The following is a 61,991-nucleotide window of genomic DNA, read 5'->3' as shown; positions in this document are numbered from 1 at the left end:
TCTCTCTTTCTCTCTCTCTTTCTCTCTCTCTTTCTCTCTCTCTTTCTCTCTCTCTTTCTCTCTCTCTTTCTCTCTCTCTTTCTCTCTCTCTTTCTCTCTCTCCATCCCGTGTCTTGCTTCTCATGTTCCCTCTATATATTACAGTGCTGACTAGGATATACTAATACCCCTAAAAAATAATAATACTTAACCCAAGAGTAACGCCAGGTTCATACTCGGTCTAAGGAGACTTCTGCCTCCTTCCCTTTTCACTGGGTTTGATCTCTATAAGCCTCAAGTGGCAGCATGTACCCATAACTGTCCAATTTGTCGCCTAACCTCTACTAACCCTGCTTCAGGCTGCCCAACAACTGTCTCTAATGCTGTACACACCTATTGTTGGAGACCAGCCCGACTCATGTGTCCATTGGTGGGAGATACCACTTTAACTGATTCTGGCTTTACCGAGCCAAAAAGCATGACCCCCACACACTGGCGTAACTATTAGAGATGCAGGGGATGCGGTTGCACCCGGGCCGAGGAACCTTGGGGGGGCGGGGCCCAGTACCGATGAACCTTGGGGGGGCGGGGCCCATAAGGCCTCTCTTCTCCATATAGGGAGCCTAGTACTATGGATAAAGCATTATAGTTGTGGGCCCTGTTACAGGTATTGTATTTGGGCCCAGGTGCTTCAAGTTATACCTCTGCGTTAAGGGGTTAGGAAAAGTTAGGGACCCGAAGATAAACTTTTGCACCCGAGCCCATGAGTGTTTAGCTACGCCCCTGCTTCCACAACCATTCTCTGGGATCCTAGTCACAGTCCAGCAAGGTATGCAACTATTGCTCTGCCTCCGGGTGGCAGGCGGAGTAGGTCTTCCTAGCCACAGCACTGTTCAACCTTGCTCCAAGTCTCCCGCTGCCCTCACAATCTCCGGGCCTCCTCTAGTCGGAGGTCATCTCGCCAGCCAGCCAGCAGTAGCTCCCTCGGGACAGGCTCAGTCACTTCAGATGTTCTGCATTGTGGTGCTGCTGTCCCTTTAACAGTCACTGCTGCATCACGACTCTTCTTTCCTGCTACTCTCTCCCAATTGTGGTGCAGCACAGTACCCTTTTTATGGGGCATCTAAAAAGTTCATGTTGATTCTCAGCATTTGCAAGTGGGCTTACCATGGTGACATAATAGAATGGTAGAGTTGGAAGGGACCTCCAGGGTTATCGAGTCCAACCCCCTGCTCAGTGCAGGATTCACTAAATCATCCCAGACGTCACTAGGGGTGGAATCTCCAACCCAGCCTTTGTCTTTCTCCTCTCACCTCCTCCCTGCCATGTCACCTGCACCATGACACTTCTCGACCCCCCCCCCCCCCTCCTCCCTTGGGACGGCATCACTAGCTAGAGGGGGCAGGGCTTAATCAGGGCCTGGAGGGGAGCACTGGAAAACTCCTTCCACCCTGCTACATTTTTAGGTCATATTTACGCATGCATTTGCACTGCATATTTGCTTGATGGACATTACATTTTTGTACACCTCTGTGCATGTGCGGTTCCTGTTTCTGCTTGGTACGTGCTGTTCCAGTTAGGGCCTTGACAGGGTTATACAGCACCCAGGTTCCAGCTCGGGGCTGTCCTTGTCGGGACAATCGCTCCACTCTGTTAGGCAGGGACTTCATAACCCCTCACCTGCTCAGGGCTAGCTCCGTTCCAGTCTCTGCCTTGTACCAAGTTTTGCGGCGAGGAGTCAGCATCTGGTCCCTGGGTCGTCTGTCAGTCCTGCTGGGTAGTTTCCCTGCTCGGAGAACCGACACAGTGGTTCCACACCCGAATACATAACAGGCCAATATTCCTGCAGAACTATTTCAGCACCAAAAGGAATCTATGTTATGACCAAATGCTGCAGTTCTGAATTCCAAAAGGGGGCTAATATGCTACTAGATGACTGTCTGTAATAAAGTAGCCATTCAGGGTACATTTTTATTAAACTACATATCTTCTTTTAGTATTTGCAGCTAGCATTTGGGTAAAGTAGACAAAAGATGAATAAGTTAACACTAAAGTAAAATTATAGATTTTATTTTTAAAAACGCACATACCAGTGGTCCTTGTGACCTCATTTATATAGTCTATGGGAAAGGTTGAATAACAGTATAAGGTCGTCGGTTATACGGTTGAGAACATGGATTGTAGTCTTATCTTCATAACACGTGTAAGGGGGGAAGGTTGCATTTTCTTTGTTAGTTGTTTTCCATTTTAACTTGTTACACGTGTTGTGAGGGGTCTATGACTTTAAGAGGAGGACGAGGGGGTTACTCAGGGTGCAGCTATGTCCTACCGTGCGATCCTGGACCGGAAACTGGAAAAGAAGCAGTGCATGCGGATGTCTGGTAGAGTGAGGTGGAGGACAGAAAGTCTCCTGGTTTCCAGGCTTGTCAGAGCCTCGTTAGCCTTAAAGGGGTTGTCTCGCGAAACCAAGTGGGGGTATACACTTCCGTATGGCCATATTAATGCACTTTGTAATATACATCGTGCATTAAATATGAGCCATACAGAAGTTATTCCACTTACCTGCTCCGTTGCTAGCGTCCTCGTCTCCATGGTTCCGTCTAAATTCGCTGGCAGCTTGCTTTTTTAGACGCGCTTGCGCAGTCCGGTCTTCTCCTTTCAGCACGAGCCGTTTCAGTGTGCCCCCCTGCACAGCTCTTCTGCGCATGCGCAGACGAGCTGTCACTGCTCGGGAGCGCGCTGGAGCGGCCATTCTGTACCATCCTCTGTTAGAGGAAGGTGCAGAAACTGGAGCTGCCCAGCGGAGAAGCCCAGCCCAGCAGCCCCGAGAAGCCGCCCAGGTAAGTGATGGGTCGGGGGGGTGATCTTCTCTAACAGGTGAAGGTCCCGGGCCACAGCGCTAGGTTCCGGAGCCCAGCGCTAGGTTCCGGAGCCCAGGTGAAGGCCCCGGAACCTAGCGCTGGGCTCCGGGGCCTTCACCTGGGCTCCGGAACCTAGCGCTGGGCTCCGGGGCCTTCGTCTGTTGTCAGGGTCTAGCGCTGGGGAGCCGGGAGCGTAGCGCTGGGGAGCCGGGAGCGTAGCGCTGGGGAGCCGGGGGCTAGCGCCGGTTACCTGCTGCCTGGCGGTGGGTGACTGGTCGGCGGCTGCGGGGCGTCTGGTTGCCATGGAGACACAGCTGGTAGCGTCTCGGGAGCGCGCACGTCGGGCTGCAGCAAGCGACGGGAAAAGAGCCGGCGGCCATCTTGGGGAAACTTTTATAAGTTGCTGAAACGCTGGAACGGTAAGTAGAAACCAGCTAGAAAAGTCATTTACAGGGGGGCTTAGTAATGTATGCTTAATTAGGGGGACTGGGCAAAAAAAAAAATTCACTGCTTCCTCGAGACATCTCCTTTAATGCTAAAGTGGGAAAGTTGTTACGGTACAGCGCCTTATGGGCAAGCAGTTCAAAGTAGACCTGCATCAGCTTTAAGGCAGCCACCTCCGCAGAAACTTCTGAATGCCTGTTTCTATATCGTTCAGCCTGAGGCCTCCCTCACACAGGTGTTTTTTACCGCGATTAACGTGGCCTTTTGAATACTGTAATAATCATGGTATAACGCTCCCATTGAAATCAATGGGGCCTTACAGGCATGCGTTCGATCGCGGCGCTGGACGGCACTTTTCAGAACCATGCGTTTTGAGCGCTGTCTGCTCTATCTTTGGCCGTTAAGCGTACCTCATCACCCATCACAATGATGGGGGGCACTAATACACGCTGTCGACTGCAGGGAGCTGCGGCCGAAAATGAAAGCAAAATCGCGCCTATGTTCGAGGGAGGCCTAAAAGGGTACCTGTACTTTCACCTTGTGTGTTCCTGCTTCGTCAGCAATTTCTGACTCCTTTCAGCATCTGAAGATAGCCCTATATTGGGCATATATAAGTGCTGCAGGGGCCTGTCTTCAGCTATCGGAAGGAGCTGAAAACAGCCGACGGAGCAGAAGCGCTCAAATGTGAAAGTGCACGTTCTCTTTAAAAGAGTACAAGAAAGGGCTGTGAGAGTAAAACCCCGAGCCCATGCAAATTACGGAGCGCTATCACCGTCCAGAGGCGATAAAAGACTTCGTCACAGCTATTGTTTAGAATTCGGTGCAAAGGGACTTTATTGAACTTGTGGTTACCTGGTTTACGGGAATTGTATTTGAAGCAAATTCCCGTTGACCCGTTTCATGGGAGGACTAGAGACCGGTTACAGTCACTCACCTATTACCCCTGTGTTCTTGGTAATAAAACGTTCTTTGAGCGTCAACAATTCCAGTTTTCACAACATTTCCAAGGCATCGCTGCTAAGCCTCGGGCCCACTTTCATAAGGAGCAGAATAAACCAGAACCTGTCCATGAGGGTCTGCTTTCGTTAATGCCAACATATAAGGACGAGGGCACCATGACTCTTGTACTGGTCCAATCCCCTGTCATGAACCGGACGTTATCGCTGGCCTAGCTCCCTCGGGAAGATAGGGACCAACCAGGGGCGTAACTATAGAGGGTGCAGGGAATGCGGTTGCACCCGGGCCCAGGAGCCTTAGGGGGCCCATAAAGCCTCTCTTCTCCATATAGGGAGCCCAATACTATGAATAAAGCATTATAGTTGGGGGCCCTGTTACAGGTTTTGCATTGGGGCCCAGAAGCTTCAAGTTATGTCTCTGTGCAGCATCGTTTAGGTATGGGTACGGGTACAGATACAGATAGAGGGGGGGCCCCAGCTCACCTTTTGCATCAGGGCCCCTGAGCCTTTAGTTACGCCCCTGGGACCAACCCCAGCCTGAGCCCTGGCCTATCCCTGAACATGCATACAATTAGTGTAACAGTTCCCATGCATTCTCTATATGTGCTTGTTACTCCTCCTAATAAATACTTCAAGTAAAGATCAAGTCTGGATCGGTCATTCGCTGCTAAATGTAGAATCCACATGTGCAGCGCTGCAAGTGAAAGCCTCCATAACTCTGGGGAATTACATACTTTACAGGCTCATCCTCCGACATCAGATTACTAGTTTACTGAGGCTTTCTGTGCTGTGAAACACTGGAGCAGTAGCCCAGCCCCAACGATGAAGCATCTCACAGCAGTACTGGGAATAGGGCTTTGGTCCTGATGGAGACTTGGCACTGACTGCACAGACCTCTGTAGACCCAGCAGAGGATTGAGGTGTTAAAGAAGCTGAAATACTAGAAAACTAACCCACAAGGTAACAATTTTATCTTGATTTTTTTGCATTGTATGTGATTTCTAAGTTTTATGGTATCAAATGGAATGTTTTTTGTATAGACTTTCAATGTATAACTTGAGATATTGCATGCACAGTTATGTAGAGATGTAGCTGCTTTTGGTATATTAGGTAGTAGAGCTGAGATAGTCATTCGGTATAATTAAATATAAGAATGCATTACAGATGTAGCAAACGTTAACTTGACAATTAATTAAAACACAGTTTTAGCAAACTTTACATTGACACTTAACAAACTATTGAAAAGGTAAAGTTTGCTGCAACTGTGTATTTAATATGTTAAGTTCACATTTGCTACATGTGTATCTGCACTACCAAAGGCTACCCGAGCAATCCATGACTCGCAGAACTTCAGGCGTGCTCTAAAAACGCACCTCTTCAGGGAGGCATACCGAATTCCCTAAACAAACCCCTTTGTACTCCGCCTGATAACATGCTCCCTGACCTACTAACTGCAATCCCTGCTAGCCATTATAAACCGCTCCTGCAGTCATACTGTTTCTGCCGTCACACGGCTAAATGTCTGACCATTGTCTATGTGTATATCACCCCTCACTCTCCACCCCGCCATACCGTGCACATCTCCAGCCCCTTTACCTTCTGTATCACCCCATTATTTGTAGTATGTAAGCTCGTTGGAGCAGGACCCGCACCCCTATTGTTTCCATCAATTGATTACTATGTAACCGTGGTTCTGTAATGTTTGTACTTTTGTCTTTCTGTATCCCCTGTCTATGTAAGCGCTGCGGAATATGTTGGCGCTATACAAATAAAGTTTATTATTATTATTATTATTATCTGTGCGTTTTCTATAGGACTGCAGGTAGTCCTACTGAACACAGTGATATAGTGTACACATAATGCAATTCAGTTCAATTCAGCTTCTAAGTGATACAATATATGGAATAAATACTGTGTGTGTGTGTATATATATATATATATATATATATATATATTTACAATGTCGGTGTATTATACAACTTATATGGTTATAGATTAGTTTTTTATTTATTGGGTTGTTTTAGTGGAGTTGAGGTGAATTTGCCTATATTTCATTTTGCACATTGGATTGTATTAGCTACATAGGATATGCCTACAGTATATGCTATTTGGAACCATTTTATTTATATCAGTTTAGTGGAAAATATTGTCTTCTTTGCTATGCAATTAATAATTTATAACTGAGGTCGTCAACAGCATATGGAGAAATCTCAAAAGTACTCCCAGTGTCTTATTTAAGGTTTGCTTAATATACACATAGACAAGATCTCTTCGCTTCTGTGTAATTATCGTGACTGCTATTATTATCCTCTTGCTAGTATTACAGCCACTGAGCAATCTTCCAGGAATCCACTAATGATTCTTTTTACAGACTGCATTATATTACTCGGAATCAAGCAAAATCTATATGTTTGACATGTTTCACATGGGTTTGAGAAAAAGATAATAATTCTTTAAGGATGTATCTGGTTTTGGTATTTAGGGCCATAAGAAATGTTTTTTTATCTGTATTGCAACTTTTGTATTTACCTTTTATGTTATTTTTTTTATTCTCCTTAAAAGACTTTTATGCCAAAACTTAATTGGTCAACACCGCAATCATCAATGTTAAATGAAAGAGATATGAGCTTTTGACAATGCTGCAAGAGGGTCAATATTAGCCACCCTCCCAAGTGCAAATCACCAGAGCAGCTGATGTGCATGAATGCATGAACAATCCTGAATATAAAGCTATGTGGCCCAAATTAGTAATAGTGCCCACCCTGCGGTCCCACTTAATGATAGTGCTACTTCTATGGTCCCACTTAGTAATTCCATCCCATCTATCGCCCGATTTAATCATAGTTCCCCCTTTGTAGCCCCCACTTAGTGATAGTGCCTCCTCTGTGGCCACACTTAGTGATAGTGCCCCCTGCATAGCCCCTACTTAGTGAAAGTGCCTTCTCTGTAGCCTTCACTCAGTTTCCCCACTGTGGCCCCACTTAGTATCATCGTTGTGGTTAGACTTAGTGATACTATCCCCTCCGAAACCCTCTATTTAGTGGCAGCACCCCCTCTGTATCGCTCACTTGGTGATAGTGCCCCCTCTGTGGCCCCATCTAATCACAGTACCCCCTATGTGCTCTCACCTAATGATAGTGCCTCCTCTGTAGCCCACACTTAGTAATAGTGACCCATCTGTAAACCCATTTATCGAAAGTACCCCTTCTGTGGACCCCACTAGTAATAGTGCCCCCCTCTCTGGCCCAAACAGGGCCAGTTAGACTTCATTGCCTATAATGGGCTCCTTCTGACTTCCAGCATGCCACACAAAATTTTCTTGGACAAAATAGTGCAACATGCTGTGCTATTTTATCCAAGATTTTATGCTCGATCTGCACTGGAGACCCCAAACGGAGCCTCTGGTGCAAATGTGAATGTGACCTAAGCAAGTGGTATATGGATTGCACTGTCTGTATATGGGGAGCCGGCCAGTCTGGAGACAGAGGAATGGGCACAGCTGTAGAAGTCTGCACAGACGGAGACAGAGGCTACATGGTTGCTCTTCTGCATTCAGCAATCTGCCTCTGTCTCTGGAAACACCAGCTCCTCCTTACACAGACAGTGCAGTCCATACACCACTTAGGTAGAAGCAGTGCATGGATTTCTCACAATGTCCTCAAGTAGTAACACTGAAAACATCTGTTTAGACCAAAAATATGTTAATAAAGTATATTACAAAGTTACTTAATATGCCACATCCTAATGAAATCAGCAAAACATATAGGTACTCTTTAAAAGGTGGGGTAAAATAAAAGACATAGAAAAAGAAAATCATTAAATTGAATGATCATGCCATAAAGACAAACACCTGAACTGTCCAGTCTGTGGTATCTTACATAGTATGTAAGGCCAAAAAAAAAAAGTCCATCCAGTTCAGCCTGTTAGCCACCAATGTTGATCCAGAGTAAGGCAAAAAAAAACCAATGAGGTAGATTCTGTGACTTTTAAATGGTGAAAGTTCTTGGTGTTGATTAGGGATTTTTAAGACTACCAATGGACATCAAGGAAAATAAAGAGTTGTTCGGTGGGGGTTCGCCACTCAGGATCAACACCGATTAGTGTGAAGAGGCCGCAGCGCTTATGTGAGTGTGCCACAGACTCTTCTCAGGCAATTGACAAGCCTAAGAGCAATATGGCCTAAGAGCAACTCAGTCCCATTCAAGTGAATGGAATGGACTGCTATGCCAGCCGCAGCCGCTATGCAATATATGGTCCTGTGCCTGGTATGGACTAAAGCAGCCATGGTGCTTACCCAGGCGTTACTGTCACTTCAATTAGCTGATCAGCAGGGATCCTGATGAGCAGACCCCCGTTGATCAACTATTGATGACCTGTCCTGAGGATAGGTATTCACTAGTTTAGTCCTGGAAAACCCCTTTAACCTATTAGTATATTTTTGGAGTGTGACAAGAATCTGGAGTACATGGATAAAACCCACGCAAACTCTGGAAACATACAAGCTCTGTGTGGATGTTGCCTCTGATTGGATTCAAGGCCATGACCCCAGTGATGCAAAGCAATAGTGCTAATCACGGAACCTCCATGCTGTCCCTCCACATTCATTCAAATAACAATGCCTGCACATAATTAGTAACATGTTAAAACTAAGGCAATGATTGAAACAGAAAAGGTATAGATAAAGTTAAATAGATATACAGGGTGGTTCAAAGCAATGTAGACACATAAATATACAGAAAACGGTGGTTGGGAAAGCCATCTTGTGTATGGCATGTTGCTAAGGGGAAGGAGGAAAATCTAAGAGGGGCGGTGTCTAGAGATGAGCGAGCACCCAAATGCTCGGGTCCGCGTTATTCGAGTCGAGCTTTTCGTAAAATTCGAGAGCTCTACTTGAGTAACGAACCCCATTGACTACAATGGGAGACTCGAGCATTTTTCTATGTGGAACGCAGGGTTTTTTTGTCTTGGTTCGTCTCTCTCTCTTTCTCTCTCTCTCCCCCTCTCCCTCTCTTTCCCCTTCCCCTTCCTGCCAGACCGAAAATTTTCAAATGACATGCGCTGCGTCGCGGCGGGGAGGAGCCAAAAGCTGGGGCGAGGCCGAACGTGATTTGATGCTCGTTCGAGTAACAAGCACCATCGAGTACGCTAATACTCGAACGAGCATCAAGCTCGCCAGAGTATGTTCGCTCAACTCTAGCGGTGTCCAATATGGTAGCCATTTTGAAAGCCACCATCTTGGAACTAAGTTGATGTTTTCAAATGGGAAGCGGTGCATGTGACATATGTATCTGGTAGAGAATTTGGTGAGGAATCCCAATCTGTGCTTAAATGTCACGTAGCTTTATTCCTCCCAATGTTAATATTATGACATTTTCTTGTGTTTATATATGACTGAAGGCTTTACTACATATCATTTGCCTTCGGCTTTAGTAATAGGATATGTAATGGCTCTATCACCCCCAAATGTGTCTTTCAAAGTGTATTTTATTATTATGGTATGGGGGTTATACAGAAATCTGTATGATAAAACACATGACTCCTATTTCTACAGGTGAATGAAAATGAAAAAGATGGGAAGTTCATCAGATCTTGAAGAAACCGACCATACGGAGGAAACAAATGCTTCTGCAGATGAATCCTATAGTGATGACAACAATCTACATAGCCATGAAGTGTCCCAACACTTCAAATTAAAGCACACCAAGTATGCTATTTTCAGTTCGCCTAAAGCGAAATGCCGGCGCTTTGGTAAAGCAGACACAGAGCGGGAAATGGCTCCGATGGACTCTGTATATCAGGTAGAATGCAAGATTATGTCTCCAACTGCTAAATTCCATGTACAATTTGAAAAAGGAAAACAGGGCAACCAGTTGACCAGGTAAGTATACGATTTTTCAGCATATTCCACAGCATTCTACAGATTTGTCACCATTCACATAATTTCATGTACTAAAAGGGTTTAACAGTGTTAGTTCTCTATCTCAGATGGTTGGGTGATGGCTGTTTCTTATAGCGAGCATCGGATGGTATAGACATAGCTTGGCTCCCACCCAACCAACCAAAGATGTATTATGTACATCACTGGTCGTTAAGAGGTTAAAGAGGACTTCCCAATCTGTAAAATTGGCCAAATCTTATCAAATCAGAAGTTAGAACAGCAGACATAAGTTTGTATTTAGTTACGTTTGTTTTGCCTACAGAGATATTAATATTTTTCAATTCATTTTTTGCTATAGCAACAACAGGAAGTACAGCCATACTGGTTGTCCCTGTTTAATTAAAGAAGTGCTCCTCTCAGGGGCAAACATATCTGAGATTTGAACACCAAGATGGCTAAGTGGTTGGGCTGATGGAAACCGCCAAGCTTGGTTGAGCTACACTGTTTCCATAAGTCTCATTGACTTCTATGGGAACTATGGAAACAGTGTAGTGCACTGCACTTGGCTGTATCCGTCCTTCTGCTCACCCATGGCCATTACATTCAGGGACCCTCACCTATATGACTTTTGTGGCATGTCCTGTGGATATGCCATATACATCTGAGATGGGAATACCTCTCATGGCAATGTGACACTGAACTATTAACCAAATGACAACTCTCAATTTTCCAAATGCTAATTAGATAGTGACTACCATTTCCTCTAGTCACTTTTGCAGAAATGGAATTATGTTGGTCATGTGTGTGTTCTATAAGTAAAGGGGGCAGCTAAACAGCTCCCTAGTCTAAGAACTCAACTTAAAGACCACTCCAGACTTTGGCTTTCAAGGGTGGCCATACACATTAGATGCATATCGGCCCATCCCACCAATTTCAATGGGTCTGCCCAACCATGTAATTTGTTTCTGAACCACCCGACTTTCCCCTGATGACAGATCTCAGGGAAAATAAGGGTTGACTAGTTGGTTTTCAAATGCCAGATCCTTTTTTGTTGGGAAGGTCTTCTACTAGAAGTATCTGGCAGCGGCTTCCTGCTTTCTCGACATTCAGAGCACTTGCACGCTCATCTACATGTGTATAGAGGTGTCGGGCAACATAGCTGTCAGCGAAACCAGTGTTAATCATTTATTTAGTGTGTCTAACGATGTACACTACCATTCAAAAGTTTGGGGTCACATTGAAATGTCCTTATTTTTGAAGGAAAAGCACTGTACTTTTCAATGAAGATAACTTTAAACTAGTCCTAACTTTAAACAAATGCACTCTATACATTGCTAATGTGGTAAATGACTATTCTAGCTGCAAATGCCTGTTTTTTTGTGCAAAATCTACAAAGGTGAATAGAGGCCCATTTCCAGCAACTATCACTCCAGTGTTCTAATGGTACAATGTGTTTGCTCATTGGCTCAGAAGGCTAATTGATGATTAGAAAACCCTTGTGCAATCATGTTCACACATCTGAAAACAGTCTAGCTCGTTACAGAAGCTACAAAACTGACCTTCCTGTGAGCAGATTGAGTTTCTGGAGCATCACATTTGTGGGGTCAATTAAACGCTCAAAATGGCCAGAAAAAGAGAACTTTCATCTGAAACTCGACAGTCTATTCTTGTTCTTAGAAATGAAGGCTATTCCATGCGAGAAATTGCTAAGAAATTGAAGATTTCCTACAACGGTCTGTACTACTCCCTTCAGAGGACAGCACAAACAGGCTCTAACCAGAGTAGAAAAAGAAGTGGGAGGCCGCGTTGCACAACTAAGCAAGAAGATAAGCACATTAGAGTCTCTAGTTTTGAGAAACAGACGCCTCACAGGTACCCAACTGGCATCTTCATTAAATAGTACCCGCAAAACACCAGTGTCAACATCTACAGTGAAGAGGCGGCTGCGGGATTTTGGGCTTCAGGGCAGAGTGGCAAAGAAAAAGCCATATCTGAGACTGGCCAATAAAAGAAAAAGATTAAGATGGGCAAAAGAACACAGACATTGGACAGAGGAAGACTGGAAAAAAGTGTTGTGGACGGATGAATCCAAGTTTGAGGTGTTTGGATCACAAAGAAGAACGTTTGTGAGACGCAGAACAAATGAAAAGATGCTGGAAGAATGCCTGACGCCATCTGTTAAGCATGGTGGAGGTAATGTGATGGTCTGGGGTTGCTTTGGTGCTGGTAAGGTGGGAGATTTGTACAGGGTAAAAGGGATTCTGAATAAGGAAGGCTATCACTCCATTTTGCAACGCCATGCCATACCCAGTGGACAGCGCTTGATTGGAACCAATTTCATCCTACAACAGGACAATGACCCTAAACACACCTCCAAATTGTGCAAGAACTATTTACAGCAGAAGCAGGCAGCTGGTATTCTATCGGTAATGGAGTGGCCAGCGCAGTCACCAGATCTGAACCCCATTGAGCTGTTGTGGGAGCAGCTTGACCGTATGGTACGCCAGAAGTGCCCATCCAACCAATCCAACTTGTGGGAGATGCTTCTAGAAGCGTGGGGTGCAATTTCACAAGCTTACCTCAACAAATTAACAGCTAGAATGTCAAAGGTGTGCAATGCTGTAATTGCTGCAAAAGGAGGATTCTTTGACGAAAGCAAAGTTTGATGTAAAAACAATGTTATTTCAAATACAAATCATTATTTCTAACCTTGTCAATGTCTTGACTCTATTTTCTATTCATTTCACAACGCATGGTGGTGAATAAGTGTGACTTTTCATGGAAAACACAAAATTGTTTGGGTGACCCCAAACTTTTGAACGGTAGTGTATATATGATAAAAAACTTCTCAAATATAGCAAAGTTTAACTTGACTCTTAACATGTTAAGATAACTTTTTGTACCCCGGCTTATTTGCCCTCCCGATGGCCTTTGTTATGATGAGAGAAGAATAGCTTTTCAATGGCTTAAGATAACTTGTTACAGAAAGTTATCATCGACAAGTTAAACTTTGCTACATCTGTAGTTCCTACAAACCAACCAATCTACAGTGTATCAATAGCTTTCTTCCTTCTATGTCACAGACAGAGCTCATCTTTGGAGTCTACAAACAGCTGTAGGGACAGAACATTTAAGCTGTATGATCGGACCAGGCTTTTTGATGCGGCAGCATATGGAGACTGTGATGAGCTAGATGATCTTCTGGTCTATTTGCTGAGGAGTCAGAAGCGCCTTACCAATAACGAGTTCAAAGGTATACCCCGACAATGATCGAAATTCTAGGTACCACAGAAATGACATTATTTTCAAAGGCTTTGTCCAGTTCTGACTCGATATACAGTTGAAGGCAAGGTTTGGGCAATATCTGTTTTTCCTCAACAAATATGTTTATTCATCCTGGAAATCACCAGCTTTATTGAAGTAAGATGGATGTTCGGCTGAGCTAAATGTACAATATAGGAATCGTTCATATTCAGTCATCAACCATCTTATCTGTTCATCGATGATCTAATTATAGGAGAAATACAGAAACATCCTTTATTAAGGACGAAAACCTTTAAATACAAAATGGCAAGGAGACATCACTGAGAATACAATAACTCTAAGTACATAGCGGCCAATACAGGAATACAGTGCAGGCAAATGGTGAATGCTATATGTATAGTGGGTTGCACAGATTTCATTTATATAAAGGGCATATTTTTTCAAAATTGATATATATGTTGAACAAGGCCCAAAGATTTTAAAAAATCCATCAAGGGAGAAATGTGCAAACAGTGTAGATTCATGAACCTATAGAGACAACCACTTGCAGCAGTGCATTAGCTGTCCAGGATCATATCCATTCGGGTGTCCTTTATGTACTCCATGAATGGGTTATGAGTCGTAGAGATACCATTGGATGCACTGAATTCTATCATTTGGTTCAAAAAAGTGATGTTACATGATAACCTTTGATTATACCTGCCGTACACATGAACGAATGCACATAAATTACTGTGCCCCTGAAACACTTCTATTACACCACCCTGCCTGACTGGGCGGTTTATTTCCAGTCTCTCTATAGGCTCTATTTACTGTCCCCTGATGACACCTAATCAGGTAGAAACACGTTGGGTCTAGACGTCTAAAGGCCCATTTAGACACAACGATTCTCGCTCAAAAGTCACTCAAAGCCATCTTTTGAGCGAAAACTGTTGCGTCTAAATGCACGGACATCGTGCAGTTTTTTGTGCACGATTCGTTCCTCGCTCAATTCTAGTTTTCTAGAATTGAGGGATGAACTCTTATCAGCGGTGCAGGCTGTTATCACAGCCGGCAGCACTGATAAGATTCTTTCAGCTCCTGTCTTGCTGGTAGTTCACAGCGGGACGCGACCTGTAAGTGAGGAGAACAATGCAGCTGTTTGCTTATGTAAAATAGCTGTATTGTTCACTGAGCGATAGTGGCGTTGTCCTGCTCTGCCTGCATAGCTCTTTAAAAGCTAATTAGCTACTGTAGACTATGCAAAGATGATCGCTCAAAACTGTCACTCTAACGGTCGTTTGAGCGATTTTTGAGCGATCTTGGAGTTTTTGAGCCCAATTATGCCTGGGGCATATTTCACCATCAGCTCCTAATGAAGGGGTCTGGTATGTTCTAAACTAGTAACCTCTCTCCTGCTAGTGTTTATACTGCGGGGGTACAGGTGGAAAATGTTCACTTCTGCTTGTTTGTCCCTATTTGTGATACAGTATCGAGTCAGTGTATCCATGATATTTTAATATATACAAATAAACTTTGTTTCTGTCCTAGCCAGATGTTTTTCATAGTTTTTTTTCTGGTTAACCAATACCGATAGTGTTTTTTAGTTTTTTTTTGCCTTTTTGATACAAAAATGTCCTAAGGGTATTTTCATGTGTGGTGGATTTTGGTTTGGATTCATACCAAAATCGGCATCAAAATCCACACCATTTGACACGGTTTTTGACTTGGATCTGCAGCTGATTTCACCCTTTCAATTGCACCATGCAAATGTGCCATGTGCTTTTTGATGGGGATTTTGGTGTAAACTTTCTGCTTCAGAAATTCTGCACCACCTCTACTACATGTAAATGTAGCTTAATTCATAATGCAAGTAAGAGAAAAAAACTGTTTAAATGAATTTACATGTTTCTTTTTTGACAGAACCACAAACTGGGAAGACCTGCTTGCTAAAAGCAATGCTGAATCTAAGTAGTGGCAAAAATAACACCATCCCATTTCTGCTGGACATTGCTGCGAAAACAGACAACCTGAAAGAATTTGTAAATTCTGCATATAAAGACACGTATTACAGAGGTACAGTCCAATGGGTACAATGTGCTATTATGACTTTATAACCTGCTTGGCATTACCTGCTTCATGTGTAGCTTTTGTGGGTGATAGGTGGAGTCCATTCACTAAATGTTCTAGTGAAGCATCTTAATACTGAGGTTTTACAAAAGGAAATCCAAAAGAAGATTAAAATATCAGAATGCCATGTGGCATTTATAATTTTGGTGCCTTCTTATGTGGCAGAGTCCATTAGGCCCCCTAAGGCACCAGGGCTCAGCTGTGACTGCTATCTAAGCACCCTCTATAGCTACACAACTTGAGCAGGTGTGTTTCTCAAGAAGTCGAAGAGATGGCTTTTGGGTACATTGGCCAAAAGTTATCCTATGTGCGTGGGAAGTTTAAAACTTGATTAGTAGACTTGAAGGGTTCATGTGTTTCATCTGTTTATACCGTCTGTGGATTTAGTTTGTTCACATGGTTCCACCAGGTCAGACTGCTCTGCATATTGCCATTGAAAGAAGAAACATGAATCTTGTGGAGCTCTTGGTTCAACATGGAGCAGATGTTCATGCAAGAGCAGATGGGGAATTCTTCAGGAAAGCCAGAGGAAGAGCAGGCTTCTATTTTGGTAAGAGGTTATAGTTGGCCGTAGGGATTAATCCCTTATAGGAAAATATTTATGCCCACTTTTAAAGTATCATTTTTTTTTTACAACATTTCACAATTTATATCTTCTTCAAGTGGTTTTCAGACATTCAGAAAAAAGTGGCTAAAGGCTAGGAAGGCACAAGCTGAGCAAAACATGCTGATTAGTCAAATGACTCTTGGGTCCAGCACAACCGCTCCAGACTAGGAAGTTGCTGCACTGCTGATATACCTTTTACTGTGCATATGACCACACAGCCAATCACTGCCCTCAGCGATCATGTCTGCATGAATGGCACATGACCCCTCAGCCCAGTGATTGGTTACTTACACAATGAACAGCATGTGACCACTGCAGTAACTTCCTGGATTGGAGTGGTGGGGAACGGAGAAGCTACATTAGACCTGGGGGACATCTGATCAGGGAGTATGACTTAGTCTATGATTTTTTTGCCCTCCGCAGCCATTTTTGCCAAATGTCAGAAACCTTTTAAATAAGTTGAAACTTTCCAAATGAGCAAAATGTCAACAACATGTTACAAGTCTGATATAATCCAACGTCTCTAGCACTAAATTCCAATATAATGTTGAATTTCACAAGACTAGAAGTAGAAGACCTAACATGAACTAACCAATTATAAGACTATTTTTAATTAGTCTCATAACTGTTTCTTTGCCCGGACAAATATATACATTATATATGTACTTTTCTATGACTGTTCGATAACCCAAAAACTTCATAATCTGGAAACAGTCGTTTATCTGCCAAACCTGTCACAATGTTTCTTGTACCTCTTGTTGTACATGGAATGCAAAGCATTTACTCAACATTTTCTGATGATTCTAATGGTACAATGTTGGTCAAAATCGATGACCAAAGAAAAAAATCTCTGAGAAAGGGCTCTTTTACACGGAACATTTATATTTCAATTTATTGCTCGATCATTCTGTTTCCATTCACTGAACAATTATCACTTCTGTATGAACGCAGATGAGCAATAAGTAAGCGCTGCGGAATAAGTTGGCGCTATACAAATAAAGATTATTATATTATTATTATAATAATCATCAGGATGGCTGTCGGGGGCTTAAGCGCCTGACAATCCTCCCATGTAAAAGGACCCTCAACTACGGGACTTAGCTACAGACTCAAATGGAATTTCCATTAAATTTCCACTGTAGATAATCCTATCCTATTTGTTGAGGGAGAATATTGTCAGACAGAAATGTATACTCTTTCATGCTAATTAGACTAGGGATCCACAGCATCTTTAAGTTGTAGCAAAATCACAACTGTCACTCCATCTCAACATTTTCTGACGGGGGAGAAAAACGCACAGGAATTTCAACCATGTCACTTGCATTTTTTTTTCTTGATGGAGAGACATTGAGGTTGCACAGCAGTCACAATAGTAGCAAAGAGCATTTAAAAGTACGTGAACTGTCCTAAAAGTTATTTTTGTTCTGCACCAGTGGATTCAACAGATTATATGAAAAGCAGAGATGCAAAAGGCTCAGTTACATGTCTATTATCTGTAATTACCATATATACTCGAGTATAAGCCTAGTTTTTCAGCACATTTTTTTAATGCTGAAAAAGCCCCCCTCGACATATACACGAGTGAGGTTTAAAAAAAACAACAAAAACTCCGCAATACTCACCTCCCAGCCTGCGTCTCTGGCGCGATGGTCTCCCCGGCGATGCGGCAAGCTGCTTGAAAATTCTTGCTGCTGTCATCTCCCTGCTCAGCTTTGAATTCCTCCGCCGTCAGCGCTGTGTAGGTAAGCACTGTGATTGGTTTGGGCACAAGCCAATCACAGCCAGCGCTCGATCATTCACAGCCATTCAGTCAATGACATCACTGAATGGCTGTGATTGGTTTATGGAGGTCCAGCTGTGATTGGCTGGTGCTCGATCCAGTCACAGCGCTTACTTACACAGCTCTGACTGAGGGGAAATTGAAAACCGAGCAGGGAGATGAGAGTGAGGAGAAGTCTGAAGCAGCTTGCCGCACCGCCGGAGAGACTATTGCGCCGGGGACACAGACGCAGGCTGGGAGGTGAGTATTGCGGGGTTTCTTTTACCTAGTATATACTCGAGTCTAGCTAGGCTTATACTCGAGTCAATAGGTTTTACCAGTTTTTTGTGGTAAAACTTATTGACTCGGCTTATACTCCGGTCGGCTAATACTCGAGTATATACGGTAATTTTTGACACATTGTTGACGCAATTGGATTTATTAGGAGTTTGTTTGAAAAGCAGTTTTCCAAGTTTTGAAAACAATTAAACCAAGTAGATATGTGTTATTACTTTGCTTTTAAATTACCCGCCATATCAACACTGATGTTTCCAGTCATGAGTATGGTTGAAACGTCATCTATATAGCGGTGTAAATGGTGTTCAGCAGGAACACAGCTGCAGAGATAAAGGTGCTGGATAAAGTAGATCTAACTGTAATGAGGATCCTTTCACAAGGGCAATGATTGTGAAAGGCTGAGTGATTGATCGTTCATGTGATCGCTCGTTCATCCCTCCTGTCTTATAGTATACATTATGTCGGCAGCACATTCTCTGTTTACACAAGGTGTGCTGCTGACAAACAATCATTTTTGTGCCAGCAACAAAAAGTTACAAACAACTGTTTTTTAGAATGTGATCACTCACCCAATCGTTGAGCCATGTAATAAGCCTTTAAGTGCCTAGAACATTTGCTAATTGTTCCTGTTGACAATGTTCCTACTTGATCACTAGATTGCACATCATCGTCCAGCCATATTCTCTTAAACAGTACCAGTGCAGTTAAGTTAATTACTTTTATTCCCATTATTTTTTGTCCATGTAATAACTACCTTTGCTATTCCTTTTCTTCTTATTATTAGGGGAGCTGCCTTTGTCCCTGGCAGCCTGCACCAATCAGATAGAAATTGTACAATATCTCCTACAGAACCAATACTCTCCAGCCAACATTGCTACCAGGGACTCTTTTGGAAACACAGTGCTTCACGCCTTGGTTGACATTGCGGACAATACAGTAGAAAATACAAAATTTGTAACCAAAATGTATGGAGAAATTTTGGTGTTGGGAGCACAGATTAAACCCTCCTTGAGATTAGAAGATATCACAAATAAGAAAGGGCTAACTCCTCTGAGTTTAGCAGCCAAAACAGGAAAAATTGGGGTAAGTGACAAAACATGGAATTGAAAGTCAAAAAAAAATTAAAATACAAGTCCGGATTCTTGTATGCGGTTTTCACAGCAGTTTTTGTGTGCCCAGGAATTGCCATACTTTATCCACACAAAGCATTGTAGTGCCCACATAATGCCACATTCCACACACATCAATTGACAGTAAATATAGAGCACTAGGCTTTGCCATTATACAGATAGCTTTTCGCGTACAGAAAACATGGCAAACATTGCACAGAGTGCCATTCACAAGACATGGGGGCTTTATGATGCCGAAGGGGATTTCAAAAAGTCACACATTTTTGCACAAGCCTTACTTGCGTAAAAGTTTTTGACTTTTTACATTTACACTAACTCATGCCACTTTTGAAAAAAGTGAATATGGGTTGTCAGAAGGGGGCCATGATATACTTTAATCCTGGGGTAAAGCTGGAGTAAATAATACCAGAAATCTACTCCAGCTCGTAGCTGGCATACACTTTGTTTTTGATGCATGAACGGCCTGAGATGTGCACAATATGTGAAGGAAATAACAGAAAACAAGCTTGCATAGCCAGCACCAATGGGTAAGGAAAAACATGAATATGTATAGAAAGTCAGATAAATCAACCCACCGGGTGTGTGGTAGCGGATAATGCCATATAATAGCCAAAACAGGCCTGTAGTATAGATACTCAAGTGAAAGTCAAATTCACATGAAGTCCTGGACCATTGGCATATAGGTGGGATCCCACAGTAACCTTAAAGCAGCAACTCCAACTTCAACACTTTCAGAACAGGACCGTGAATAGTCCAATAAGTCAAAACAAAAAGGGTTAATCTAGGCGCATTGTGAGGCCTTAGTCACACGGGCGTTTTTTCACGCAATTTGCGCATCGCATGACGGATGCGCATGCACAAATCGCGTGACCGGCGCGGAAAAATCGGCCCAAAAATCGCCCGAAAATCTGCTCCTAGCCGCGTTTCATTAGAAACGGGCCGGAGCTGTCCAGCGCATTGCATTCAATGGAGCCGGCAATACAGCGGCTCCATTGAATGCAAGCGCTGCCGGCGTGCGCGGGATGAATTGTCGGGAAGGGGTTAAATATATAACCCCTTCCCTGCAATGCATCCTTAAATGTGAAAAAAAAAAAAAAAAGGATGTACTCACTTGCTCCCGGCAGCTGGAGATCCCGGCGGCCGGCCTGCAGTGGGTGTGAAGGGGGTGTGACTCAGGCTTGCCCCTGATTGGCTCAGCGCTGAGCCAATCAGAAGCAAGTCTCAGTCACACCCATTCATGAATTCATGAATGGGTGTGACTGAGATCTGCCTCTGATTGGCTCAGGCTGAACCAATCAGGGGCCAGTCTGAGTCACACCCCTTCACACCCACTGCAGGCCGGCCGCCGGGATCTCCAGCGGCCGGGAGCAAGTGAGTACATCTTTTTTTTTATTTTTTCACATTTAAGGATGCATTGCAGGGAAGGGCTTATATATTTAACCCCTTCCCGACAATTCATCCCGCGCACGCCGGCAGCCCATTACTTTCAATGGAGTTGGCTGTATTGCCGCTCCATTGAATTCAATGGGCAAACATCGTTCTTCTCTGCCACAGCTGTTACAGCTGTGGCAGAGAAGAATGATTTGTCTTCTGTATGTTCTCAATGGGGTCGGCGCTGCTGCCCCGGCCCCGTTAAGCGCATATAGAGAAGAGAACAGGAATCGCAGATCGCACATAGGTGCGATCTGCGATTTCTGTTCTCTAATTTATCGGACGAGCGCATAAAAAGCGCTCATGTGTCTGATACCATTGCAAAGCAATGGTTTTAAAAAATCGCCGGACGCATGCGCATGCGCAAATCGCGGCAATAAACGCCCGTGTGACTAAGCCCTGAGGATCGTGTGCTGCAGAGTGCTAAGGCAGCAGAAAGACAGTCCTAAACTCTTATTCATGACCTGAAAGTTGCAAGTTCAATCCCTGCATGGTTCAGGTAGGCGGCTCAAGGTTAACTCATCCTTCCGAGGTCGGTAAAATGAGTATCGAGCTTGGTGGCAGATAATAAATAAATTACTAGAAAGCGCTGTGGAATAAGTTGGTGCTATACAAATAACAAGATTTATTTTATCATATTAAAACCGGCATTTAAAACACAAATCTTAATAAATTCCCCCCAATATGTCCACACAGTGCTGTACTCTGCCATTACAGATCTAAATTGTCTCCAAAAAGTGCCCAGAGATGGCCATTCTTTGCTCACTTTATGATGGGGGATGTATGAGCCTTGGGACCACACCACCCCTGAGAATGAAGGGGCTGAATCAGTATTGCAGTGCTGTTATTCCCTGCACAGTGGTGTTACGGCCATCTAGGTGAGCAGGGAACTGCAGCCAGGCCTATTCACTTGAACGGAGCTGTGCTTAGAGCGGGTGATCATAAGGTGGGAATATCCCTTTAATACAAAGAACATAAAATTCTAATAGTTTCAGCTACATCTTATTTGAAATTATTTAGAGAGAAAGGGATTCAGTAGAACACTTCCGCTATCACACTGTCCGGGAAATTCTGCATACAGCACCAATCAGGCCCACCCCAATGCCCCGCTGCCGGCGGTAAAGAAGAGACACCACACACGGAGGTCTGGTATAGTTCCTCACACGTGAAATAACTGCGCACTTTATTACAGATTACATGGGGTCTTATACTCTTTGGTCTCATCACTAGGAATGGGTAATGGTCTCATTGGCTCAAATCCACCGCATAACCATATATGTGAAGTCCGCATTTCCGCCTGAGGCAGTGATAGTCATATACGCAGTTAAACAGTCGTTATCTAGATACGGCGCCTCTGGGAAAACAGCCAAGCACGTGGCAATCTTATCCGGTTCTGTATCATCTCTGAATTTCTGGACACATCTCTCTCAGCCTTGCAAAGCTTTGGAATATCTGATCTAATTTTTAAGGCTACATATTACGTTTTTCTCATTTTAGCATTGAGTAGAACTTGCATACAGGTATAAAAGCATAAAAAACATATGGCAATATATACATATACCCTCACACCACATTACTTTATTGCCATATGCTATTATTTATGTGCTTTCAGGTTTTTGCCTACATTCTCAGACGAGAGATAAAGAACCCAGACTGCAGGCATCTTTCTAGAAAGTTCACTGAATGGGCATATGGACCCGTCCATTCTTCTCTATATGATCTTTCTGGTGTAGACACAACAGATAATAACTCAGTGCTAGAGATCATCGCTTACAGCAGCGAGACACCGGTGAGTCGTTTAGTACAAAATATGGCTTACATAATGACAATACTGTGGCTTTTGGTATTGCAGACAGCCTGGTCCTTCTCAACACTAGGAAATCTCTAAAGCATTTAATTTAAACATTTAAAGGGCCACTCTAGCGAAAACACATTTTTACATCCCAGCCCCCCTCACTCGATTACCTGTTAAACTCTGGATGTTTCCTACATATATGCAGTCACTTCCGTGCAGTGCAGTCACCTGTCTGATACTTATCAGGCATCATCTTGATGTTGAGCTTTCCCCACTGTTTTCCCTTTTTCTTTATGCTGTGCTAACAATCCAATGATTAGCTAGAGCCAGTACCATCTCTGCCTGCTGGGAGGACACTATGATTATTCCTACTCTGTATATTCACCTAAATAAACTACAGGCCACAAGTATACAGGTCAATTTACACTGCAAATATTCTCTGCAGCATGTGGATGGGATTTCTTGAAATTTGTCTATACTATAAAATTTTGTGGATTTTCTGCAGCCAAATCTGCTGTAGAAAATCTACAGCATTTCCACAATGTGTAAACATACCCTGAGTGGCCTGAAATTAGTTTGTTTGCATATTGCAAGAACTGACAGATATTGCTGCTGTGTTCTGGTGATCCCCTGATCAGGGCTTAAGAGGCTCCTGGGAACCCTGGTTGGTGAACACTACCCTAAAGTGTGAGTGTGAATCACAGATACATTGGTGGTGGAGCACCTTGTAGGCTGGACATTAGGGTAATGACATGAATTATGCATCCATGTCCTACAGAATCGCCATGACATGCTGCTAGTGGAGCCTCTCAACAAATTACTACAAGACAAGTGGGATCGTTTTGTCAAGCGTATCTTCTACTTGAACTTCTTGACATATGTGATCTATATCACCATCTTTACCATAGCTGCCTACTACAGACCGGTTGTGGGCAATGTAAGTCCAGCTTTTTTTTTCTTTGGAAACTAATGATGATTTCTGAATAGCTGTAGAGTGGCATCTTCAAAGGTTTGGTCTTAGCTGGAAAACCCTTTCTTAAAATGACGCTGGCCCAGTGAGCAACTTCAAATTTTACTCAAAGTGTTAAGATGTATAATACTTTTGTGTTGTATTTCTTAGCCCCCGTTCCCTGTAGATAGTAAACTTCGTGCCATTGGAGAGGTGATCACTGTGATAGGAGGAATCTATTTCTTTTTAAGAGGGGTAAGCAAATGCTTTGAGGAATTTGTAATTCATTAACTGATTATCTATCTATCAAATCTATCTATCTATCTATCTTATATTTATCTCTTATTTATCTATCTATCTATCTCTCACTTATCTATCTGTTTATCTATCTCATATCTATCTATCTATCTCATATCTATTTCATATCTATCTCATATCTATCTATCTATCTATCTATCTATCTATCTATCTATCTATCTATCTATCTATCTATCTATCTCATATCTATCTATCTGTGTCATATCTATCTGTGTCATATCTATCTATCTATGTCATATCTATCTATCTCATATCTATCTATGTCATATCTATCTATCTCATATCTATCTATCTATGTCATATCTGTCTATCTCATATCTATCTATCTATGTCATATCTATCTCATATCTATCTATCTATGTCATATCTATCTATCTCATATCTATCTATCAATCTATTTATCTCATATCTATCTCTTACGTATCTATCTATCTGTTTATCTATCTCCTATCTATCTATCTCATATCTATCTATCTCTTACGTATCTATCTATCTGTTTATCTATCTCATATCTATCTATCTCATATCTATCTATCTCTCACTTATCTATCTGTTTGTCTATCTCATATCTATCTATCCAAATATCTTTATAATTATTTCTCTGTTGATCTAAACCTTTCCGTATTCTTTACTGATTAGGATAACAATATCCATTGTTTGCTTCCCTTAGGTCCAGTACTTGAGGCAGAGACATCTGTCCTTCAAGACACTGCTTGTTGACAGCTACAGTGAAGTTTTGTTGTAAGTCCCCCTACAATTAGGTTATTTCTTCTGACGGCAGTATTTTTGGTCCATGTGCTCTCCATGTATTCCTGTAACCACTATAGCCAAGAGATGATGATCCTCTTCTAATAAATCAGAATTTCCTAATAGGGTGTATGAAAATGAGTTTATTAAACCAAAGAACACTTTTGAATGGATGTATTCAAGCTATATCGTAGAAAGAAAGCTACATTGAAAGCTGCAGTTGGGAAGCAAGCACATGGAATTTGATGCTGTTAGAGATATACTGTACTTGAAAGGGTTTCCTCACCATAGACATTTATTCCCTATCCACAGGATAGATGATAAATGTATGATTGCTGGGGGTTTGACCAATGGGACCCCCAGGTATCACAAAAACAACAGTCTATGTCTCCTAGTAAATGGAGTGGCCGTGTACATGAGTGACCAACTGATCCATTCACTGTCTATGGAGGTAGTCAAGCTTGGCTATCTCTCCAGTGTCATAGAAGTGAATGGACAGTGGTCACGCACGAGCACCATCGCTCCATTAACTAGGGGAACTTTGAGTTCACCATTCCCGAGATCCCTATGAATCCCAATGGTCGATTCCCCAGTGATCATATATTTATTATCTATCCACAGGTTATAAATGTTTTTAGTGGAAAAACCACCTTAAGAACTTTTCAAACTCATAAGGCTTGATGTTTGGAGTTTCTGGAAGTGCTTGAAAGATCTAGAAAAGATGTAGATGGTGGAGGTCCCGAGCCAATCTCTCTTTTTGCCCTCTCTTTAATCTATCCCTGATAATGTGTATTTTTTTCTTTGTTTCTTCTAGCTTTTGTCAGTCACTTCTCGTCTTGCTTTCTACCTTCTTGTATTTTTTTGGGAGACATGAATATGTGGCGTTTATGGTCATCTGCCTAGCAATGAGCTGGGTCAATGTGCTGTACTTCACAAGAGGTTTCCAGCAAATGGGAATTTATGCTGTGATGATTGAGAAGGTCAGTGAAGTGCTTAGTTATGTTTGTTCTGTCCATATAGTTAACATTTACCAATATGGATTTGCTAAATATTAAATGTCAATGACAACACAATTAAGTCTATGCAAATTTTTATTTAATTTTTAACCCTTTCCAATCCAGTTTGTATCCTGGTTTTCCTAGAGGGCTCACTCTTTTTCTGCTATTATACAACGGCGCTATATGCTGGCTAAAGCTATTACTGCATGAAGTGACATGTTGGATTGGCTCTGACAGCAGAGAGTCTGGCAATATACAGTAAGAGAAACCCGACGGACGTCTTCCAACATCGGAGCTGTACAGCCTTAAATCATAATGAGGTCAGACAATGGATTGGAAAGGGTTAAAGGTGCATTTACACACACAGATTATCGCTCAAAATTAGTCAGAAACTGATAATTCTGAGTGATCATTTTGAATAGGTTCTAATAGGCTAATCAGCCCTTTAGTATGTCATGTGCATGTATTTAGAGAACAGTGGGTGGTCTGTTCTCTAAGTACATCGCTATTGTTCGGCTGTTAACAACTGTTAAAGAATGTTATCAGCGCTACCCGCGAAGAACTCAGCGTGCAGTCCGTTTCATCTTATCACCCTGAGGGACGCAGATTTCATGTAGACCTGAAGTCAGCAATGGACGAAAAGTGCATGGTAAGTGCACAATGGGCACACATTTACACACAACGATTATCGCTCAAAAGATGGCTTTTGAGCGACTTTTGAGCGAATTTTGAGCGATCATCGTTATGTGTAAAAGGGCCTTAAATCAGATTTTTGAGATTGGAATGATGGTGGATGTTATGATTGAAAAGGAAACCCGTCACCAGCAAAGTTGTCATTACAGTCAGTATTCCGTAAGATTCCCCAATAACTGTGAGCAACTGCAGCGACAGTTGCAGCGATGTCAATCAGGAAGAGCCGCCTGCAAAGTAATGGCAATACACTCAACATGACAAAGCAAAAAAGTGGGTGTGGTTTATATAAAGCATGCAGGAAGTCAAGGGACATTTCAGCCCATTTAATTAGTGCTTTATCTTATGTATTTCCAGTTCTGATATCTGTTACATGTATGTGTAATAGATGCTAAAAGCTTTCTTATAATTTGCGCTTTTATAACTGTGTAACATCGTAGACAGGAGGCAATTTTGCCCAAATGTACAGTGTCAAGTGGCTCTGGAAAGTTGCTGCTAGAAAATGGCACAAGCACAGTTCAATTTCAGCAAACAGCAAACTGTACTAATGGGCAAGGCAATATATCCCAACAAGTAGGGGTAATTGACAACCTTCTCAACGTGAGAGATACAGCTTGCAATAACAGTTCACTTACAAATGTGTAAAGGAAAGGGGGATTTACAGGTTATCTCTGTTTAATCATAGTATAAAGGTAGTTGTTGTTTTCTTTGTAATGGTACTTTCTCTTTAAGATGGGATGAGACCTGAGGAGCAGAGCCAAGCAGGAAGAAGAGACAGGAAGTAGTTGAGAGAGGTGCTTGGTGCAGGACAGAGGTTGAAGCAGGAGTCTCTCCTGGTGTGCTGTAGTGTCGCACATGCAGTCCTGAGGACAGTTCCCTCTGGGAGAAAGAGATACAGCCATTGAGAAGCTTGCAAAGTTTGCAGAGAGCAGCTAAGCAGTGGATAGAGGAAGAAGGGAGTCTTTCCTGATTAGTACAGGGCTGTAGCAATTGTCCTATGCGCAGTTTTTCTCTGATGAACAGGGAAAGCAGTGATGAATAGTGAAGTCAGTTTCTCAGGCTGACTTCAACACGAAAAAAATTGAAAAACCCCAAAATCTGCTGCCTGCGGTGCCTTACAAATGTCTGTATAGCCAACATGGCAATGGTGATATCTCTTTAGAGGTGCACGCATATATACAGCTCTAGTGTTATATGATGCAAGGGTCTACCTCACAGCTTCTCCTGTGCAGATGACAGGGCAAGTGCTCACTACATTGCCACAGCCTCCCATGTTCTGTCCTCAAGCTGCAGCACAAATCTTGGTGTTCCGACTTCCTTAAACTCCTTGAGGGGAAAGTGCACAGTACAGTGCGCATATGCCCAGATGGCCCTGACACCAAGTTACCCTCCTTTAACATAACTCTCTCTGCCTTGGAAAGACAAGGGCACTGACACTTACTGAGGACATACACTCCAACTACTCCTATCGCAAGAAAGAGTGTGCCTTGAAGGGGTTTCCACAGCTAAACTCAGGATAGGTCATCAATAGTTGATTGGCAAGGGTTCACCACTCAAGATTCCAGTTGATAAGCTGGCTAAAGTGACAGCGGCACGCGGCCATCACTGTATACCAGGCACTGATAAACGGACCCTGCCAATCAATTACACAGGTCTGCAAAAAAAACTTTTTTTAAAATTGTTTTGATTTTGTTAAATCATCTTTATGTAGTTTTTTGCACAGATTTAAAAAATGACATGGGTTTTTTTCTATCACGTAAGGCTTGCCTACAAAATAAAGTTGAATATTTGGAAAAAATACTAAAAACGGAAAATTTTTTATTTGTTTTTATTATTTTAACATGAAGTAAAAGCAAAAAAAAACAACAATACCTAGCTAAAATAAGCATAATAGTGATACACATGTGTTGCAAAGTTATTATAAGTCTTTGTAAAAATGTTTTCTTTTTCCATCAAAGCTTCTTTTGGTACTTTTTCTGCTGTGTTCTTGTGAATTTTCCCTTTTTAACATGCAACAGTAGTCCGCCATCATGTTGACAATCCATCGACCTTGGTATCTGCGCTCCATTTCTTTTAGATCTTGATGGAAACGTTCTCCTTGTTCCTCACTTACAGCCCCAAGATTTTCTGGAAAGTAGTCCAGATGTGAGGGAAGGAAATGGACTTTGACAGTCATGTTGCAGCCCAAGATTTTGTAGTTTTGTAACAATTCAGCAACCAAAGTTTTGTAGTTTGGGTCTTTTTTATTTCCAAGAAAGCCTGTTACAACAAATTTAAATGAATTCCAGGCATTTTTTTTCTTCCATTTCCATTTTAGTGACAAAGATTTCATCTTTTAGAAGTTTTCTTATGTCAGGCCCAACAAAGACTCCCTCTTTCAGCTTAGCATCTGATAGACCAGGAAACTGTTCACAAAGATACTTGAAACACTCTCCTTCTTTGTGTAATGCTTTCACAAACTGTTTCATTAGTCCCAATTTGATATGAAGTGGTGGAAGTAAGATCTTTTTAGGATCCACTAAACTTTGTCTTTCAACATTTTTAAGTCCAGGAATAAAAGCCTTTCTGATTGGCCAGGTCTGCTTGACATAGTGTTGTTTCCTGTCACGGCTATCTCATTCACAGAGGAAACATGGAAACTTTGTGTAACCACTTTGTTGACCTAGTAACATGGAAATAACTTTCAAATCCCCACAAATGGTCCATTTATGGTCAGAGTAGCTGAGCTTATTAAGAACAAACCCAAGATTTTCGTAGCATTCTTTCAAATGGACTGAGTGTCCAACAGGCACAGAAGCATATTGGTTACCATTGTGAAGAAGTACGGCTTTCAAACTTTTTGACGAATCTATGAAAAGTCTCCATTCCTCTGGGTCATACGTTATGTGGAACATTTCCATGATTCCAGGTACATTGTTGCAGAAAACTAGTTCACCCTCTTGTGTAAAAAAAGGGACAAATTCCTTTTCTCTAAGTCGGTACCATGAAAATGAAACACCGGAGGCTAACATATGTCTTTCTTTAAGTCTAGACCCTAACACTTCCGCTGAATCCTTTGGTAGGCCCAGATCTCGTACTAAATCGTTCAAGTCTGATTGAGAGAAAAGTTCAGGGTCATTGGTACCTGGATCATAGCTGTCATCATTATCGCTGCTACTATGTGACATTTGGTCTAAATCGTCTAAAATATTGTCCAGGGTATCCGGAGGTGAAGGAATAGGCAAGTCAGGTCCATGAGGAACAGGGCGAATAGCCGAACGTATGTTGGTTGGGTATGAAATGTCCTTCCTGTTTTTTAAATTGAAACCTTGCACTGAACAAGATCAAAAATAACAGTCATCAGTGTGATTTTTAGGCTCTCTCCAAACCATGGGTGCTCCAAAACAAAATGATTTCTTCTTACCTTGAAACCATTGTCTCAGTTCTTCAACACACACAGAACACACTATATGGGGAACCCAAGATTTATCTTGGACCCCTAATTTCATACCAAAGTATGCAAAATAAACCTTCTGAACAAAATTAGAAATGTTCCTTTGTTGCTTCTCGACGGTATAAGACCCACAAATATAACAAACAGTTAGGAGAGTTGACACATCTTCTAGTAGCCATTTCTTCTAAATACCGTATCACAAAACTGTTTGATGCGTACACCACAGTGGCTGGCTCCACACTGAGTCACTGACTGCAGTCAAGGTCACGCCTAGCAGACAGTTTAGATTCGTTGTCGTACGCGTACCGAACCTGAAAAACCCTGAAAATAAGAAAATTTCAGGTGAAATTTGTGACTTATCTAGGGGTGATGGAAGTTTTTCACTATTTTTACCGTAATCAGCACAAAAAATACTGTTAAACCCACTAATTAAATATGCTACAATTTTTTCATCCCAGACCTTTTTCATCAATAGTTGATTGGCAAGGGTTCACCACTCAAGATTCCAGTCGATAAGCTGTCTGAAGTGACAGCGGCACGTGGCCATCACTGTATACCAGGCACTGATAAACGGACCCTGCCAATCAATTATTTATGACTTATCCCGAGAGTAGGTCATCAATAGTTTAGTCCCGGAAAATCATTTTAAATAGATTTTGCCAACCTCGATGTGGGGAACATGGCATGTGTGCTCAAACTACGGACCAGCAGCCATATGGTTCCTCACCAATCAAGGCGTCTGAGGCTGGACATTCCTTAGAGCCATGTTGGTTGTGTGTGGACGAATACATTATACAGCAGAACCCATCATGCCTTACAGTAAATTCATCCAAAAAATCATAATGACCTGCCCAGAACATACCCTACTCCAGAAGTTTCGCATATTCTGGATTGGGTTTCTCCACACCTTTCAAGTGTTATACATTCCATTTGGAGCTCGTACAAATATAGTACTAGATCTAAGCTAGTACTATAAACTACTATAAAATATAACTTGTATGAATAAACGTTAAAGTGTGATCCTTCTACTACACAAAGTCATCCAAATGACGAGATGAGATTGTCTTACATGTAGACGTTTTTCTGTTTTACAGATGATTCTACGGGATATGCTTCGCTTCATGTTTGTCTACATTCTCTTCCTCATTGGGTTTGCTACGGGTAGGAAATGGAATTTCTATATCTTAAAAAGTCATGTCTTCATCCAGCAGGTTATTCTGCCATAATTTCATCACAGAGATGTTATAAAATAATTACATGTTTCTAGGCGCTATGAAATTCATTTACATACATTATTACCATAGGCGACTATAGCTGCTGATGACATTATAGTGAGGTATACTTTGTTGTGGTCATAAATTAGCTGATAAGAACATGCAGGAGAGGAGGGAACAGAGGGGAACTATGCCATCAGTCCAGCACACTGACAGATATCCTTGGGAGACTCAGACTGCAGGGTCTATATACAGTGGTATGTAGAAACTGCAAAAGACAAGTGGTGCAAAATTGTTAATTAAACACTACTGCAAAAATGATTGTCAGTCCAAAATACATGCAAGTAAGTGGGAAAAAAAATTGCCTCCCCAAAGGTGTCCTTCACATGGGTTGCAATCAGTATAGATACCATAGTAGTTTTCATGGGGGTGGTCACAGTTTTATTTGAAGTTCGCTTAGTTATTATGTTCCTTTGTTACTAAGGACTGTAAGTGACACACCTAACTAATGACGATACCAGCTAAACTGTAAATTCAGTGCGACCCGTTATCTGTACGATTCCATTGGAAAACAAACTGGGGTTGCATAAGTCTGAACACCCTCTTATATTTAGGGATGTGTTGTGTTCAGATTTAGCCAATCACATTTCAGCTCAGGTTAAATAGTAGTCAGTACTCCGCTGCCGTTATTTACCGGGATTCTGATTTATCCCATATGAAGTTCAGCTCTTCTCGTAGAATTCTCCTAACATTTTCTTAGTTGCATTCTTCAGCACAAGCCCTAAAGAGCTTACAGCACATCAAAGAGATCTGACTGTTGGAAGGTATCAGTCAGGAGAAGGGGACCCAAAAATTTCCAAGGCATTACATATACCATGGAACAAAGTGAAGACGGTCATCAAAAAGTGGATTAAATTTGGCACAACAGTGACAATACCAAGAACTGGATGTCCCTCAAAAATTGGTTTGGGAGGCCGTCAGGAGGCCTACAGCAACATTAAAGGAGCTGCAGAAATTTCTGGCAAGTACTAGTTGTGTAGTGCATGCGACAACCATCTCCCGTATTCTTCATATGTCTGGGCTGTAGGATAGGGAAGCAAGACGAAAGACTTTTCTAATAAAGAGAAATATACAAGCCAGACTATCTCTTGCCAAAACCTACATTAGGTCTGCCAAAGGTACATGAAAGAACATGTTATGGTCTGATGAGACCAAGGATAAACTTTTTGGTCATAATTTTAAGAGGTATGTTTGGCACAAAGCCAACACTGTGCCTGACCAGAACACGATACCCACAGTGAAGATGGTGGGGGCGGCATTATGTTTTGGGGCTGTTTTCTGCTGTTAGAACTGGGGCTTTAGTCAAGGTGGAGGGAGTTATGAACAATTCCAAATATCAGTCCATTTTGGGCACAAAACCTTCGGGCCTCTGCTAAAAAGCTAAAAATGAAGAGGAATTTCACCTTCCAGCATGGTAACAACCCAAAGCATCTGTGGGTTAACCTGAAGAGGGCGCTACACACGAGATGCCCTCGCAGTTTGATAGATTTGGAGCGCTTTTGCAAGGATGAGTGGGCAAAGATTACCAAATCAAGAAGTGCCACGCTGATAGACAACTAACCAAAAAGACTGAATGCTGTCATAACATCAAAGGGTGCATCAACAAAGTAATAGTTTTAGGGTTTGTATATTTATGCAACTACATTCTTTTAGATTTTTTTTCCTAAAAGATTTCAGTTTCTATATCAATGGAATTGTACAGATACCGGGTCACATGGAAGCTGGAAAAATAACTGAAATAATTCATCTTTGTTGGATTTTTTAACATGACAAAAAATGGCATTTTAACAGATGTGTAGACTTTTTATATCCACTGTAGAGAGAGATACTGTATCTATCCTATCTATCTATCTATCCTATCTATCTATCTATCTATCTATCTATCTATCTATCTATCTATCTATCTATCTATCTATCTATCTATCTATCTACATAGATTCCATCATTTTTAGAGTTATGTTCCTATTTATTGTCTGGCAGCCTTGGTGACCCTTATTGAAGATGGTGAAGGTAGGAATGAAAATAGCACCTGTTATGCCAAGCGTTGCTGTAGAGCTGATCCGGCATCCTACAACAGTTTATATTTCACATCCCAAGAACTCTTCAAGTTTGCCATTGGAATGGGAGATCTGGAGTTCACGGAGAACTACAAGTACAAGACTATATATATCTTTCTGCTCATCATGTATGTAATACTCACCTACATCCTCCTGCTTAATATGCTCATAGCACTGATGGGGGAGACAGTGAGCAAGATTGCTCAGGAGAGTAAAGGCATCTGGAAGTTACAGGTAGTTTATCTCTTAAGATATGAATTACTCGGAATTAAACATTTTTCTATTTCAATTAGTTTTCTTTGGTTTTCTTAGCAACTTTTAATGTACTTAAACCGTATATTACTATAATATGAGACTTTACGTTTATCCTAAGTCTACACAGCGTGCAGAAGTTTTACATAGCCTAGCTTATAGATCAATGTTCTCCACTAGAGATGAGCGAGTATACTCGCTAAGGCAAACTACTCGAGCAAGTAGTGGCTTATGCGAGTATCTCCCCGCTTGTCTCTAAAGATTCGGGTGCCAGCGGGGGAGAGCGTGGAGTTGTGGGAGTGAGCAGAGGGGGAACGTGGGGTAGAGAGTGAAAGAGAGATCTCCCGCCCATTCCTCCCCGCTCTCCCCCGCCGCTCCCCACCCCCGGTGGCAACCGAATCTTTAGAGACGAGCGGGCAGGTACTTGCATAAGGCACTACTCGCTCAAGTAGTTTGCCTTAGCGAGTACGCTCACTCATCTCTATTCTCCACGCATTTCTGTCTTTCACGGCTTCTTTCAGTTCGGCGATTGACATGTTGGTGGTGGCCTTGATTGTATAGCCAGCGAACGTACTCGTTAAGGGCGATTTCGCAATCGAGCATCGCTATTTTCGAGTACCTGGCTACTTGGGTGAAAAGATTCAGGGGGCGCCGGGGGGCGGCGTGGCGGAGCAGGGGGGTAGCAGTGGGGAACAGGGGAGAGCTCTCTCTCCCCACTCCCCTCTTCAACCCCCCGCTCACTCCCGGCGCCCCCCGAATCTTTTCACCCGAGTAGTCAGGTACTCGAAAATAGCGATGCTCGATTGCGAAATCGCCCTTAACAAGTACGTTCGCTCATCTCTAATAGGAATGCGTGGAAAATATTGACCCATGGAGTGACCGAAGGTCGGATGCGACTGAACGGATAATCATCATTAGTTTATGTGATCCTAATGTCGTTTCTATTTATGCTTAGGATGTAGATATAGGGGGTGTTGAGGTATGAGTTAATACTAGGCCCCGATACATGAGGTGCCCTTACCACATAAGAAGAGATATAACATTCAATGCTATAAATTGTGTGGGCAAAATTACTATGTACAGTATACTCCTTAAAATAGCACACACTAAAGACCAAATAGAGAAAATGGCAAGAAGTTTATAATAATGTTGTAAAATACCAAACACTGAATGATCACTGCATTAGGAACAGTTGGCATGTGACATTTTGTGATCAGTAATGCAGTACCACATACTGGCCACATCAGGATATGCTCTTCTGTGCAGTAGAAGCAACATTATGAAATCATGGGTAAACGTGGTGATTTTGCCAGCAGACAGATTGTTGGTGCCAGTATTTCTGAAATCGTCACACTTTATGGCTGTTCCATGGATAGACATTCAACAGAAGATCACACACTAACAGGTCACGTTTGGTTGATCCTGGATGTGAGCATCAGGTGGCACATCTGGTATCTCCATAACAATATGCCATAGTTCGCTAACTAATCTAACAATACAACAGCGGGGAAGTGAGACAAATTTCCATAATAACAATGGAGCTTACCTTATATCGACTGGGGTTCAATAACCAAAGACTAAGAAGGGTGCCGCCAACAACACCTCACATGACCCAAGGAAAAACATCAATCACATGGCAGAAGGTCGTCTGAAGTGATGAGTCCCATTTCATGCCAAACTATATGGATGGCCAGGTCTGCATCTGGCCTAAACAGGATGAAGCCCTAGCCTATGGGTGCACCGTTAAAGTTCAACAGGCGGGTGATGGTAGGGTCATGGTCTGCGGAGCACTTTCCTGGCATAGCCAAAGCTCATTCGGCACTATAACACAATTTTTGAATGGTGAATGCTTCCGGGGCCTGTTAACTGACCTTCTGCACCCATATCTTCAGGAAGTCTTCACCAAATACAGTGCCATCTATCAACAGGATAATGCTCCATGTCATCAAGTTCCGGTTACTAAGAAGTGGTTGGAAGAATACAACAATGAATTCTCCACACTGCCTTGGCCCCAAACTCCCTGGACTGTAACCCCATCAAACATATTTGGTATATGATGGAAAGGGCTGAGATCTTCTCCCACTTATCCCTAAAATGTGCACCTACTGCAGCGGGCATGGGGTGAGTTAAGTATGAAGGATGTTCGTCACCTTGTGGAATTTGTTCCCTGACATCTGAAAGCCGTGATCACGCAAAAAGTTGGAGCAACCTGTTATTGAGTAAGTGTTCCTAATGCAGTGATCATATTATACGTATTAAGCCCCATATTGGATGAAACGGAAAGACCTGCCAGTATACTATAAATATAACTAATATATAAAGTGCATAATATTGAATATGTCATAAATAAAACTGATCAAAAATAGTAAAATAGACAATGATTAAGATCAAAGGTAGTGGGAAATCTTGTCAAATACAATTTTACCAATCATGATGTCAGCCACATTCCAATGAACATTTTCCTTCAGCTTCATTTGGGGGTCTGAAGATGAACTTAATTGCTGATATAATTTTGGCAGCGCCCAGCCATCATTGAAGGATAGCTGAGCGCTGCCTGTGATTGGTCACAGCGTTCAGCCAATCACAGGCAGCGCTCAGCCATTCATTGAATTCCCAGGCTTGAGTGCACACAACGCAAATGAGTATGAAACCATTGAAAATCATTGGTTTATAATTGTGCGTTTTCACTCACTCTCGCCTTGCAAGAAAACCTATCGCTAGTGGGGTGGAGCCCTTAAAAATATTTGGGCTGATTTTTTATTGAGGATTAGTTTTCTGGTGCAAATTGCACCAAAAAACTGTCTAACTTACTTTGCACCATATTTATGATGGATTTTTATTTTAGATTATGATGGATTTTTATTTTCGACACTTTCAGACACTTTTTTCAATGTGTCCAACAAAGGGACTTGGCTTATTAAAAAAGTAGTAGAGATGAGCGAACCTACTCGGCCACGCGCCTTTTTCGCCCGAGCGCCGCGATTTTCGAGTACTTCCGTACTCAGGCGAAAAGATTCGGGGGGCGCCGTGGGTGAGTGGGGGGTTGCAGTGGGGAGTGGGGGGGAGAGGGAGAGAGGGCTCCCCCCTGTTCTCCGCTGCTACCACGCGCTCCGCCATGCCTCCCCCCATCCCCCGGCGCCCCCCGAATCTTTTCACCCGAGTACTGAAGTACTCGAAAATCGCGGTGCTCGATCAAGTAATAACTCGAAACGAGTAGGTTCGCTCATCTCTAAAAAGTAGGCATTCGTAATTCCCTCTCTCAGTCCAAAAACATAAGAAAAGTTAATTGACTGCCTATAAAATTAACTATAGCGTGCATGTACATTATGTGTATCTGAGCTAGGGAATTATATTGTGAGGACCACTGGGACAGCGACTGAGTGGATGAATACAATCTTGTACAGCACTGAGGAATATTTCTATACTATACCCTTTAATAAATGGCATTTACTTCTATGAGTAGAGATGACACAGTAAAACTGATACATAATGTCAGCAAACATGCGATAAATGGTATTAAAATAAATTGTTTATTTTGCAGAGAGCAATTACTATACTTGATATAGAAAAAAGTTTCCTGACCTGCTTCACAAATAGGTACCGGTCTGGAAAAACTGTCCTGGTGGGACTTACACCTGATGGAAAGGAGGATTACAGATGTTGCTTCAGGTACAAATGTAATTAAGTTCTAGAGGTGTGTGATATGGGAAGTGAGCGCCACACTGAATCTTTGCTTCTGGGGAAGAAAGGCCTAATAGAAGTCAAATAACTCAACTATTTGTTGTCTTTGGAAAGACCAAAACAACATCAGCCTGAATTAAATGCTCATAAATCACAGAGGGAAAATTGCCAATACAAGCTATGATTCTAAACTGTAACTCATATTCAATGTAATTAAAAATCAGTTATCAAAAGAAGCTAAACATATAAAAGAAAAAATATTATAATATACTTTTTCATCAGACTTTCACCCTTGCAAATCACAGAGCACTCACCCTGAGAGGGGTGACCCTGAATAACAGCCCAGCCCTGGAAGTTGACGCTAATGAAAATGCCAAACCGAGGACCCCAAAGAGAATTGTTCAAAGTCATACAAAAATGCATCAATCTTTATAATATATTAATCAGATACAAAAAGAATAACACCTGAATGACCAATAAGAGATGTCACAATTTTCCACCATATGTGGATGAGATGCCTGGTAAGTAAATATGACAACACCAGATCAATAATTACTGCATTGTATTGATCAGACGGAAGGTAAGTAATCAAAGAAATATGGAACCTAAATAAATAATGATGGGTGGCACCAGATCGGATGTAGTGACTCCCTTCATTGCATATTTAGATGTCATACTTACTTACCTTGCGTCTGATCAATACATGATTGATAATTGCAACATTTCATGTTGGTCATTCAGGTGTTATTTATTTTGCATCTTATTAACATATTATGCAGATTGATGCATTTTTGTCTGACATTAAATAATCCTCTTTGAGGTCCTGACTATGGCTTTTTCATTAGGGTCAACTAGGGTCTTCCAGTACTAGGTTCCTGAAAGAGGGCCAAGCAGTACCCTGCTCCCCTTTCACAGATTACAGCAGCTCTGCCGCCATGTACTGAGCTCTGGAGTGAGGTACCATCCAATCACTATAAGCCATTCTGTGGCATCTAAGACTGAGCTACAATAATGCAGACTGCAATATCAGCTTTGGTTGCAATATGGACTTCCAACACAACCAAAGGCTATTACTAATAGAACTGAATGGAGTTATACTGGAAGCCTGCAGACAAGGTGGTGAATGGTTGTGTAACCCCATGTGATTCTGTCAGGAAGAGCCATTCTAACGCGTTTTTGACAGCGTTGAAACTGCTCCCCATTTAAATCAATCAGCAATGCATCACATTTAAAAAAGGCTTAAATGCCCGAAAATAGAACAGACAGTGCTCGAAAAATACGGCATTAGAAACACCACATTCAAACACTAATCTGAGACGCCCATTTAAATCAATGTAGGTGTTTTACAGCCTTTAAATGCCACACTAAATGCTTTAAAAAGCGGGCTGTGTGAGAGCAGCCTAAGCGTTTATGAAATGGGTTATCATGAAGCACCATTGAAGTATACATGCTCTCCTCTGGTATGAGAATATTACTCATCCGGTTACAGTTTAGTAAAGTGATTTTTATAAAAATCTGGCTCCGTCTCTGGGTGCCAACTGCTGCACTATCCTGAATCTGTGTCGTACTTTCACTCACGACATTCCTGTTCAGGTCACCCTTCTCAGGGCGAGTGCGCAGTGATTTGCAAGGATGACAAGAATTCACATTAAGACATTGTAATATTATTTGTTTAGCTTCTTTTGAGAGTGGATTTTTAGTTACATTGAATAAAAGTTGTGTTTTAGATTTATAGTTTGAATTGGCAGTTCTCCCTCTGTGATGTAAGAACATTGCCTCTAAACTAATTTTACTTATGCCTTCGTATGTGAAAACAATATTTATCTAGCAAAATCTCTTTAAACGTTTTGTTTATGTGTTTGAATTTTTTATTGAGTTTTAATATTTAATAACAAGAAAATCAAACAGGTTAAAAGGGAACGATACTGAGGATAAAAGTACATCTAAAACACAAACAGCATGTTACTGAGTGCCATAGAAAGGGCATTAAAATATTTCTAATAAACTTCTTCTTTTGTTTTCCTCTCCTCCTGATGCCTGTAGATATTGTTACATACTTTATTGCTTGCTCTGGGGTTGTCATGGTAACATCAACAAACCAACTAAAGTGTGTTAACTATGTGCTTATGAGTTACATAACAGGATGCTCATCCAGAAGTGATGTGTTTATACTGCTATGACAATGACCAAGCAAACAGTAATGTATGATAACACAATGTATTGTATTATATTGTACAAAACAAACATGCCCCAAGCGATACCTTCTTATATAGACCTCTAATGGCTTAATCCACTAATCGTCCATTAGAGTGGTCACCTATTGGCTGCTCATGAATTTCAAGACAAAATTCTGCAGGGGGTATATTACTTGTAGATGTTCTCCTCTTTGCCAACTCTCCATTATGCCGGCTTCAGGCCTTGTTTTCGACTGTCCAAGGCGGCTGCAGCAATTTTCTATTTATTTTATGCACACTGTGCACTGCTCTCTGATTGGTCAATGCTGATCACATGATCAGTTCTGGCCAATCAGAGAGTAGATGTAGTGCACTAGTAGTCTAACTAGTGGGGAGTACGTAGTCTGAAGATTGCTCTGGCCAACTTAGATGGTTGAAAATAGGACTTGGATCCAGCGCATAAGAGGGACAGCAGAGAACAACTGGAGGTATTTGTAGAAATAGTCCTGGCAGTCAGACATGAATGGATAAAATCTTCATCTTTATTTCTTCATAATAAAATCATCTTTATAGGCAGAAGGGTTAAGCTTTATATCCAAGTGCCCGGACTATTTCTACAAATTTCCCTGGCTAGTGATCAACAGCTTTCCGGCAGCATCAATGGATGCACACAATAGTTTCTAGTCCTGTTGGATAAGTGGAGGAGAGCACCATTCAGGCTTATTTCAAAGAACTGCTGGTACTATATCCCCATCGTCCCCTGTTCCAGGACAGAATTTCACTTTAATGTCACTAATTCTGGTGGTCTGGGTTAATGGCACCTTTTTTGATGTTCTAGAATAGAAAAGGAACAATAATATTGTATTCCATAGTGATCTAAGGTAGAAGTTGGGTTAATACCTGTCATCTAGGATGTTTTAGGGAAGAAGGGGGTTATATAATGTTCCCTGGTGGCCCATTGTAAATGAGGCATCTATACAGGAGAGTCTAGGAAGGTACCTTAAAGGGGTTATTACAGTATATCATTCCATGGTGGCCCAGTACAGAATGAGTGTAAAAAAATCTGTGTGGTTGTAAAACAGGTTGTCTAATGGTTGATTTATCTCTTAAAACATAACTTTTATCTTTGCTAATTTGAATCTACTAATCTTATTTGTGGTCCAAAAGTATACACAAAAATAAATGAAAATCCCAAACCAATAACACATTGACTAGTATGGAAGGGGCTCTCACCATTGTCAACAGTTATCAGGAAGCTCTCATCATTTGTGGAATATATTCAACTACAGCAAATCAATAGAGCTCTTGGTGACAACAAAACCATTCTGACCATTCATTTGAGTTTATTAACCCCTTTAAGACCAAGCCTGTTTGTGCATTAATGACCAAGCCAAATTTTGAAAATCTGGTATGTGTCACTTTACCAAAGAATAACTCTGTAAAGGGTTCACACATCTAAGTAATCCTGATGTTGTTTCTTGTCGCATATTGTACTTTACATAGGAGGTAAAAATAGACCAATATGATTTTCATAAACTTATTGAAAAACAGCCAAATTAAGGAAAATTTGTAAAAATTTAAATTTTTACATATTTTCAACTGCGGTACATATTGTGCTCATTTTTTATCAGATATATATTTACATTTGTTAACTCTATTTTGAAAACACGTTTGAAAAATGTTGCCTGTTTCTAAGCAATTTAGGATACTTACTAATTTAATACAAATTGTTAACATTTTGAAATATATTTTTTTTAATTTCATTTATATTTAATTGATAATTTTTAATTTCTAGAAATGGTATTGATGATTGATTAATTGATGTAATAAATTAATGTAAGGGTACATTAACCCTTTCCGATCCAATTTGTATTCTGGTTCTACTCTCTTTTTCTGCTGTTATACAACGGCGCTATCTGCTGGCTAAAGCCAGTACTGCATGAGGTGACACGTTGGATAGGCTCCGACAGCAGAGAGTCTGGCAATATACAGTAACAGAACCCCAACGGATGCCTTCCAACTTCAGAGCTGTACAGCCTTAAATCACAATGTCTTTAGACGTCAGACAGTGGATTGGAAAGGGTTAACACACAGCGGAAAATCTGCACCAAAATCCGTGTCAAATTCCAAATTGCACCATTGGTGTTGATTTTGACGTTGACCTGCAACAGACTTCACCCCTTTATTTGAAGGATGAAATCATCTGTGGATCCACATCAAAGACTGCATCAAAATCTGCACCAAATGGTTTGGATTCTGACACAGATTGTGTTGCAGCTCAAAATATGCTACTGATTTTAGTGCACATCCACTGCAAAATTCACTACGTGTAAAAGTACCTTTATAAATTTCATTTCTTTTTAGATGAATTATTAAAAATGAACCCTATACAATTACTTATACTAATTTCGCGAGTGTAGGTGACTGTAATAGAAGGGGTAATTTGGGGTTAATGTGTTTTGCCTCTCTTTCCTCTGATCTCACACTGGCAGGAGAGAGGGGGAGAGCTGAGAAAAGAATGGGTTTCATAGCACTGAAATGTCGGGAAAGTTTGTTACTACACCACTACTGTGTAAAAGTGTTAGGCAGGTGTGGAAAAATGCTGCAAAGTAAGAATGCTTTCAAAAATAGAAGTGTTAATAATAAGTTTTTGGTCAATTATCAAAATGCAAAGTGAATGAACAAAAGGGTAATGTAAATCATATCAGTATTTGGTGCGACCACTCTTTGCCTGCAAAGCAGCATCAATTCTTCTAGGTACACTTGCACACAGTTTTTGAAGGAACTTGGCAGGGAAGTTGTTCCAAACATCTTGGCGAACTAAGCACAGAGCTTCTGTGGATGTAGCTTAAATCCTTCTGTCTCTTCATGTAATCCCAGACAGACTGGATGAAGCTGAGATCAGAGCTCCGTAGGGCCAAATCATCACTTTCAGGACTCCCTGTTCTTCTTTACGCTGAAGAGAGTTCCTAATGACATTGGCTGGATGTTTGGGGTCGTTGCTTGCTGCAGGATAAATTTGGAGTCAATTTTTGAAAACCGTTCTTTGCTGCATTTTTTACACATCTGTCTAAAACTTTTTACACACTAGTGCATATATTACACTATAAATAAATATTATTTTAGGATCACTAAGCATTGCATGCTTGTTATTTGCAGAGTTGATGAGGTCAACTGGACCAAATGGAACACAAACTTAGGGATAATCAATGAAGACCCTGGAAATTGTAAACTGATGAAAGATAATCTAAATAATTCTTCACTCCGAATAGGCAGAGGTAAGAATGTCATGCCCATTCATAGTACAACATTACATGAGTTGTGCCAATTTATAAAATTATCCCCTATCCACAGGACAGGGGATAACTTTATGATAGGTGAGGGTCCAACCGTTGGAATCCTCACCGATCCCGAGAAAGGGGGTATGGTCAGTCCCTAAGTAAATACAGCGGAAGGTCACACAGGCACATAGCTGCTCTGTTCACTTCAGTGATAGTGCTGAAGATTACTGACTTCAAGCACTTCAGCAATCTTTGGCGCTGTCATTGAAGTGAATGGAGCAAAGTGCACCTATGCAATCTTCACTGTATTTACTCAGGGACTGACCAGACCCCCGTTCTTGGGATTGGTGAGGATTCCAACGGTTGGACCCCCACCAATCATAATGTTATTCCCTAACCTGCAGTTGGGGGATGGCTTTATAGCTTGCCACAACCCCTTTAACTTAATGTTCTTCGGAATGGAATGTTCTCTATTACCAAGCTATTGATGTCTACTCTTCATCTCTTTTAATCTTCCCATTGTAGAGGTGCCCATAGACATTAGATGTGTATATAGACCAGACCTGGGCAAAGCACGGCCCGCGGGCCACATCCGGCCCGCTGAATAGCTCGGACCGGCCCGCAAAGAGTGTCCTGGTGACTCACCAATGAGTCCGGTGTCAGCAACGGGAAGCAGCGAAACTATGCACTCCGAAGCCTTGTCCATTTTGTTCACTTCTGTGCTGTGCTAATAGTTATTCAGGCCTTACTTATTCAAGCACCTCTACCAATGACGTAGGCTTGAATAACTTTATTAAACAGCACATAAGTTAACAAAATGGACAAGGCTTCGGAGTTGGTTGAAGTTAAGGGCTCATGCACACTGCTGTAGTTTCGCCCGGCCCGTAACCCAGGCGAAACTACGGCGTGCTGCTGTGGAGAGGAGATGGGAGTGCTCCTTACCGCTCCCCTCTCCATTGGCAGACACGGGGGCCGCGCCGTAAAACGGGGTGAAACACCGGGTGTTCACCGCGCCGTATTACAGCGCCATTCATTTTCAATGGCGGCCGTATTCTGGCCGCAAATCGGGCGGCTGGAATACGGCCCCATTAAGGCAATGTGCATGGAGCCTTCGTATGTTGGTCTGGCCCTCTAAAACCATTCCAATTTCTCATGTGGCCCCATGGGAAAATTAATTGCCCACCCCTGATATAGACTAAATCTGGGGAGCTAAGTGTGCATGTGTTTGGGGATGTGAGAAGAGATAGCTGTTAGACAAATGAGTGGCCTGGAGAACCCAACACGTTCACACAATACACTGCAGTGCATTGATTTTAATGGAAACTATGTAATGCTTCATTTCTCCTGTGGTGGCACTGCAGGGGAAATGAACACTTGCTGCCAGATTCCCACAATCAATTTTACCTGATCACTTTCCCAGCGCTGTGACATTCCCTATGATAACTTTATTTACAGGGACCAGGAGCAAAAAAATTAAATGTCCAGAGCGAACTGCTTGATTGTGTAGATTAATTATCTTCATTCATTGTACATTTATTAGCATCTTGTAAAAATGTATGACTCTATTGATATATCTTGAGATACTGGTATTGGCCTCAAAGATGGTGAGTACTATCACAATTATGTGTACATTAAACAGTAGATGGAAAAATTTTGTTTTTTGTTGATGCATTTGAGATTTTTAAAGGAAATGCCAATTGTAAATGCTATTTTTAATCTAAACAGGATCCCCATCAATCATAAGAACGGGGGTCCCAATGGGGTATTGGAGCAGCAGTTGAGCATGAATACTCCATTTATTCCAATGGGCTGGAGATATCTGAGCACTTGAAACTTGCCATCTCAGAGATGAATACAGTGCATGCTTGATCACTGCTCCATTCATTAAAGGACTTCAGGTTCTCCATCCTCTTGATAAATTGGGGCGGTCCCATTGGTTGGAGCACCACCAATCAGATAGTTATTACCTATCCTGTAGATAGGGAATAACTTCTATTCTTGGTATAACCCCTTTAATAACACAGATTGCATTAAATCCTTATCTTCCCTTAGTTGTGACTGCAGGAAGCCAGGATGTTATCATTTAGATCTATGTTTATGCAGAAGAATCGCAGATCTTTATATAAAAAAAGAGAGCTCTGAACACTATAAAATTATATACTATCCTACCAAAAGTAATTAGACACCTGAAGAAGTCTAATTATGGAAAATCCATATTCTTCAACCAATGTAAAATAGGCTGGATTTGTGACAAGGCATTTTGCTCTGTTGGAAGTATTCCAAGAGTATTGCCTCATTTTCAGCAGCACAATGTTGTCCAGAATGTCAGGGTACACCTCAGTGTTCATGATTTTTGTCACTACAACCAACGGACCGAGACCATGCCATATAAACCATCCCCAGACCATAATGGAACCTTCACTGTACTTAACTGTTGGCACAACACACTCATACAAAAAGCATTCCCCAGGCTCCTCCACACCCAGGTACCTCCATTTGATTTGAAGCTGGAGTAGTCTGGTTTATCACTCCATATAACGATCTTCCATTGCTCAACTGTCCAATGGTGACACTCCTTGCACCATTGTGGACAGACTAATGCATCTTTTTTGAGATCTCACCAGACATTTGTAGGATGAATGGAGGGAAATACCAGCTGAAGTCTATCAGATGTTAGTAGGAAGTATGCCGCAGAGAGTATCTGATGTCATTAGGGCCAAAGGAGGCCCCACCAAGTATTAACATATGGAAATAAATACTACTTTTGATTCTTGCTCAGATGTCCAGATACTTTTAGTAGAATACTGTATTGAGAAATTAATTAACCTAGAATTTTGGACCCAAAAACGACATGACGATAAAAGGTAAATATTCACTTTAGGTACCATGGGAAGGTGCAGCACTATGTACATGCATGACTTCAAAATTCAAGCTTTGAAGAGTATTATAAGTCATGAGGTTTAAAATATTCTTTTCAGTGTTGAAACTGCTTTTCCCATAACTCTAATCTTCGCCTGAGAAAACTAGAAGTTCAATGATCTGTCTGTAATGTGCAGTCCTAGTCTGATGGGCCATGGGGAGAACATGTGACTGCGCTTTGTGCCATAGGCACTTTGTATATCACTGTAGGAGGGGAACATCTCGGTAATACAATATTGATGGAATATGGCAGAATTGTTTTCTGTTATTATGAAAAAACAAAAATTCTGTGGAGGTAAAGTAGGGCCCCCTAGACTTCTACGGCTCTAGGAGTGCAGTTCCGTATAGTGTGGTTCTTGTATAGAGCCATAGTATGGCTGAGTATATGAGGGCTAAGACATTGCGCAATTTAGTATTCTATCCTTCTGTTAGCCTTACCATCAAGCGTTCTGTCACTTTTGATGGTAAGGCTAGCGCAGTGTACAGCACTATTCTGGACATCCTGACGAAGCGGATGCTATCCAGCTAGAGATGAGCGAGCGTACTCGCTAAGGCAAACTACTCGAGCGAGTAATGCCTTATGCGAGTACCTGCCCGCTCGTCTCAAAAGATTTGGTTGACGTCGGGGGGCGGAGAGGGGGAAGGAACGGGAAGGGGAGATCTCTCTCTCACTCTCTCCTCCCCCCCCCCCCCCCCCGCTCCCCCCTGCTTACTCCCGCAACTCACCAATCTCCCCCACCGGCACCCAAATCTTTTGAGACGAGCGGGCAGGTACTTGCATAAGGCACTACTCGCTTAGTAGTTTGCCTTAGCGAGTACGCTCGCTCATCTCTATATCCAGCCCATTATGACATTATTGGAGATTGCTGTTCTAGTACTGTGGATCGGGTTCTTCTAAAAGGCATGACCTGATATAGTCAGAATTGTTGCTGTGCTGCTTTTCTCCTGTGGACACCCATTTTGAGTCAGTGGGTTCCGTTGGGAACCGTGCAGATCCCTGGTGCAAAGGATCCAACACGATGCTGTAGCTTCCTTTGTAAGCGAAAGCCACGGTGCACAAGTAAACAGCCTTAAGGCCCTTTTACACACTATGATTATTGCTCAAAAGTCGCTCAAAAGCCATCTTTTGAGCAATAATTGTTGCGTGTAAATGTGCCCATCTTTCACTTCTCTGCCGAATGATGATTCTATGTTCGGCATAAAATCCATTGTTTTGCAGAAGAGCTGATAGCGAGGATTTCATGCTTTGTTCTCCGCGGGGAGCGCTGATAACATTGTCTCAGCTGTCCATCCCACAGTAGAACAGAGGGAATGTATTCAGAGAACAGACCACCCACTGTTCTCTGAATATAGCTCCTCCAGGCTCACATGCATTAATAAGCTACTAATTGGCATTAGTACCAATTAGTAGTTTATGCAAAATGATTGCTCAAAAGCCATCTTTTGAGCGATCATCTTTGTGTGTAAATGGGCCCTTACAGGCTATGTTTAAAAATGTAACTTAATTTTGGTCATAAATCAGCTAGAAGTTCATTCAGGAAAGAAAAGAAAAGGGCGAGAGACTGAACCAGTAGACAAGCTCTCTGACAGATTTCACTGTGAACATCATTCTGCAGCTTGTGCATAATGTGATACATAGAAGCTGCAAAATGCTTTTCAGCCAAAAATACATGCATGACATTCTGAATAAAGATTTTGTGATTATTCTATTTCTAGCAAAAACATGGAAGACCTTTGTACCGCACATCAGAGAATTCAGCATCAAAGGGAAAAGAAACAAAGAGCCAGAAGAGCCTGGTATACCGCTGCAGCCTATATCTGAGGGTATAACGGAACAGGACTCATTTGAAGATGGGACAGCCAAGCCAATGTAGACTGGACAGACTGGTGTTACATCATCCAGTGATGTGATCTTATTGTTACATCCAGTCAAATACTGTATAGGGTTATTACAGCTTAGGTAACCCGTATCATTAGGGCAATCAGTCATATGTTCTGATGTGGTACATTTCCATTCTGTTGACAAAACATAAAGCAGAAGGTTACATGCATATGTTTGACTAATGCAAAAGCTATTGTCATTGTCTTAGTTCTACTGAAATAAAGAGATGACACGATCAGTTTAGAAACCATATTTATATCATGTATATATGTGTATGTATGTATGTGTATATATATATATACATATCTTTAGTATTTACAGTACCCAAATGCTCAGGTCCGCGTTATTCGAGTTGAGCTTTTTGTAAAATTCGAGAGCTCTACTCGAGTAACGAACCCCATTGGCTACAATGGGAGACTCGAGCATTTTTGTATGTGGGACACCGGGTGCCGAGCTTTTTTTTCCCTCTCTCTCTCTCTTTCTCCCTCTCTCTCTCCCAAGAGCCAAAAACTGGGGCAGGGTCGAACACGGCTTGATGCTCGTTCGAGTACCGAGCACCATTGAGTACGCTAATACTCGAATGACCATCAAGCTCGGCAGAGTATGTTCGCTCAACTCTACTAAGGATGCTTTCAAAAATAGAAGTGCTCATAGTTTATTTTTATAAATTAACAAAATTCAAAGTGAATGAACAAAAGAAATCTAAATCAAATCAATATTTGGTTTGACCAGCCTTTGTGTTCAAAACAGCATCAATTCGTGTAGATACACTTGCACACAGTTTTTGAAGGAATTTGGCAGGGAAGTTATTCCAAACATCTTGGAGAACTCACCACAGATCTTCCATGGATGTAGGCTTGCTCAAATTCTTCTGTCTCTTTATGTAATCCAACAATAAACTCTGTGATGTAGAGATCAGGGCTCTGTTGGGGCCATATCAGCACTTCCAGGACTCCTTGTTCTTCTTTATGCTAAAGATAGTTGTTCATGACATTGGCTGTATGTTTGAGGTCATTTTCCTGCTGCAGAATAAATTTGGAGGCAATCAGACACCTCCTTGATGGTATCACATGATGGATAAGTATCTGCCTTTTGTTACAGTCAAACATTACAAAGTTTGACTCGTCAGTCCACAGAACCTGCTGACGTTTTTCTGCATCCTGGTTTCTATGTTTTTGCTTGGCCTTGTTTCAACATAGAAGGTACGGCTCTTTGGCTGCAATTCTTCCATGAAGACTACTTCTGGCCAGCGTCTTTGAACAGTAGCTGGGTGTACATTGGTCCCACTAGTTCTGAGCTGATGGCACAGATGCACGTCTTCCAATCTTGAAGGAAAGTAAATATGATATGTCTTCCATCAAATTTAATTGGCCGACCGCCGCTGCGTCTACAATCCTTAACGTTGCATATTTTTTGTGCTTCTTCAAAAGGGCTTCAACTAGAGATGAGCGAGCACCCAAATGTTCGGCTCCGCATTATTAGAGTCAAGCTTTTCGTAAAATTTGAGAGCTCTACTCGAGTAATGAACCCCATTAACTACAATGGGAGACTCGAGCATTTTTGTATGTGGGACGCCGGGTGCAGAGCTTTTTTTTTCTTTTTTTCTTGGTTCGTTTTCTCTCTCTGTCTCGACAAAAAAATTTGCCAATGACGTGTGCTGCGTTGCGTCGAGGAGGGGCCAAAAAAGGCACGTCACAGTGGGGAGGAGCCAAAAGCTGGGGCCGGGTCGAACACGGTGTGATGCTCGTTCAAGTAACAAGCACCATCGAGTACGCTAATGCTCGAACGAGCATCAAGCTCGGCAGAGTATGTTCGTTCAACTCTAGCTTCAACAGCACATCATGAAACCGCAGTCTGCTTTGAAATGTTTGCCTGCGAGAGACCTTGCTAATTCAGTATATCTACCTTGTGTATTGCTGCTGTGCTCACTCTTGCCATGGTATATGACCTGTGACATGAAACTGTCTTCCGTAACCTCACCTTTGTAGCAAGGTTTGGCTGTTCTGCACCCACTTTTAAGCCTTCTGTACAGTTGTTTTTGTTTCAGTCAATGACTGTATTTCAATCAACATATGAAAATGATGATTATCATCACCTGATTGGTTAATCATACACCTGACTACAATCCTGTAAAATCCCTGACTTTTTGTTGCTAGAAGAATTGATGCTGTTTTGAAGGAAAAGGGCGGTCACACCAAATATTGACTTGAATTAGATTTCTCTTCTGTTCATTCACTTTGCACTTTGGTAATTGACAAAAATAAATATATATATATATATACTTACCAAGGCCAGCTTTACACGACCAGCTTTTTACTGCAGAATCTGCGGTCGGCGTTTGCACGGAGGATCCACAACAATCAACATGCAATGAAAGGTATTGAAACTTGCTTTTTCCTTCACACTTGCGGAAACTAATTGCGATTTCCACGAGCGGAGGAAAAATCGCAGCACGCTTTATCTTGCTGCGGACTGCCTGAAGTCAATGGAAACCATCCATCCTGCTGCCCATCTGTAATTCACATTGTGGATAGACTGTGGGTACCTGTGTTATCGCTTAGTAACGGCGCAGGAAAAACAAATATTAAAAAAAATATCTGTACTGCGTATGACTGACAGCAAGCGTCCGCGGACATCCGCAGTAAAGAAATGACAGGTACGCAGGGTCACCGGCTGAGGTCAGAGCCGGATTCTGCTGTGGGAACCAGCAAGTGGAACTGGCCCTGCCTTGTGTAGGCGGCCTAAATGGAACCACAGAAATGTCTACCTGTTATATAATAATGTTCTGATGCTGAAGGGCTATATGGTGGACCGCTTTTCTATCTTTCTTACTTTTCAGAAGTTGTCACATTGTCTGTTTTGCACAGGTAACTTTGCAGATGACCAGTTTTTCACCTTTCATACTGACTGAAGTAATTCAGCCATAGTTATATGTAGTATGTGCTTGCCCTGTGTGGTAGGCGATGCCCTTAGTCCCACAAGGAGAATATGTTTTAAGGCCCATCTTCATCTATGCTGACCATGTGCAGATCTACTTGTAATGGCATCATAAACTGTCTTGTCATCATTGCACACACAGTTGTTTGTGAATCATTCCATATGAAATAGACCCTTGTAGTAAGTAGAGATGAGCGAGTGTACTCGGAAAAGCACTACTCGCTCGAGTAATTGGCTTTATCCGAGTATCGCTGTGCTCGTCCCTGAAGATTCGGGTGCCGCTGCGGCTGACAGGTGAGTCGCAGTGGGGAGCAGGAGAGAGCGGGCGGGAGAGAGGGAGAGAAAGATCTCCCCTCCGTTCCTCCCCACTCTCCCCTGCAGCTCCCCGCTCCGTGCCGGCACCCGAATCTTCAGGGACGAGCACAGCGATACTCGGATAAAGCAAATTACTCGAGCGAGTAGTGCTTTTCCGAGTACGCTCGCTCATCTCTAGTAGTAAGTCATGGGCTCCATCGTCAGCTCTGAATGGGTTTGTCTTCTGCTGGGGCCTATCATTGTGTAAGAGGCTGGGGATCCTCTGGTGCTCCAGACCGACCATGCTGATATGGTAGTCATGAAATAACATACAGCTAGAGGTTAAGAAATAAGAAAAAACAACACTTCTACCATCTGTAAAGCCACTCTCCAAACTTCTGAAATAAAGAAGGTAATGATTCATGACGATTCTGCTTTTATTTATTTTTGCCAAATCTTGAATGTTAAGCACAAAACTGAGATACAGCATAGAAAATCTCAGTTTTGAAAGTCCAGTCCCCATCAGAAGTGAAGGATCTGGCGCACACATTAGTTCTCAGACACTTTGCAAAAGTACTTTGTTTCTATGTTCCTTCACGCTTATGTTGCTGATCGTCATCACGGTCTTCATAGAGTACAATTCTCCTGATCATTAACATTGGATTATATGACGGGCACATGGGGCACATGTTCTGGGGTATTCTCCAGCTTCAAGACCAAGGGGACATCTACCATCCATACTTCTTCAAGAATCGGAGGAGAGGTTTCCATGCATGCGTGTGACTCTTTTTTTGAAATGTAGGGGAGTCTCTTGCATGGATGTCTCTATAACTCCCATACATTTTAGTAGAGAGTGTCACACATAGATATTGGCACTTCACCTGTATGTGACTGTGATCGGAGTCTGGTGGGGGGTTTTCACCCAATTTTTTTTTTTGCTTCCATCAATCGTAGAGGGGACTCGTCACCAGATTCATGCCGCACCACAGGCAACATGAAATCGGGAGAGGTATTTCCAGTGCAGCGATGTATATTTTATTCTGAAATGCTGCGTTGTTTCAGAATAAACATACTTTTAATCAAACTCGGAACAACACATTTCGAGTCACTGGGATCGACTGCACCAACCTCTCCCCACCCCGATCATCTAGTAGAGTGACCGCCCCTCTCCCTGCTTGTGTATCAGAAGAGAGCTGTCATTCTAGATGATTGGGGCAAGGAGAGGCCAACACAGCCCATCCCCAGGAGTCTGAGCGCCATTCAAAGTATGTCTATTCTGAAATGGCACAGCATTACAGAATAAGACACACAGGCTCAGTATACATAACTGTCCCGGGTTTACGTTGTCCATTGTTTGAATAGCATGACCCTGATGTCAGGTTCGCCTTTATATAATCACACTGTCAGAATGTCATATCAGTCAGTACCTTCCTATTGCTGATACAGAGTGCTGATTGGTAAATCTCTAACAACTGATAGACGGTTTACTTAGGTCTTTTCTTTAGCGAAAGGGAATTGCTAAATAATATGTTAAATATTTTGGACGGTTTAGATTACGTTTAATTGTTCCTGTGACCAGTGTTGCTGACTAGAGATGAGCGAGCACGCTCGTTTAAGGCTGATACTAGCAAGCATCGGTCTTCTCGAGTAACTGATTACTTGTCCGAGCAAATGCAGAGAGGCGGCGGGGGTGAGCGGGGGGCGGGGTAGAGAGAGAGATCTCTCTCTCCCCCCTGCCGCTCCTTGCCTCCCGCCGCCCCCCCTCCCCCCTGCATTTGCTCGGACGAGTAATCAGTTACTCGAGAAGAACGATGCTTGCTAGTATCAGCCTTAAACGAGCGTGCTCGCTCATCTCTATTGCCGACTTGAATTTTTCATTTTCCTGGACAATTTATTCAAAAATCATGGATAGTCAACATTTTTTACAGACACATTAGAAAACCATAATAAATAATGATTATAAGTGACACGTTTATAGGTCAAATACTGATATGAACTAATGACCAGCATTTAATGTGAGCTGTAAAATGCTAATAAGGCCGCCTGCACACGAGCGGAAATCCCGCCCCGGGATTTCCCGCGGGATTTCCGCCGCTGAAAGTTTGCATAGGAGTGCATTAAAATACGCACTGCTATGCAGATGGCCGCGGTTTGGCCGCGCGAAATCTCCATGTCCTAATTTTCTGCGGGGCACGCACTCACCCGGCCGCCGGCTCCGGTCTGCGCATGCGCCGGCTGCGCGGCAGCCGGCACATGAAAGAGGCGGGGCCGCCAGGCGCGGGTGAGTACGCGCTCGTCCCTGCAGGCGCTCGGGTCGGATCGCGCGGCGAGATTTCTCGCTGCCGGATCCGACCCACTCGTCTGCAAGCGGCCTAACTGAGGATGGTTAACTATTTAGTTGTTGCCAACTCTGGGTCACCCTATGCATCAACTCTCACCATTTTTTAACTGGCAAATAGTCATGCCAGTGTCTGCCATGATTGTATCTAACCAGCGAGTTCTTTGACGACCTCTTCTTCGTGAACCACTGATGAATCCTTACATAATATCTTTCCCCAGTCTGTTTGCTCACATAATGTGTCCAAAATAAGACAGCTTTTGCTCTGAAATCTTCGCCTCTAGGCACGCTTTTGATTTGACATGATCTAGTACCTCCTTGTTACTGATTCTCGCTGTTCATGGGATCTGAAGCGTTCTTCTCCAGCACCATACCTCAAAAGTGTCTAACTGCCTTCTGTCATCCTTTTTAAGTGTCCAGCTTTCACAAGCAGAAGTTACAATGGGAAAAATAAATGCATTTTTTAGGCAGCACTTGGTTCTGAAACTGAGGTCTTTACTTTTCCAGATCAGGTCCATTCCTAGCCGAGCCGCACGACCCAGTCCATTTAATTTCTGAACTGCTTTCTCCATTGCGATTGATCGTGGACCCTCAGAATATGTAATCTGCTACAGCATCAATCTCTTCATTATTAATTTTGATGGTGGTTCTACCATTTCCAGCAGTTGTCGTGGTCTTTGTCTTTTTGATGTTTAAGGAGAGACCTTCTAGCTCACTCCTTTCTTTGACTGACATTATTAATTGTTCTAGATCATCTTGACTTTCTGCATGAAGGCTGGTATCCTCAGCATATCGCAGATTGTATATGTTCTGCCCTCTATTTTCAACCAATTTCTGACTCGGCCAAGCTGATTTTTCTCATAACTGCCTCAGCATACATGTTGAAAAGAAATGGTTGCACAATGCACCCTCGGCACACTCCTTTTCTGATTTTGAACCAGTCTGTGTCCCCAAATGGTGTTCAGACTGTTGTCTCCTGATTGATTTAGAGTGATCTTAGGAGCTCAATGAGATGGTCGGGACACCCATTTGTTTGAGGCAAATCCAGAGCTTCTAATGGTCTACACAATCGAAAGCAGGGGCGTAACTATAGAGGGTGCAGGGGATGCGGATGCACCCGGGCCCAGGGGCCTTAGGGGGCCCATAAGGCCTTTCTTCCCCAAATAGGGAGCCCAGTACTATGAATAAAGCATTATAGTTGGGGGCCCTGTTACAGGTTTTGCATTGGGGCCCAGAAGCTTCAAGTTATGCCTCTGTGCAGCATGGTTTAGGTATGGGTACAGATACAGATACAGATAGAGGGGGGGCCCAGCTCACGTTTTGCATCAGGGCCCCTGAGCCTTTAGTTACACCCCTGATCAAAAGCCTTGGTGTAGTCAATAAAACAGAGGCAGAGGTCTTTTTGGTATTCTCTTGCATTCTTCATGATCGGTCTCAGGTTTGAGATATGATCATGAGTGCCTCTGCCTTTTCGAAAAGCAGCTCGCACATCAGGTATTTCCCATTCCATGGTTGCTGCTAATCGTTTCTGAATAATCTTCAGCAGAACTTTGTTTGATGTGTTATCAGTGCAATTGTTCGGTAATTGCAGCAGTCACTTGCATCACTTTTTGGGGTATTTGGATGACCACCCTTTGGGCCAAGCTTTTCTTCCTAGACCTTTTGACATGGAGCTACCAGTAGAAGTATTCTTTTAAGGACTGCTTGCAACAATTCTGCTGGCAAATTGTCAGTTCCTGGTGCTTTGCGGTTTGGAAGTTGTTTTGATGCCCATTTGATTTCTGCTTCTGTGATGTTAGGCTCTGTATGGCCATAATCTGTCCTGCATTTAGCAGAGAGTGGTTGATTCCAGCATAAAGTACCGTATTTTTCGCTCTATAAGGGCTCTTACCCACTAGCAGTTTTTTTTTTTAACGCTGCGATATCGCTGCGTTTTTTTCCCGCAATGTTAATGGGACTTTCTAATGTTAAAATCGCATCACACGAAAATCACAGAAGCGCAAACTTGCGATTTTTGTGTGATGCGATTTTAACATTAGAAAGTCCCATTGACATTTGTAGAAAAAAAAAAGCTGCGATATCGCCGCGTTAAAAAAACGTTAGTGGGTAAAAGCCCTTAGACCCACTTTTTTTCCCCCTCCAAATTGGGGGGGAAGCGTCAGTACGTCCTATAGAGGGAGAGGGGGGGAAGGAGAGGCAGAAGGATCTGCCTGTATGGTGTATATATGTGTGCCTAGTTATGAACAGATGTATACACCATACATAACCATAATGAGACATTCCATGCAGGGTTCCTGGAAAGTTGGGTGACAACTAATAGAATCCTCATTACATTGTCACTCAGCTCTTCCAGGATCCTGAATGCCAGCTACAGTGTTATGCAAGCATATATACCACATGCATTGCTATAACTAGTCAAACATGGCATTCAGGGCTCCAGGAAAGCTGGGTGACAAGTAATAAGACCACCATTACATTTACCGTCAGCTGTCCCTGGATCCTAAATGGCAGGTTGACAAGTGGTATATATTCCTTCCAAGTCGGTACTACTGCTCTTTATTCCTCCTGTAATACCCCCCTGCCTGGTCTTGGGGAGTTCAAAATATATTTTTTCTATTTTCCTCCTCTAAAACCTAGGTGCGTCTTATCATCAGGTGTGTCTTATAAAGTGAAAAATACAGTACTTCGGTATACTCATGCCATCGATTTCTGACTGCTTCCTGATCCTGCAATTCTTTCCCATTTTTGCCTTTGATTGTTGCCTTTTTGGTAGCAAAAGTAGTTCTGGTCTTTTTTTACATAAGCACAGGGGCGTAACTGTGGGGATGCAGGGAATGGGGTTGCACCCAGGCCCAGGAGCCATAGGGGGCCCATAAGGCCTCTCTTCTCTATATAGGGAACCCAGTACTATAAGTAAAGCATAATAGTTGGGGGCCCTGTTACAAGTTTTGCATCGGGGCCCGGGAGCTTCAAGTTATGCCTCTGCATAAGTAAAAAAATTTCTGCTATGCCCTTTGGTATCCGCTTCTTCTAAATCCTTGCATCGGTCTGTCCAGTATTGTTCTTTGCAACATAGAAATCAGCACTTAGCTTCCTCACTCCGTCCTTCTTTCCTGCAGCCCTGGCTTTCTGCCATTGATTATAATAATTGCATTGTGTAACAATAACAAGTTATACGACTTGGTTACAACCATCATTATCATCCTGAATGTATCTTAGCAGAAGATCTCTCTATCTCCATCTGCAGCTCAGATGATTGTCCTGATACTGAATCAAGATCTCACTCTCCTTAAAAGCATGGCTGTAAGGTATTAACCCAGCCTTCAAATAACAAAGTGACCTAATGCTTAATCGACCTGACTCCCAATGGGCTGCAGCAGTGTGATTCTTGTTATAGCGATCCATAGACTTAATATAAGAATGATTCAATTGATACGTTAACTATCTGTTGGCTGTTTATATTAGACACATTATTCTGTGAGGGAAAAGCCAAGGTGTTTTCTGCCAAGCTATATTCCACTTAGTACAATGCCAGCACAGCTTGAGTTAGAGGGGTTCTCTGAGCAAATACTATTGATGACCTATCATCAGCATAGGTCATCAATAGTTGATCACCGAGGATCCGCTGCACAGGATCCCCGGCGAAGAGTTAATTGTCCAGCCCGCTGTTAGCGTTGCTGGGCCAGAAGTCTTCATCAGAGTTGGAGCAGGAAATCTCAGAGGCGGCTACACTCCCATTTAAATTATTCAATTAATTTGCCAAGTAAATGACTATAAAATGTGACTTTTCAAAATAAGCTGCTATGTTTGCTCATGAGGAATAACATTGTTTCTCGCCATTATATGACTTGTATCCTGTATTTAACACCATTTTATCCTCTGCCATCTTAGTGTCTAATTATCAGTTCTCTCTGAGCTGGTGGGAGAAGTCTACCTGCTATAATGTCTTAGTCTATACACTATATAGAGAGGAAAATGCAGATTCTGCCACCTATTTTTCTGTAGACAAACACATAAATAACACAAGTACTGAGCAGTGTATATGTGATTTCAGTAGTCGTAGCACAGTAAGGCTGGGTTCACACAGGGCGGATTCCCGGCGGGAAATCTCGCCGTTTGGCAGCAAGAAAAAACAGCGAGATTTCCGCCAGGAGAACCGCCGCAGCCGCGGTTTCAACCGGATTTACCGCTGCGGATTAGCCGTCCCGTGTGGACGAGATTTCTGAGAAATCTCATCCACATGGCTGGCTAATCCCGAGATTAGCGGCCGCGGGCGGATTTGCCGCGGCGAAATTCCGTGCGGCAAATCCGCCCTGTGTGAACCCCCCCTTAAAAAAAATTCTCTATTAGATCCAGCAGCACATTTGTGTACGTCTCTGCTTCTTTCCTTCCTCCTTCCCCCTCCCCTTGTCTTTTCATGGACTTCTATGGGCAACATGAGTCATTACACTCCTCCACTTCTTGGTATCCATCTTGTTATCTCAGTTACTAGAGACCAACATCACCTAACAAGAAGTACTAGACAGGTATGAGGGGAGACCCCTAGTGGCCAGTGCTTTAGAGGGATATTTCAACACAAAAACATGATTTCAGGTAAATAAAGTGATCTGCACTTTTGCTAATTATTACAATGACTGTCACATAAGTACAACATGTTTGAAAAGTCATTAAATAACATAAATAACATTAGAGAAGTGCTGAGCATTGGAGATGTGATTCTAGTAGCTTTAACACAGTAAGGCTGCATTCACACAGGGCGGATTTGCCGCGGTTCTGCGGACGAGGTTTCTCAGAAATGTCGTCCACACGGGACGGCTAATCCGCTGCGGTAAATCCTGTTGAAACCGCGGCTGCGGCCGCCGCAGCCGCGGTTTCAAAAGATTGAGCATGTCTGTTTACAGTCAGTTTTTTGTTTATTTACGCCGCGGCCCCGCTCTCCTCTATGGGAGCGCCGGCCGCAATGGAAAAGCATGCAGCCGGACCGCGGCGGTTCTCCCGGCGGAAATCTCGCGGTTTTTGCTGCGGCCAAACCGCGAGTTTTCCGACGGGAATCCGCTGTGTGTGAACCCTGCCTAAATAGATCACAATTACCTCAAGCAACATGTCTGTGTGAGTCTCTGCTTCTCTCTATCCTCCTTCCCTCTCCCCTCACCTCTCCATAGACTTCTCTGAAAAGGATGAGTCATTACCCTCCTGCACTTCCTATTATCCATCTTATTATCTCTGTTACTGGAGACCAACATTACTTGACAACAGGCACTGGATCGCAAGGAAGGAAAGGAACCCCCTAGAGGCCAGCACTTTAGAGGGAGTCTTCAACACAAATTTTAGGTAAATAAAGTCATTTGCATTTCTGCTAGTTATTACATTAACTATCACAGAAGCACAAGTTGAACAGTGAATGGCCATTCAAATGGCTGAGTCAATTTAGACTTTTTGCCGGGATACACAGCCTGTCAGATACAGTGGAATATGTGGAGTTGTTAGGCATACCCTAAAAGGGAAAATCCTGAGTTAAAACGGGGCACCTGTTTCCTCATTCATTATCATTCAGGATCCTCATTCATTATCTTGAACAAACCATTTCTGCAAAGAATGTTTCTTGCTCTGTAGAACCCAACATATCCTAACATGACATTGATAACACAGCAATGTCAATAGAAACGGTGTAATGCTTAAGTTCTCCTGTGGTGGTGCTGCAGGGACATTGAACACTTTCACCCCAGATCCTTTATAGATCACAGCTGATTGCTGGGCACCCTGTAACGACCTTTTTGTTGAAGGACCTTATTAACAAACCAGACAAACCCTTAAATCCACTCTCTTCAGTATTTTACTAACATATGAAATAAAGGAAATTAAGAACGTCCTAAAATAACCGCGATGAATCTGGAGCAAAAGTGATACAGCTGAGAACTATGCTATAGTGAAAAGAAAACCACAGCAAAAACCCCACATCTTTAGTAAGCGCTTTTTGTATTGTGGACACATTAATTAGTCATAGAAACTGTTCAGGGAAAGGCTCCTACACCTGTATATATAGGAACCTGCATCTGTGCTGCTGCATACACAACATCTACTAATAAATCACTTAATAAGCTGCCAAGAAATGTGTGAATGAGAAACTTTCAGCTACTGTATTAATGCATGAGCAAAAAAGGACATTTCCTAAAGCATCTTGCTAACGATTTAACCATATAGGCAGTCAGGCCACCTGCATCTGTACAGAATACTGCAGTCAACGGGCCAGAATGTCGACTACTATTAGCGAATGAGTACTGCAGGTTTAAGCAAGGCACAGATGTGTAACTTTAAGCTGCTGGGCCCCAATGCAAAATCTGGAATAGGGCCCCCAGCTTTAATACTTTATTCATAGTACTGGTCTTCTCATATCGGCATAAGAGATCTTTTGGGCCCCTTAAAGCTCCAGGGTCCAGATGTGACTGAATTGTCTGCATCCATTGTAGTTACATGTCCAGCAAGGGGGAATTCATAACGATTTCCGGATATGAATAAGATCACATTGGGGAAGTCATTGATGATAGACCACTACTGTTTCAATAATGAAAGAACTCTAGAGAAAGCTCGGACTCCTTTTTGAATGATATGGAAGGACACTATCTTCAAACCGCATTGTGCTTTCCTCTTCTGTTTATGTATCCAATAAAATGAAGCTCAAGCTCCAGAAGCTGTAAGGCCTCCCTCACACAGGGCGTTTTATACAGCATTTAGCGCTGCCTTTTCAGCCCAGCACTAAACGCTGTACGAGGCTCCCATTCATTTCAATGGGGCTGCTCACACAGGGCTGAAAACACAGCGCCTCCCAACGCTGCGCTTTGACAGCGATGCATGTTCTATTTTGGGGCGTTTTCAGCCCTGCGTCGCCCATTGAAATGAATGGGCAGCGGTTTCAGCACTGCTGAAAACGCGGCAACACTTGGTGCCGCATTTTTGGCAGCGTTAACCGCTCACCGATTTTCGGGGGGAGGGCTTGCAATAGAAGTCCTGCCCCGAAAATCAGTCCCAGCTAGGCTAGATAGAGAAAAAAAGAAAGTAATACTCCCCTAGCCGCTGTGGTCCGGGTTGCGGCCGCTGGTCTCTTCCGCTGATCCGGGCTTCCCCTGCATTCACAAGTCTATTGCCATAGGCCAGGTTTGAGAACCCCGCCTCCAGCAATAGAGTGCTGTGATTGGTTGTCGGCGCACTCGATGTGATAAAGTATGCCAGCGCTGCTGAAACTGGGCGGAATCGGCAGTAAACGCAGCGCTGAAAAACGCTGCGTTTCTGCCAACGCCCTGTGTGAGGGAGGCCTAAGTGTGGACTCTCTCTACAACATCTGTGACCATTTCAAGGCACAACTGGGATTTCTGGGGGATTCTTGGACATTAACCCCCCCATCCCCCCCCCCCCCCCCCCTAAACATAAGTCACAGTTCCATTTTTTGGTATCATTCTACATAATTTGATTGTCTTACACTGTACCCCTGGAGCGCAGGAATTTTGTGAACAACTTACCTATTCCCTTGTGTATAAGGAGAGACCTGTCAATCTAGCTGATCCAGGCAAGAAGAAGCTGTGAGGAGCCTTCCCCATCACTCTTCTCTCCATTCCTGGCTGCTTTTGAAAGTGCATTTTCTCTGCCACTTGGCAGCGTTTCAGAGTTAAACACAACTAAGTATGTGCCAGTGGTTCAGACAGCATATACTATAACTAGGGACTTAGCAAAAGGCTCATGGGCGCAGGTGCAAAGGCTTATCTTGGGGTCCCACAACTTCTCTTAACCCCTTAACGCAGAGGTGTAACTTGACGTTCCTGGATCCAATGCAAAACCTGTAACAGGGCCCACAACTATAATGTTTTATTCATAGTACTGGGTTCCCTATATGGACAAGACAGACCTTATGGGTCCCCTAAGGCTCCGGGGCTTGGGTGCAACCGCATCACCTGCATCCCCTATAATTAGGCCCGTGACTGTAACTTCAGACTGGTTTCCTTTAAGCTCCATAGAGTCCTTTGCATTCTGGAAATCAGTGGTGGTCCATGATTACAGAGGTTACCTATGTGATTTTCTTACAAGTATCTATAACCTCTGACATGGCAGAAGATCATTGGCTCCCTTCACTGTTACTATATCCCCAAGAAACCAACAGTTGCCAACATTTACAACTTTCCTCTATGATGCATTATGCAGGACTTGGGGGTCTGTTTGCCATTAAAGTTTGTTTATTTTTAATATTTCTTGTTATCTAATAAATTGTTTGTTTTGAACTAATATAGACCATAGCCAATGTAAATAAAAACAAAACGGTACAAATGTCCCCATCACTCCTTTCAAATTGCCCCTGCATCTTCAGGACGGTGCCCGGGACAAAGATCTCCCAGGGTTGCTATTAAAAATTGGAACTATACCAGGAACTATTGGCAACTATACGTAAGCTTCAATAGAAAATGACCGATATCTCTTCTCCACAAATGTTATCAATGCTCAAAGTTATTTGCATCTTCACCTTATTTACGAGATGTGTCTGCCCATGTGCAGAACAGGTGTAACCATCCGCTTGTGCCGTGCTTGTCCTTGAACACTACAGAGAACACGCTTGGATACATTCTTTTCTGTGTACTGTCACGTTATGAATGATTCACGGATGCATCTTGTCTTCAGCTGTCCTGGATATTAGAAGATAGAGTTCTTTCAGGAAGTATGGGACATGACATAATAGAAACATAGAGAAGAATGCAATGTGTCCACCCTGTCCCTGCCTGCCGGTGACTATTTTATCTACATATTTCGATCACATAGTTACAAAATAGTTAAAGATGGAATTGTGAAACGGCAAAGACTTTTATGCAACAACATCTTGTAAATGATATATGTGTGTTCGGTAGTTTCAGGTTTGTCATGTTTATTATGTTAATTATATAGAATATTTGGCGGAATCCCAACAAGAAACCATAAGCAATATTTAAAAAATTAATAAAAAAAACACGTCTTTTAACCAATTTAGGATTTTAAGGATTTTACCTGTTACTGCCCTTTTTTTTTATAGTTGTTTATTTTTCTAATTAGTATATTTACACTGAAATAAAGTACAGAAATTTTGTTTCGGATGTTTTGATATATATAATTTCAATAGCCTCATATTGCAGGGCACATATGCCAATGGTTTTGGTTGGCGTCGGCGGTCTGTCTTTTTCTTTTTTCTAGATATGTTTTTATTTTATTCTGTAATTTTTTTAACTGATTTTTTAAACTATTTT

At 42.4% G+C, this 61,991-nt stretch overlaps 1 protein-coding gene across 1 annotated transcript; it reads left to right on the top strand.

Annotated features, from left to right (window-relative positions):
- Window positions 1-5,002: 5,002 nt before the first annotated feature.
- On the top strand, window positions 5,003-47,417 carry TRPV1 (transient receptor potential cation channel subfamily V member 1). The gene is made up of 16 exons (XM_066598586.1): window positions 5,003-5,200; window positions 9,792-10,118; window positions 13,202-13,371; window positions 15,285-15,437; window positions 15,901-16,041; window positions 18,939-19,237; window positions 22,328-22,504; window positions 23,289-23,447; window positions 23,631-23,714; window positions 24,448-24,518; window positions 25,339-25,504; window positions 30,740-30,806; window positions 32,900-33,210; window positions 36,770-36,897; window positions 42,243-42,361; window positions 47,000-47,417. Exons 2-16 carry the CDS (start codon window positions 9,796-9,798, stop codon window positions 47,155-47,157), a joined length of 2,526 nt encoding a protein of 841 aa, XP_066454683.1. The 5' UTR covers window positions 5,003-5,200; window positions 9,792-9,795; the 3' UTR covers window positions 47,158-47,417.
- The last annotated feature ends 14,574 nt before the right edge of the window (window positions 47,418-61,991 follow it).

The sequence above is a fragment of the Eleutherodactylus coqui genome, chromosome 4, assembly GCF_035609145.1.
Source record: "Eleutherodactylus coqui strain aEleCoq1 chromosome 4, aEleCoq1.hap1, whole genome shotgun sequence".
Classification (NCBI taxonomy): Eukaryota; Metazoa; Chordata; class Amphibia; order Anura; family Eleutherodactylidae; genus Eleutherodactylus; species Eleutherodactylus coqui.
Note: the sequence above shows the minus strand (reverse complement) of the source record. Positions and strands in the feature narration are given on the sequence as shown.

Excerpts from the sequence above, each read along its gene's own strand:
- TRPV1 (XM_066598586.1), top strand. The coding sequence starts at position 9,796 with ATGAAAATGAAAAAGATGGGAAGTTCATCAGATCTTGAAGAAACCGAC. Across the intron at positions 10,119-13,201 it reads CAGGGCAACCAGTTGACCAG|ACAGAGCTCATCTTTGGAGT; the intron begins GTAAGTATACGA and ends TCTATGTCACAG. Across the intron at positions 23,448-23,630 it reads ACAGACCGGTTGTGGGCAAT|CCCCCGTTCCCTGTAGATAG; the intron begins GTAAGTCCAGCT and ends TGTATTTCTTAG.